Source organism: Salmo salar, chromosome ssa12, assembly GCF_905237065.1.
Source record: "Salmo salar chromosome ssa12, Ssal_v3.1, whole genome shotgun sequence".
Classification (NCBI taxonomy): Eukaryota; Metazoa; Chordata; class Actinopteri; order Salmoniformes; family Salmonidae; genus Salmo; species Salmo salar.
Window position 1 is genome coordinate 9924825 of NC_059453.1, and position 72089 is coordinate 9996913.

The 72089-nt window shown below is 44.7% G+C and overlaps 2 protein-coding genes across 2 annotated transcripts; both read right to left on the reverse strand.

The window, feature by feature from the left end:
* Positions 1–17409: 17409 nt before the first annotated feature.
* Positions 17410–25851, reverse strand: LOC106593693 (zinc finger protein 883). The gene is made up of 4 exons (XM_045690657.1): positions 25612–25851; positions 25238–25269; positions 21489–22333; positions 17410–20352 (listed from the first exon to the last, which is right to left on the reverse strand). The coding sequence occupies exons 3-4, from the start codon at positions 21978–21980 to the stop codon at positions 19249–19251; spliced, it is 1596 nt and encodes a 531-aa protein (XP_045546613.1). The 5' UTR covers positions 21981–22333; positions 25238–25269; positions 25612–25851; the 3' UTR covers positions 17410–19248.
* A 501-nt stretch (positions 25852–26352) lies between these two features.
* LOC106593629 (gastrula zinc finger protein XlCGF26.1) lies at positions 26353–32338 on the reverse strand. The gene is made up of 3 exons (XM_014184995.2): positions 32224–32338; positions 30959–31693; positions 26353–30559 (listed from the first exon to the last, which is right to left on the reverse strand). Exons 2-3 carry the CDS (start codon positions 31460–31462, stop codon positions 29297–29299), a joined length of 1767 nt encoding a protein of 588 aa, XP_014040470.1. The 5' UTR covers positions 31463–31693; positions 32224–32338; the 3' UTR covers positions 26353–29296.
* Between the last annotated feature and the right edge of the window lie 39751 nt (positions 32339–72089).

The following is a 72089-nucleotide window of genomic DNA, read 5'->3' on the forward strand; positions in this document are numbered from 1 at the left end:
CCCATTGTATCAGTCTCTCTCCTACTGACCACACTGTATCAGTCTCTCTCATTCTCTCTCCGACTGACCACACTGTATCAGTGTCTCTCCTACTGACCACACTGTATCAGTGTCTCTCCTACTGACCCCACTGTATCAGTCTCTCTCCTACTGACCACACTGTATCAGTCTCTCTCCTACTGACAACACTGTATCAGTCTCTCTCCTACTGACCCCACTGTATGAGTCTCTCTCCTACTGACCACACTGTATCAGTCTCTCTCCTACTGACCCCACTGTATCAGTCTCTCTCCTACTGACCCCACTGTATCAGTCTCTCTCCTACTGACCCCACTGTATCAGTCTCTCTCCTTCTCTCTCCTACTGACCACACTGTATCAGTCTCTCTCCTACTGACCACACTGTATCAGTGTCTCTCCTACTGACCACACTGTATCAGTCTCTCTCCTACTGACCACACTGTATCAGTGTCTCTCCTACTGACCACACTGTATCAGTGTCTCTCCTACTGACCACACTGTATCAGTCTCTCTCCTACTGACCCCACTGTATCAGTCTCTCGCCTTCCCTCTCCTACTGACCACACAGTATCAGCCGCTCTCCTACTGACAACACTGTATCAGTCTCTCTCCTTCTCTCTCCTACTGACCACACTGTATCAGTCTCTCTCCTACTGACCCCACTGTATCAGTCTCTCTCCGACTGACCCCATTGTATCAGTCTCTCTCCTACTGACCACACTGTATCAGTCTCTCTCATTCTCTCTCCGACTGACCACACTGTATCAGTGTCTCTCCTACTGACCACACTGTATCAGTGTCTCTCCTACTGACCCCACTGTATCAGTCTCTCTCCTACTGACCACACTGTATCAGTCTCTCTCCTACTGACCACACTGTATCAGTCTCTCTCCTACTGACCCCACTGTATCAGTCTCTCTCCTACTGACCCCACTGTATCAGTCTCTCTCCTACTGACCACACTGTATCAGTCTCTCTCCTACTGACCCCACTGTATCAGTCTCTCTCCTTCTCTCTCCTACTGACCACACTGTATCAGTCTCTCTCCTACTGACCACACTGTATCAGTGTCTCTCCTACTGACCACACTGTATCAGTCTCTCTCCTACTGACCACACTGTATCAGTGTCTCTCCTACTGACCACACTGTATCAGTGTCTCTCCTACTGACCACACTGTATCAGTCTCTCTCCTACTGACCCCACTGTATCAGTCTCTCTCCTTCTCTCTCCTACTGACCACACTGTATCAGTCTCTCTCCTACTGACCACACTGTATCAGTCTCTCTCCTACTGACCACACTCTATCAGTGTCTCTCCTACTGACCACACTGTATCAGTCTCTCTTCTACTGACCACACTGTATCAGTGTCTCTCCTACTGACCACACTGTATCAGTGTCTCTCCTACTGACCACACTGTATCAGTGTCTCTCCTACTGACCACACTGTATCAGTCTCTCTCCTACTGACCACACTGTATCAGTGTCTCTCCTACTGACCACACTGTATCAGTCTCTCTCCTACTGACCCCACTGTATCAGTCTCTCTCCTACTGACCACACTGTATCAGTGTCTCTCCTACTGACCCCACTGTATCAGTCTCTCTCCTACTGACCACACTGTATCAGTCTCTCTCCTACTGACCACACTGTATCAGTCTCTCTCCTACTGACCACACTGTATCAGTCTCTCTCCTACTGACCCCACTGTATCAGTCTCTCGCCTTCTCTCTCCTACTGACCACACAGTATCAGCCTCTCTCCTACTGACCACACTGTATCAGTCTCTCTCCTTCTTTCTCCTACTGACCCCACTGTATCAGTCTCTCTCCTACTGACCCCACTGTATCAGTCTCTCTCCGACTGACCCCATTGTATCAGTCTCTCTCCTACTGACCACACTGTATAAGTCTCTCTCATTCTCTCTCCGACTGACCACACTGTATCAGTGTCTCTCCTACTGACCACACTGTATCAGTGTCTCTCCTACTGACCCCACTGTATCAGTCTCTCTCCTACTGACCACACTGTATCAGTCTCTCTCCTACTGACCACACTGTATCAGTCTCTCTCCTACTGACCCCACTGTATCAGTCTCTCTCCTACTGACCACACTGTATCAGTCTCTCTCCTACTGACCCCACTGTATCAGTCTCTCTCCTACTGACCACACTGTATCAGTCTCTCTCCTACTGACCCCACTGTATCAGTCTCTCTCCTTCTCTCTCCTACTGACCACACTGTATCAGTCTCTCTCCTACTGACCACACTGTATCAGTGTCTCTCCTACTGACCACACTGTATCAGTCTCTCTCCTACTGACCACACTGTATCAGTGTCTCTCCTACTGACCACACTGTATCAGTGTCTCTCCTACTGACCACACTGTATCAGTCTCTCTCCTACTGACCCCACTGTATCAGTCTCTCTCCTACTGACCACACTGTATCAGTCTCTCTCCTACTGACCACACTGTATCAGTCTCTCTCCTACTGACCACACTGTATCAGTCTCTCTCCTACTGACCACACTGTATCAGTGTCTCTCCTACTGACCACACTGTATCAGTCTCTCTCCTACTGACCACACTGTATCAGTGTCTCTCCTACTGACCACACTGTATCAGTGTCTCTCCTACTGACCACACTGTATCAGTGTCTCTCCTACTGACCACACTGTATCAGTCTCTCTCCTACTGACCACACTGTATCAGTGTCTCTCCTACTGACCACACTGTATCAGTCTCTCTCCTACTGACCCCACTGTATCAGTCTCTCTCCTACTGACCACACTGTATCAGTGTCTCTCCTACTGACCCCACTGTATCAGTCTCTCTCCTACTGACCACACTGTATCAGTCTCTCTCCTACTGACCACACTGTATCAGTCTCTCTCCTACTGACCCCACTGTATCAGTCTCTCTCCTTCTCTCTCCTACTGACCACACTGTATCAGTCTCTCTCCTACTGACCCCACTGTATCAGTCTCTCTCCTACTGACCACACTGTATCAGTCTCTCTCCTACTGACCACACTGTATCAGTCTCTCTCCTTCTCTCTCCTACTGACCACACTGTATCAGTCTCTCTCCTACTGATCACACTGTATCAGTCTCTCTCCTTCCCTCTCCTACTGAACACTCTATCAGTCTCTCTCCTACTGACCACACAGTATCAGTCTCTCTCCTACTGACCCCACTGTATCAGTCTCTCGCCTTCCCTCTCCTACTGACCACACAGTATCAGCCTCTCTCCTACTGACCACACTGTATCAGTCTCTCTCCTTCTCTCTCCTACTGACCACACTGTATCAGTCTCTCTCCTACTGACCACACTGTATCAGTCTCTCTCCTACTGACCCCATTGTATCAGTCTCTCTCCTTCCCTCTCCTACTGACCACACTGTATCAGTCTCTCTCCTACTGACCACACAGTATCAGTCTCTCTCCTACTGACCACACTGTATCAGTCTCTCTCCTACTGACCACACAGTATCAGTCTCTCTCCTACTGACCACACAGTATAAGCCTCTCTCCTACTAACCACACTGTATCAGTCTCTCTCCTACTGACCCCACTGTATCAGTGTCTCTCCTACTGACCACACTGTATCAGTGTCTCTCCTACTGACCACACTGTATCAGTCTCTCTCCTTCTCTCTCCTACTGACCACACTGTATCAATCTCTCTCCTACTGACCACACTGTATCAGTCTCTCTTCTACTGACCACACTGTATCAGTCTCTCTCCTACTGACCCCACTGTATCAGTCTCTCTCCTTCTGACCACACTGTATCAGTGTCTCTCCTACTGACCACACTGTATCAGTCTCTCTCCTACTGACCCCACTGTATCAGTCTCTCTCCTACTGACCACACTGTATCAGTCTCTCTCCTACTGACCACACTGTATCAGTCTCTCTCCTACTGACCACACTGTATCAGTCTCTCTCCTACTGACCACACTGTATCAGTGTCTCTCCTACTGACCACACTGTATCAGTCTCTCTCCTACTGACCACACTGTATCAGTGTCTCTCCTACTGACCACACTGTATCAGTGTCTCTCCTACTGACCACACTGTATCAGTGTCTCTCCTACTGACCACACTGTATCAGTCTCTCTCCTACTGACCACACTGTATCAGTGTCTCTCCTACTGACCACACTGTATCAGTCTCTCTCCTACTGACCCCACTGTATCAGTCTCTCTCCTACTGACCACACTGTATCAGTGTCTCTCCTACTGACCCCACTGTATCAGTCTCTCTCCTACTGACCACACTGTATCAGTCTCTCTCCTACTGACCACACTGTATCAGTCTCTCTCCTACTGACCCCACTGTATCAGTCTCTCTCCTTCTCTCTCCTACTGACCACACTGTATCAGTCTCTCTCCTACTGACCCCACTGTATCAGTCTCTCTCCTACTGACCACACTGTATCAGTCTCTCTCCTACTGACCACACTGTATCAGTCTCTCTCCTTCTCTCTCCTACTGACCACACTGTATCAGTCTCTCTCCTACTGACCACACTGTATCAGTCTCTCTCCTTCCCTCTCCTACTGAACACTCTATCAGTCTCTCTCCTACTGACCACACAGTATCAGTCTCTCTCCTACTGACCCCACTGTATCAGTCTCTCGCCTTCCCTCTCCTACTGACCACACAGTATCAGCCTCTCTCCTACTGACCACACTGTATCAGTCTCTCTCCTTCTCTCTCCTACTGACCACACTGTATCAGTCTCTCTCCTACTGACCACACTGTATCAGTCTCTCTCCTACTGATCACACTGTATCAGTCTCTCTCCTTCCCTCTCCTACTGACCACACTGTATCAGTCTCTCTCCTACTGACCACACTGTATCAGTCTCTCTCCTTCTCTCTCCTACTGACCACACTGTATCAGTCTCTCTCCTACTGACCACACAGTATAAGCCTCTCTCCTACTAACCACACTGTATCAGTCTCTCTCCTACTGACCCCACTGTATCAGTGTCTCTCCTACTGACCACACTGTATCAGTGTCTCTCCTACTGACCACACTGTATCAGTCTCTCTCCTTCTCTCTCCTACTGACCACACTGTATCAATCTCTCTCCTACTGACCACACTGTATCAGTCTCTCTTCTACTGACCACACTGTATCAGTCTCTCTCCTACTGACCCCACTGTATCAGTCTCTCTCCTTCTGACCACACTGTATCAGTCTCTCTCCTACTGACCACACTGTATCAGTCTCTCTCCTACTGACCACACTGTATCAGTCTCTCTCCTACTGACCCCACTGTATCAGTCTCTCTCCGACTGACCCCATTGTATCAGTCTCTCTCCTACTGACCACACTGTATCAGTCTCTCTCATTCTCTCTCCGACTGACCCCATTGTATCAGTCTCTCTCCTACTGACCACACTGTATCAGTCTCTCTCCTACTGACCCCATTGTATCAGTCTCTCTCCTACTGACCACACTGTATCAGTGTCTCTCCTACTGACCACACTGTATCAGTGTCTCTCCTACTGACCCCACTGTATCAGTCTCTCTCCTACTGACCACACTGTATCAGTCTCTCTCCTACTGACCCCACTGTATCAGTCTCTCTCCTACTGACCCCACTGTATCAGTCTCTCTCCTACTGACCACACTGTATCAGTCTCTCTCCTACTGACCCCACTGTATCAGTCTCTCTCCTACTGACCACACTGTATCAGTCTCTCTCCTACTGACCCCACTGTATCAGTCTCTCTCCTTCTCTCTCCTACTGACCACACTGTATCAGTCTCTCTCCTACTGACCACACTGTATCAGTGTCTCTCCTACTGACCACACTGTATCAGTGTCTCTCCTACTGACCACACTGTATCAGTCTCTCTCCTACTGACCCCACTGTATCAGTCTCTCTCCTTCTCTCTCCTACTGACCACACTGTATCAGTCTCTCTCCTACTGACCACACTGTATCAGTGTCTCTCCTACTGACCACACTGTATCAGTCTCTCTCCTACTGACCACACTGTATCAGTGTCTCTCCTACTGACCACACTGTATCAGTGTCTCTCCTACTGACCACACTGTATCAGTCTCTCTCCTACTGACCCCACTGTATCAGTCTCTCTCCTTCTCTCTCCTACTGACCACACTGTATCAGTCTCTCTCCTACTGACCACACTGTATCAGTCTCTCTCCTACTGACCACACTGTATCAGTCTCTCTCCTACTGACCACACTGTATCAGTGTCTCTCCTACTGACCACACTGTATCAGTGTCTCTCCTACTGACCACACTGTATCAGTGTCTCTCCTACTGACCACACTGTATCAGTGTCTCTCCTACTGACCACACTGTATCAGTCTCTCTCCTACTGACCACACTGTATCAGTGTCTCTCCTACTGACCACACTGTATCAGTCTCTCTCCTACTGACCCCACTGTATCAGTCTCTCTCCTACTGACCACACTGTATCAGTGTCTCTCCTACTGACCCCACTGTATCAGTCTCTCTCCTACTGACCACACTGTATCAGTCTCTCTCCTACTGACCACACTGTATCAGTCTCTCTCCTACTGACCCCACTGTATCAGTCTCTCGCCTTCCCTCTCCTACTGACCACACAGTATCAGCCTCTCTCCTACTGACCACACTGTATCAGTCTCTCTCCTTCTTTCTCCTACTGACCCCACTGTATCAGTCTCTCTCCTACTGACCCCACTGTATCAGTCTCTCTCCGACTGACCCCATTGTATCAGTCTCTCTCCTACTGACCACACTGTATAAGTCTCTCTCATTCTCTCTCCGACTGACCACACTGTATCAGTGTCTCTCCTACTGACCACACTGTATCAGTGTCTCTCCTACTGACCCCACTGTATCAGTCTCTCTCCTACTGACCACACTGTATCAGTCTCTCTCCTACTGACCACACTGTATCAGTCTCTCTCCTACTGACCCCACTGTATCAGTCTCTCTCCTACTGACCACACTGTATCAGTCTCTCTCCTACTGACCCCACTGTATCAGTCTCTCTCCTACTGACCACACTGTATCAGTCTCTCTCCTACTGACCCCACTGTATCAGTCTCTCTCCTTCTCTCTCCTACTGACCACACTGTATCAGTCTCTCTCCTACTGACCACACTGTATCAGTGTCTCTCCTACTGACCACACTGTATCAGTCTCTCTCCTACTGACCACACTGTATCAGTGTCTCTCCTACTGACCACACTGTATCAGTGTCTCTCCTACTGACCACACTGTATCAGTCTCTCTCCTACTGACCACACTGTATCAGTCTCTCTCCTACTGACCACACTGTATCAGTGTCTCTCCTACTGACCACACTGTATCAGTCTCTCTCCTACTGACCACACTGTATCAGTGTCTCTCCTACTGACCACACTGTATCAGTGTCTCTCCTACTGACCACACTGTATCAGTGTCTCTCCTACTGACCACACTGTATCAGTCTCTCTCCTACTGACCACACTGTATCAGTCTCTCTCCTACTGACCCCACTGTATCAGTCTCTCTCCGACTGACCCCATTGTATCAGTCTCTCTCCTACTGACCACACTGTATCAGTCTCTCTCATTCTCTCTCCGACTGACCCCATTGTATCAGTCTCTCTCCTACTGACCACACTGTATCAGTCTCTCTCCTACTGACCCCATTGTATCAGTCTCTCTCCTACTGACCACACTGTATCAGTGTCTCTCCTACTGACCACACTGTATCAGTGTCTCTCCTACTGACCCCACTGTATCAGTCTCTCTCCTACTGACCACACTGTATCAGTCTCTCTCCTACTGACCCCACTGTATCAGTCTCTCTCCTACTGACCCCACTGTATCAGTCTCTCTCCTACTGACCACACTGTATCAGTCTCTCTCCTACTGACCCCACTGTATCAGTCTCTCTCCTACTGACCACACTGTATCAGTCTCTCTCCTACTGACCCCACTGTATCAGTCTCTCTCCTTCTCTCTCCTACTGACCACACTGTATCAGTCTCTCTCCTACTGACCACACTGTATCAGTGTCTCTCCTACTGACCACACTGTATCAGTGTCTCTCCTACTGACCACACTGTATCAGTCTCTCTCCTACTGACCCCACTGTATCAGTCTCTCTCCTTCTCTCTCCTACTGACCACACTGTATCAGTCTCTCTCCTACTGACCACACTGTATCAGTGTCTCTCCTACTGACCACACTGTATCAGTCTCTCTCCTACTGACCACACTGTATCAGTGTCTCTCCTACTGACCACACTGTATCAGTGTCTCTCCTACTGACCACACTGTATCAGTCTCTCTCCTACTGACCCCACTGTATCAGTCTCTCTCCTTCTCTCTCCTACTGACCACACTGTATCAGTCTCTCTCCCACTGACCACACTGTATCAGTCTCTCTCCTACTGACCACACTGTATCAGTCTCTCTCCTACTGACCACACTGTATCAGTGTCTCTCCTACTGACCACACTGTATCAGTGTCTCTCCTACTGACCACACTGTATCAGTGTCTCTCCTACTGACCACACTGTATCAGTCTCTCTCCTACTGACCACACTGTATCAGTCTCTCTCCTACTGACCACACTGTATCAGTGTCTCTCCTACTGACCACACTGTATCAGTCTCTCTCCTACTGACCCCACTGTATCAGTCTCTCTCCTACTGACCACACTGTATCAGTGTCTCTCCTACTGACCCCACTGTATCAGTCTCTCTCCTACTGACCACACTGTATCAGTCTCTCTCCTACTGACCACACTGTATCAGTCTCTCTCCTACTGACCCCACTGTATCAGTCTCTCGCCTTCCCTCTCCTACTGACCACACAGTATCAGCCTCTCTCCTACTGACCACACTGTATCAGTCTCTCTCCTTCTTTCTCCTACTGACCCCACTGTATCAGTCTCTCTCCTACTGACCCCACTGTATCAGTCTCTCTCCGACTGACCCCATTGTATCAGTCTCTCTCCTACTGACCCCACTGTATCAGTCTCTCTCCTACTGACCACACTGTATCAGTCTCTCTCCTACTGACCCCACTGTATCAGTCTCTCTCCTTCTCTCTCCTACTGACCACACTGTATCAGTCTCTCTCCTACTGACCACACTGTATCAGTGTCTCTCCTACTGACCACACTGTATCAGTCTCTCTCCTACTGACCACACTGTATTAGTGTCTCTCCTACTGACCACACTGTATCAGTGTCTCTCCTACTGACCACACTGTATCAGTCTCTCTCCTACTGACCCCACTGTATCAGTCTCTCTCCTACTGACCACACTGTATCAGTCTCTCTCCTACTGACCACACTGTATCAGTCTCTCTCCTACTGACCACACTGTATCAGTCTCTCTCCTACTGACCACACTGTATCAGTGTCTCTCCTACTGACCACACTGTATCAGTCTCTCTCCTACTGACCACACTGTATCAGTGTCTCTCCTACTGACCACACTGTATCAGTGTCTCTCCTACTGACCACACTGTATCAGTCTCTCTCCTACTGACCACACTGTATCAGTCTCTCTCCTACTGACCACACTGTATCAGTCTCTCTCCTACTGACCCCACTGTATCAGTCTCTCTCCTACTGACCACACTGTATCAGTGTCTCTCCTACTGACCCCACTGTATCAGTCTCTCTCCTACTGACCACACTGTATCAGTCTCTCTCCTACTGACCACACTGTATCAGTCTCTCTCCTACTGACCCCACTGTATCAGTCTCTCTCCTTCTCTCTCCTACTGACCACACTGTATCAGTCTCTCTCCTACTGACCCCACTGTATCAGTCTCTCTCCTACTGACCACACTGTATCAGTCTCTCTCCTACTGACCACACTGTATCAGTCTCTCTCCTTCTCTCTCCTACTGACCACACTGTATCAGTCTCTCTCCTACTGACCACACTGTATCAGTCTCTCTCCTTCCCTCTCCTACTGAACACTCTATCAGTCTCTCTCCTACTGACCACACTGTATCAGTCTCTCTCCTACTGACCCCACTGTATCAGTCTCTCGCCTTCCCTCTCCTACTGACCACACAGTATCAGCCTCTCTCCTACTGACCACACTGTATCAGTCTCTCTCCTTCTCTCTCCTACTGACCACACTGTATCAGTCTCTCTCCTACTGACCACACTGTATCAGTCTCTCTCCTACTGATCACACTGTATCAGTCTCTCTCCTTCCCTCTCCTACTGACCACACAGTATCAGTCTCTCTCCTACTGACCACACAGTATCAGTCTCTCTCCTACTGACCACACTGTATCAGTCTCTCTCCTACTGACCACACAGTATCAGTCTCTCTCCTACTGACCACACAGTATAAGCCTCTCTCCTACTAACCACACTGTATCAGTCTCTCTCCTACTGACCCCACTGTATCAGTGTCTCTCCTACTGACCACACTGTATCAGTGTCTCTCCTACTGACCACACTGTATCAGTCTCTCTCCTTCTCTCTCCTACTGACCACACTGTATCAATCTCTCTCCTACTGACCACACTGTATCAGTCTCTCTTCTACTGACCACACTGTATCAGTCTCTCTCCTACTGACCCCACTGTATCAGTCTCTCTCCTACTGACCACACTGTATCAGTCTCTCTCCTACTGACCACACTGTATCAGTCTCTCTCCTACTGACCCCACTGTATCAGTCTCTCTCCGACTGACCCCATTGTATCAGTCTCTCTCCTACTGACCACACTGTATCAGTCTCTCTCATTCTCTCTCCGACTGACCCCATTGTATCAGTCTCTCTCCTACTGACCACACTGTATCAGTCTCTCTCCTACTGACCCCATTGTATCAGTCTCTCTCCTACTGACCACACTGTATCAGTGTCTCTCCTACTGACCACACTGTGTCAGTGTCTCTCCTACTGACCCCACTGTATCAGTCTCTCTCCTACTGACCACACTGTATCAGTCTCTCTCCTACTGACCCCACTGTATCAGTCTCTCTCCTACTGACCCCACTGTATCAGTCTCTCTCCTACTGACCACACTGTATCAGTCTCTCTCCTACTGACCCCACTGTATCAGTCTCTCTCCTACTGACCACACTGTATCAGTCTCTCTCCTACTGACCCCACTGTATCAGTCTCTCTCCTTCTCTCTCCTACTGACCACACTGTATCAGTCTCTCTCCTACTGACCACACTGTATCAGTGTCTCTCCTACTGACCACACTGTATCAGTCTCTCTCCTACTGACCCCACTGTATCAGTCTCTCTCCTTCTCTCTCCTACTGACCACACTGTATCAGTCTCTCTCCTACTGACCACACTGTATCAGTGTCTCTCCTACTGACCACACTGTATCAGTCTCTCTCCTACTGACCACACTGTATCAGTGTCTCTCCTACTGACCACACTGTATCAGTGTCTCTCCTACTGACCACACTGTATCAGTCTCTCTCCTACTGACCCCACTGTAATAGTCTCTCTCCTTCTCTCTCCTACTGACCACAATGTATCAGTCTCTCTCCTACTGACCACACTGTATCAGTCTCTCTCCTACTGACCACACTGTATCAGTGTCTCTCCTACTGACCACACTGTATCAGTGTCTCTCCTACTGACCACACTGTATCAGTCTCTCTCCTACTGACCACACTGTATCAGTGTCTCTCCTACTGACCACACTGTATCAGTCTCTCTCCTACTGACCCCACTGTATCAGTCTCTCTCCTACTGACCACACTGTATCAGTGTCTCTCCTACTGACCCCACTGTATCAGTCTCTCTCCTACTGACCACACTGTATCAGTCTCTCTCCTACTGACCACACTGTATCAGTCTCTCTCCTACTGACCCCACTGTATCAGTCTCTCTCCTTCTCTCTCCTACTGACCATACTGTATCAGTCTCTCTCCTACTGACCACACTGTATCAGTCTCTCTCCTACTGACCCCACTGTATCAGTCTCTCTCCTTCTCTCTCCTACTGACCACACTGTATCAGTCTCTCTCCTACTGACCACACTGTATCAGTCTCTCTCCTACTGACCCCACTGTATCAGTCTCTCGCCTTCCCTCTCCTACTGACCACACAGTATCAGCCTCTCTCCTACTGACCACACTGTATCAGTCTCTCTCCTTCTTTCTCCTACTGACCCCACTGTATCAGTCTCTCTCCTACTGACCCCACTGTATCAGTCTCTCTCCGACTGACCCCATTGTATCAGTCTCTCTCCTACTGACCACACTGTATAAGTCTCTCTCATTCTCTCTCCGACTGACCACACTGTATCAGTGTCTCTCCTACTGACCACACTGTATCAGTGTCTCTCCTACTGACCCCACTGTATCAGTCTCTCTCCTACTGACCACACTGTATCAGTCTCTCTCCTACTGACCACACTGTATCAGTCTCTCTCCTACTGACCCCACTGTATCAGTCTCTCTCCTACTGACCACACTGTATCAGTCTCTCTCCTACTGACCCCACTGTATCAGTCTCTCTCCTACTGACCACACTGTATCAGTCTCTCTCCTACTGACCCCACTGTATCAGTCTCTCTCCTTCTCTCTCCTACTGACCACACTGTATCAGTCTCTCTCCTACTGACCACACTGTATCAGTGTCTCTCCTACTGACCACACTGTATCAGTCTCTCTCCTACTGACCACACTGTATCAGTGTCTCTCCTACTGACCACACTGTATCAGTGTCTCTCCTACTGACCACACTGTATCAGTCTCTCTCCTACTGACCCCACTGTATCAGTCTCTCTCCTACTGACCACACTGTATCAGTCTCTCTCCTACTGACCACACTGTATCAGTCTCTCTCCTACTGACCACACTGTATCAGTCTCTCTCCCTACTGACCACACTGTATCAGTGTCTCTCCTACTGACCACACTGTATCAGTCTCTCTCCTACTGACCACACTGTATCAGTGTCTCTCCTACTGACCACACTGTATCAGTGTCTCTCCTACTGACCACACTGTATCAGTGTCTCTCCTACTGACCACACTGTATCAGTCTCTCTCCTACTGACCACACTGTATCAGTGTCTCTCCTACTGACCACACTGTATCAGTCTCTCTCCTACTGACCCCACTGTATCAGTCTCTCTCCTACTGACCACACTGTATCAGTGTCTCTCCTACTGACCCCACTGTATCAGTCTCTCTCCTACTGACCACACTGTATCAGTCTCTCTCCTACTGACCACACTGTATCAGTCTCTCTCCTACTGACCCCACTGTATCAGTCTCTCTCCTTCTCTCTCCTACTGACCACACTGTATCAGTCTCTCTCCTACTGACCCCACTGTATCAGTCTCTCTCCTACTGACCACACTGTATCAGTCTCTCTCCTACTGACCACACTGTATCAGTCTCTCTCCTTCTCTCTCCTACTGACCACACTGTATCAGTCTCTCTCCTACTGATCACACTGTATCAGTCTCTCTCCTTCCCTCTCCTACTGAACACTCTATCAGTCTCTCTCCTACTGACCACACAGTATCAGTCTCTCTCCTACTGACCCCACTGTATCAGTCTCTCGCCTTCCCTCTCCTACTGACCACACAGTATCAGCCTCTCTCCTACTGACCACACTGTATCAGTCTCTCTCCTTCTCTCTCCTACTGACCACACTGTATCAGTCTCTCTCCTACTGACCACACTGTATCAGTCTCTCTCCTACTGATCACACTGTATCAGTCTCTCTCCTTCCCTCTCCTACTGACCACACTGTATCAGTCTCTCTCCTACTGACCACACAGTATCAGTCTCTCTCCTACTGACCACACTGTATCAGTCTCTCTCCTACTGACCACACAGTATCAGTCTCTCTCCTACTGACCACACAGTATAAGCCTCTCTCCTACTAACCACACTGTATCAGTCTCTCTCCTACTGACCCCACTGTATCAGTGTCTCTCCTACTGACCACACTGTATCAGTGTCTCTCCTACTGACCACACTGTATCAGTCTCTCTCCTTCTCTCTCCTACTGACCACACTGTATCAATCTCTCTCCTACTGACCACACTGTATCAGTCTCTCTTCTACTGACCACACTGTATCAGTCTCTCTCCTACTGACCCCACTGTATCAGTCTCTCTCCTTCTGACCACACTGTATCAGTCTCTCTCCTACTGACCACACTGTATCAGTCTCTCTCCTACTGACCACACTGTATCAGTCTCTCTCCTACTGACCCCACTGTATCAGTCTCTCTCCGACTGACCCCATTGTATCAGTCTCTCTCCTACTGACCACACTGTATCAGTCTCTCTCATTCTCTCTCCGACTGACCCCATTGTATCAGTCTCTCTCCTACTGACCACACTGTATCAGTCTCTCTCCTACTGACCCCATTGTATCAGTCTCTCTCCTACTGACCACACTGTATCAGTGTCTCTCCTACTGACCACACTGTGTCAGTGTCTCTCCTACTGACCCCACTGTATCAGTCTCTCTCCTACTGACCACACTGTATCAGTCTCTCTCCTACTGACCCCACTGTATCAGTCTCTCTCCTACTGACCCCACTGTATCAGTCTCTCTCCTACTGACCACACTGTATCAGTCTCTCTCCTACTGACCCCACTGTATCAGTCTCTCTCCTACTGACCACACTGTATCAGTCTCTCTCCTACTGACCCCACTGTATCAGTCTCTCTCCTTCTCTCTCCTACTGACCACACTGTATCAGTCTCTCTCCTACTGACCACACTGTATCAGTGTCTCTCCTACTGACCACACTGTATCAGTGTCTCTCCTACTGACCACACTGTATCAGTCTCTCTCCTACTGACCCCACTGTATCAGTCTCTCTCCTTCTCTCTCCTACTGACCACACTGTATCAGTCTCTCTCCTACTGACCACACTGTATCAGTGTCTCTCCTACTGACCACACTGTATCAGTCTCTCTCCTACTGACCACACTGTATCAGTGTCTCTCCTACTGACCACACTGTATCAGTGTCTCTCCTACTGACCACACTGTATCAGTCTCTCTCCTACTGACCCCACTGTAATAGTCTCTCTCCTTCTCTCTCCTACTGACCACAATGTATCAGTCTCTCTCCTACTGACCACACTGTATCAGTCTCTCTCCTACTGACCACACTGTATCAGTGTCTCTCCTACTGACCACACTGTATCAGTGTCTCTCCTACTGACCACACTGTATCAGTCTCTCTCCTACTGACCACACTGTATCAGTGTCTCTCCTACTGACCACACTGTATCAGTCTCTCTCCTACTGACCCCACTGTATCAGTCTCTCTCCTACTGACCACACTGTATCAGTGTCTCTCCTACTGACCCCACTGTATCAGTCTCTCTCCTACTGACCACACTGTATCAGTCTCTCTCCTACTCCACTGTATCAGTCTCTCCCTACTGACCACACTGTATCAGTCTCTCTCCTACTGACCCCACTGTATCAGTCTCTCTCCTTCTCTCTCCTACTGACCACACTGTATCAGTCTCTCTCCTACTGACCACACTGTATCAGTCTCTCTCCTACTGACCCTACTGTATCAGTCTCTCTCCTACTGACCACACTGTATCAGTCTCTCTCCTACTGACCCCACTGTATCAGTCTCTCTCCTTCTCTCTCCTACTGACCACACTGTATCAGTCTCTCTCCTACTGACCACACTGTATCAGTCTCTCTCCTACTGACCACACTGTATCAGTCTCTCTCCTACTGACCACACTGTATCAGTCTCTCTCCTACTGACCACACTGTATCAGTGTCTCTCCTACTGACCCCACTGTATCAGTCTCTCTCCTACTGACCACACTGTATCAGTCTCTCTCCTACTGACCACACTGTATCAGTCTCTCTCCTACTGACCCCACTGTATCAGTCTCTCTCCTTCTCTCTCCTACTGACCATACTGTATCAGTCTCTCTCCTACTGACCACACTGTATCAGTCTCTCTCCTACTGACCCCACTGTATCAGTCTCTCTCCTTCTCTCTCCTACTGACCACACTGTATCAGTCTCTCTCCTACTGACCACACTGTATCAGTCTCTCTCCTACTGACCCCACTGTATCAGTCTCTCTCCTACTGACCACACTGTATCAGTCTCTCTCCTACTGACCCCACTGTATCAGTCTCTCTCCTTCTCTCTCCTACTGACCATACTGTATCAGTCTCTCTCCTACTGACCACACTGTATCAGTCTCTCTCCTACTGACCCCACTGTATCAGTCTCTCTCCTTCTCTCTCCTACTGACCACACTGTATCAGTCTCTCTCCTACTGACCACACTGTATCAGTCTCTCTCCTACTGACCCCACTGTATCAGTCTCTCTCCTACTGACCCCACTGTATCAGTCTCTCTCCTTCTCTCTCCTACTGACCACACTGTATCAGTCTCTCTCCTACTGACCACACTGTATCAGTCTCTCTCCTACTGACCACACTGTATCAGTCTCTCTCCTTCTCTCTCCTACTGACCACACTGTATCAGTCTCTCTCCTACTGACCACACTGTATCAGTGTCTCTCCTACTGACCACACTGTATCAGTGTCTCTCCTACTGACCACACTGTATCAGTCTCTCTCCTACTGACCACACTGTATCAGTGTCTCTCCTACTGACCACACTGTATCAGTCTCTCTCCTACTGACCCCACTGTATCAGTCTCTCTCCTACTGACCACACTGTATCAGTGTCTCTCCTACTGACCCCACTGTATCAGTCTCTCTCCTACTGACCACACTGTATCAGTCTCTCTCCTACTGACCACACTGTATCAGTCTCTCTCCTACTGACCCCACTGTATCAGTCTCTCTCCTACTGACCACACTGTATCAGTCTCTCTCCTACTGACCCCACTGTATCAGTCTCTCTCCTACTGACCACACTGTATCAGTCTCTCTCCTACTGACCCCACTGTATCATTCTCTCTCCTTCTCTCTCCTACTGACCACACTGTATCAGTCTCTCTCCTACTGACCACACTGTATCAGTCTCTCTCCTACTGACCACACTGTATCAATCTCTCTCCTTCTCTCTCCTACTGACCACACTGTATCAGTCTCTCTCCTACTGATCACACTGTATCAGTCTCTCTCCTACTGACCCCACTGTATCAGTCTCTCTCCATCTGACCACACTGCATCAGTCTCTCTCCTACTGACCCCACTGTATCAGTGTCTCTCCTACTGACCCCACTGTATCAGTCTCTCTCCTACTGACCCCACTGTATCAGTCTCTCTCCTACTGACCACACTGTATCAGTCTCTCTCCTACTGACCACACTGTATCAGTCTCTCTCCTACTGACCACACTGTATCAGTCTCTCTCCTACTGACCACACTGTATCAGTCTCTCTCCTACTGACCACACTGTATCAGTCTCTCTCCTACTGACCACACTGTATCAGTCTCTCTCCTACTGACCACACTGTATCTGCACATGCTCCACTGTCTCTGTTTCCTGGCAGTAATCACATCTTCCTGTTGGATGCTTTCCTATCACATGTAAAGAGGTAAGAGAGAGATGAGAAAACTAATGAAGATGTCCTAATAGAGGACATGGATACACTTTATCGCTGAATAAAAGGTAACATTACTCAGTAGGATGATTGTTGAGTTAATACACGTACACATGAATGAAATGACCTGTTTTACCCACGTTGGGTAATAGCCCATGTCATGATGATACCGCTCAGAAAGGAGTGTTCAGTTTGCTGGTGATTTCACTAGTTTGTTTAGAATGTTTATGTTTATGATTGAGCAATTTGCCAAAACCAGCAGATGAATGCAATAGTATTATTGAAATATCAATATATAAATCCATGTTTCTATCTACTTGAAACCACTTTAGCTTCCAGAGGATTAATTTATACAGCTAAACATACAAAAATAAACATCACATTCAAGACCAGAAAATGTTCTGAGCTCAAATTCATGGCTGTATCCAAACCAGACTCACAATTGGGGCCAAGTGGAGAAAAAAAATCATTATTTTAAAAAGCACATGTTTATTTTAAAACGTTCTCAAACCTTCAGATCAAAATGAAACAATAGGGGGCGCTGTCTCTCCGGTGTGCTTCTGGTTTTTCACAAGAGCTCTTTTCTCCGAGAAACATTTTCTTCAGTCAGGACATTGGTAGGGCTTTGCTCGAGGGCTCTGGTCTTGACTCAATCTCTATGAAAAAGCAGTGTCTTGCTGTGTGCTCCTGTCCCGTGTGTGTCGCGTTGGTGTTTCTTAATGGCTTTCTTTTCAGTGAAACCCTTCCCACAGTCGGGGCACTGGTACGGTTTCTCTCCGGTGTGGGTTAGTATGTGCGTTTTCAGCGTGTTCGACTGAGAGAAACTCTTGTCACAGTAAGTGCAGTGGTGCGGTTTCTGACCTGAGTGTATTAGCCGGTGCCGTATTAAACAGGCAACTTGAGAGAACTTCATGTCGCAGACAGAGCATTGGAATGGTTTCTCTCCTGTGTGCACCGTCTGGTGACGCCTCATGTTAGTCTTATCAGCGAAGCACCTGCCACACTGGGAGCATTGGTAAGGTTTCTCTCATGTGTGCTTTCTCTCGTGGATTACCAATCTATGCTTTGAATTGAATTCCTGGCCGCAAGTAAGGCAGAGGTACGAATTGTTCTCTCTTACTTGCTCATTTGTTTTCTGATGCTTGCTTCTCTGATGAATCGACAAGGCATGAAGCACCCTGAAACTCTTCCCGCAATCGGAGCAAAGGTGCTGTTTCTCCTCGTGGGTCACCACATGTTTCTTCAGCGCTCCAGACTCCACAAAGCCTTTCCCACAGACAGAACAGACGTGCGGCTTTGCTACTTGCTCTCTGTGCTGCGTTTTCTGATGTCTTCTCAAGGCGGAGTGGAAGCCGAAGCTCTTGCCGCAGTTGGCGCAGAGGTGAGGTTTCTCTCCAGTGTGGCTCCGCAGGTGAGTCTCTAACCCTGCCTTAGAAGCCAGCCTCTTCCCACAGTGAGGGCATGGCTCAGAGACCTGTGTCTTTCCTACCTTTTCTCCTTTATGTCTTCTAACATGTGTTCTAAGGTTCGAAGAGTCGTTAAATCGCTTCCCACAGAGAGGACACACAAAGGGTTTCTCACCGGAGTGCATACAAAGATGCCTTTGATAACTATTTGAATGAGAGAAGCGCTTGTGGCATTGGGAGCAGCAGAAAGGTTTTTCACCAGTATGCGTCCTCTGGTGGCTTGACAGCCTTTCCTTTGTTGGGAAATGGCGCTTACATTCAGGTCATTGGAATTGGTTTCCATCTAGACGATGTGATTTGGAATGATTTGTTAAGCTAAGGAAGGACGTGAACGTTTTTCCACAATTGGAGCAGAGGTGAGGTTTCTCTCCTGAATGGATAGATTGGTGTTTTTTTAAGTATCCAGAATCTCTGAAGCCTTTCCCACAGACAGTGCGAAGCCCCACGTGTGCTCTGTCTCCTGCGTGGAGTACCTGATGTCTTTTCAGAGACGAACGAAAACAGAAACTCTTCCCACAGTCGGAGCAGAGGTGGGGTTTCTCTCCAGTGTGGGTTCTTTGATGGGACCTCAAGGCTCCTGGTTGATTAAAGACTTTCCCACAGACTGAACATTCGTGCCGTTTCACTCCTCCGTGCTCTGAATGACTAAGTTTCTGATGTTTGGTCAAGGAGGGACTGAAAGCAAAGCTCTTCCCGCAGTCGGGGCAGACATGAGGTTTCTCTCCAGTGTGGGTCTTCAGGTGAATCTTTAGTCTTGTTTTGGTTGACAACTTCTTACCACAGTAAGCACATGGATGAAGGACTTGTTTCTTCACGGCCCCATCATGTTCTGAGGAACCAACATTGTTTTCGGCGGGTTCCTCTTCAAAATGTTCTCCTGAGTGAGTTCTAAAGATGTGTTTCTTTAAGTTTCCTGGATCATTGAAACTCTTCCCACAACGAGGGCAAATGTACGGTTTCTCTCCAGTGTGAGTTAGCAGATGTCTCTTAAGACTGGAATGTGTACTGAATGTCTTTCCGCATTCAGAGCATGTGGTTTCAGAAACATGACATTTCTCTCCAGTATGAGTTAGCAGATGCCTGGTAAGGCTGGAAAATGTACTGAATAATTCACCACATTCAGCGCATATATTTTTCTGTTTCTCTCCAGTGTGAGTTAGCAGATGTCGCTCCAGAATGTCTTTTGTGGCAAGACTCTTCCTGCCTTGAGCATAGGAGTGGGTTTTCTTGCGGGTTTTCTGCCCTGGTGGTTTCCTGCAGTCCATCAGCTGCACAGACACCATCTTCAGACCCCAAATTAAGGCGCTACCGGGAGAGACACGACACAGGGTCTTTGGGAGAGTGGAGGGGGGCGGGAGAGACGTGTCCTGTAAATCACAAAAATATAGACAGAATTAATCAGGGTGGGAAATGCTCTTCTACCTGTCAATTAATTTTGAAGTCTTTAAATTCCCCTCATCCACGATTACGTAACCTCCTTCTCAAAAAGGAGCAAGGTCAAGAGAAGGAACCTCAGATATTCTCCTCCAATGTCTTTTATAGAAGGAAGTTTAGGAATCAATGAAGGACTGTTGAGAAACACTTCGACTGGGACAATAAATACTCCCTTTCCGACTGGGACAATAAATACTCCCTTTCCTACTGGGACAATAAATACTCCCTTTCCGACTGGGACAATAAATACTCCCTTTCCGACTGGGACAATAAATACTCCCTTTCCGACTGGGACAATAAATACTCCCTTTCCGACTGGGACAATAAATACTCCCTTTCCAACTGGGACAATAAATACTCCCTTTCCGACTGGGACAATAAATACTCCCTTTGCGACTGGGACAATAAATAATTAACACTCCCTTTCCGACTGGGACAATAAATAAATTAACACTCCCTTTCCGACTGGGACAATAAATAATTAACACTCCCTTTCTGACTGGGACAATAAATAAATTAACACTCCCTTTCCGACTGGGACAATAAATAATTAACACTCCCTTTCTGACTGGGACAATAAATAAATTAACACTCCCTTTCCGACTGGGACAATAAATAAATTAACACTCCCTTTCCGACTGGGACAAAAAAATAAACACTCCCTTTCCGGCTGGGAAAATAAATACTCCCTTTCCAACTGGGAAAATAAACACTCCCTTTCCGACTGGGAAAATAAACACTCCCTTTCCGACTGGGACAATAAATAAATTAACACTCCCTTTCCGACTGGGACAATAAATAAATTAACACTCCCTTTCCGACTGGGACAAAAAAAATAAACACTCCCTTTCCGACTGGGACAAAAAAAATAAACACTCCCTTTCCGGCTGGGAAAATAAATACTCCCTTTCCAACTGGGAAAATAAACACTCCCTTTCCAACTGGGAAAATAAACACTCCCTTTCCAACTGGGAAAATAAATACTCCCTTTCCAACTGGGAAAATAAACACTCCCTTTCCAACTGGGAAAATAAACACTCCCTTTCCAACTGGGAAAATAAATACTCACGCCTCTCACTCTTTGCTCTAGTGTGTGCCTTTCTGGAGATAACTCCGCCTCCAGTCTGTTGCTAGGTAACCAATCTGTGTCCTCCATGTCGCAGTCTGCAGCGTCTTTGGATTGTCTGGGACTCATGGACTCCGCCTCCAACCCGTTGCTAGGTAACCCAGCCCTTCCCTCTCCGCTCCACTCTTCATCACAGTCTACAGCATCCTCAGCCTGGAGGGGACTCGACGGTGCACCACTAGCATCCTCCTGTATCCTTCTGATGTCCTCTTTCAGTTGGACTAACCAAGTTATTCCCTGCTCCTCTGATTTCATTGAATCAGTATTGTCCCACATTTCCTCCATGATTTTACGCCGCAACGACCGGTGATCCATTGCTTTAACTTCAGATCCATCATGTCCATGATGTTCACAAAGGGAGCGTAAATTGTCCTCAGTCAAATTCCATAAACGCTTTTCAATTTCATCCATCAACACTCCCTCCTCTCGATTCATTTTGTCCCAGCAGAGTTTGAATGTTTCTTGGTAAAAGTAGCAATAACAACTGGTTATTGAATGGAGCTGCAACAAGTGTGAGGTGTCTCTCTCCTGTGTCAAATCAAATGTTGTTTTTCACATGCGCCAAATACAACATGTGTAAACCTTACAGTGAAATGCTTACTTACAAGCCCTTAACCAACAATGCAGTTCAAAGAAAAATACGTGTTAAGAAACAAATTGAGAACTCATATCTGGAGTTGTCATAACACCAGATCTTCTTCCTGTCACCAGAGCAGTGGAATCTCCTTGTGAGGTCACCTGTGGAATCTCTTTGTGAGGTCACCTGTGGAATCTCCTTGTGAGGTCACCTGTGGACGTAGGAGAACATGGTGTGAGAAAAAAACCCAGTTTTTACCATCTAATCTAGATGTGTAGCGGCATTCTATTTTTGCAGAGTCTGTCAAATCAAATCAAACCATTTTCTACATTAGATTGTCAACCTTACATTTTTTACTTAAAGCACCGATCAGCAGTTAAAACAATAACAAAGCGTCATCCCTGACCCTGTTTTGATAAAAAGCGGAGGGATGGGGCAGGAGAAATCTAACCACTCTCAAATTCATTGACTGACCATCCATGAAATCTAAATTACAGTTTTAACTATATTTTGAGACTATATAGTGTTAGTTTGTAAACAAAATAAATGTAAACAATCACTTGACCTCAACCCAATGGAGATGATTTGGGATGAGTTGGACCGCAGAGTGAAGGAAAAGCATCCAACAAGTGCTCAGCATATGTGGGAACTTCTAAGACTGTTGGAAAAGCATTCCTCATGAAGCTGGTTGAGAGAATGTTAAGTGGCTACTTTGAAGAATCTCAAATATAAAATATTTTGATTTGTTTAACACTTTTTTTGTTTCCTACATGATACCATATGTGTTATTTCCTAGTTTTGATGTCTTCACTATTATTCTACAATGTAGTAAATAGTCAAAATAAAGGAAAACCCTGGAATGAGTAGGTGTTTCCAAACTCTTGACTGGTACTGTATGTCGTGAATCGCCCATCAGTTTAAAGGAAAGTAGTGGGCATGTCAAAAGGGGTGGGTGTGCCGAAAGGAAAGTAGTGGGCGTGTCGAAAGGGGTGGGTGTGTCGAAAGGAAAGTAGTGGGCGTGTCAAAAGGGGTGGGTGTGTCGAAAGGAAAGTAGTGGGTGTGTCAAAAGGAAAGTAGTGGGTGTGTCAAAAGGAAAGTAGTGGGTGTGTCGAAGGGGGTGGGTGTGTCAAAAGCACTCTGCTATAAGTTGTGTTTTTCCCCCTTCCATTTCTTAAAACGCAACAACCGTACATTGAGCTACCATACCGCGAGAGTTTGGACTTCTGTTCTGAAGCCAGAGGATGAGTCAGACGTATTTCACTGTTAGTTTTACACAAATAATTATACATTTTCAGTCAGAAAACAAATGATTGTTTATTTTTGATTCAAATGATCTATGATGGGTGTACTGTTGCTTCAAGAGTTGTATGTGTGTGCTTACTGTGACTGGCTACTAGGTAGCTACTTCCCAGGCCGGTGCTGGACAGTAGTGCTTGTCAAGCGGTAGCGAAGGGCACTGTGTCCCGGTGTTGCCGTTCATTCCCTCCCCATTGAGTAGCAGACTGCATGTAGGCTATGTATCAAGGTGGCATCTAGTTGGTTATCAGTATTAGTTATTTCTTGTGTAGGCTGCTATTCTACTTGAGATAAAATCTTGTGAGAGAAAAACATGGCCACTTTAGCTGCCGCCAGCGCCACGACTGTGATACCCAGTAGGAAGCACTTCAAGTCAGCAGGCAGGCCGATACAACACTGGTCGCCGGCTTATCGATTCGCTGTGCAACCCAATCAGCCACACAAAACGTACTTGAATGGCAACAAATCTGCCCAATTAGCTGACTCGCTTTTTATATACACACTCCTTCCGACACACCCACTCTCCTATACTCCGGTCGCCATATTGGGCTGCAGCGACCCATACTTGTTTTTATTTGGAAGGATCCAACAGCTACTACAAGCTAACCTGCAGCGAGGAGCGCCGAGTTCGGGCCTCGTCAAGAGGATGAAAAGGATAATTCTGGCCCAGTGAGAGTGAGATTTGTGGAGAGAATGGATCCTTGCATTTTTGGCAGATCCATATGTGCTGTCAGGTTGGGTGGAGAAGAGGTTGGGGACTGTTGAGGTGGTGAGAGTAACGCGGAGTGGATTAGTGATGATTTACTATGTTTCTTCAGTCCAGGGGGAGCGTGCGCTACGGATCACGCGATTAGGGACAATACATGTGACTTACTTTGCTCTATGGAGCAGGGCATCTTTGAAAGGAGTGATACATGGGGTGGCATTAAGTGTTGAGGAGGATCAGTTGAAATTGAAGTTCCCCAGTGTCTGTAACGCCCGCCGTTTGATACGACGCAGACCTGGTGGAGAGCGTGGGGAAACAGAGAAGACATACTCTGTCCTGCTGAGTTTCGATGTGAAATCTTTGCCCGACATGGTCAAGTTAGAAAGTCTAAGTTATTCTGCTTTTGTTCTGAAAATACTATGGTGTTTTAGGTGTGTAGGAGGGAGTGTGTAGGAGGGAGATTCCTAGATGTGAGAAGTGTGTAGGAGAGCATGAGACGAAGGAATGTTTAGTATCGTTGGAGAAAGTTGTGTGTGTGTGTGTGTTAGTTGTGGGGGTGCCCATGGGGTTGGAGATCGGAGGTGTAAGGTGAGAGAAAGACAGGTTGAGGTTGCCAGGTTTAGAGTAGTACAGAAGGTGTTGTATGCTGAGGCAGTGAACAGAGTGGTAGAGGAAGATGGTTACAGGCTGAGGGATCCTGAGAGGATTCCTGTGAGTAGGTAGAGACCAAGGCAGAGTGAAGGAAATAATGTGATTCAGTAAGGTGGGCTTTTTAGCATTCATAGACATGGTTGTCAATTGTACTGCAGAAATGGATCAGAAGTCACAGAAAATAGAGGTTGTGGTGGCAGTTGCTGAGAAGTACTTGGGATTGCGAGGATTTACTGCAAAACAGTTGCAGAGGGGTGTTGAGAGGTAGCGTTTTGTCCTCTCAGACCGTTGGTCTGGAGTAGAATAGAAGAGGGTTAAATAGTGGAATGGGGTGGTGTTTTTTTATAGAGGGCTAATAGTTGGCAGGGCAATTTTCCTTTTCCCCAAGTTTGTATTACCATACCAATTAAATGTACGTTGGCCGAATGGCCTCACCAGTACAGTAGGTGACGCTGTACGCACCTAAAAGTTGGACGCGATCCGCCAACCAAATCCTAAAGAAGAAGAAGAAGAAGCAGCTAACGTTAGCTAACGTGGCTAATACAGACAGAAAATACAACAGTAACTCGTTGATGATTTCATATAGCTACAATCGATATGCCTGTATCTACGAGTCAGAAAACAATCATTTTATTCGAATATCGACTCAGTTTGACTACAGCTTAAACATTGTTTACAGGAGCAATTAGCTAGCTAGCTACCAAGCTAAAAACAACAACTAGTCTGAAGAGCAGCTAGCCAGCTAAATTAGCGGTTATGTAAACCTAACTACTTGCTAATTACATATTTTGGACGACCCCTCCTGGCCGTTAGTAGATACCTAATGATTTACTCACCGGTTCGATTGAAACATAATCCTTTGGAAGTATTCAGTCGTCTTCTAGCTACCTGTTCACGTTCGAGATGAGAACAAAACAAAGGGGCTTGGCTAGTAGAAACGACATGTGAGCAGAAGGCCGAGGGTTAGAGAGTCGAGAATAGTAATACAACTATGCTCATTGAGGACATAGATACACTATATTGCATCATAGCTAAATTAGAAGAACAGTTACTCAGTACACGTACGAATGAGTACATGTATTCCCCGCCTCTGTAATTTCAGTTTATTTTTCTAGTTTATGTTTAAGATTGAGCAATTACATGGGGTGGTGAAAGAAATTTAAATTTATAGCATTAGTGTATTCACTAGGATTTGTCCAACGAAACTAGTTTTCATTGCATAATTGCAAAACTGTTTGCTATTCTGCAACTAATGAACAATACCATTTTCTATTTACGCTCTAGTTTCTGCGGGACTAGGTCAGCGTTTCCCAAACTCTGTCCACGGGACCCCAAAGGGTGCACGTTTTGTTTTTTGCCCTAACACTACACAGCTGATTCAAATGGTCAAATCTTGATGATTAGTTGATTATTTGAATCTGCTGTGGGGGGGGGGCAGGCAACCCTTGGGGTCCAGAGGACAGAGATTGGTTGGGAAACCCTGGATTAAGAAAGATCGATACAAGACCGAAAAATTTGCTCTACTTCATGCATCCAAACCAGTCTCACCACTGGGGCCAAGCAGGAACAAACCATACTTATTATTTGAAAAACACGTGTTTAATTTTTTAAACATAAAAAAAAACATATCAACATGAAACTTTAGATGAACAACTGTGTGAGACATGTCAACATCTGTAACTTCCCCCTCCAATCAACAGATAGAACGGAGAATCACCTTTATTCGCCAAACACATTTGCATGTACAGAAATTTGACTCGGTGATATGGTGCTGACACAATAAACAGAATATAGGCTACAGACAGACAATAAACAGAATATACGGACAAGTTATACACGCAGCATTTACACAATTCACATACACTATGAACAGTAAGCTAAAAACTACAGAATACACTATGAACAGAGTAAGATAAAAACTAGACTACACTATGAACAGTGTAAGCTAAAAACTACAGACTACACTATAATCTACATGATGAATTGTGCATGTATTGATGTAGAACTAAAAGATGACTCCTGGGAGTCCAGGGGAGAGGGGGATACCTAGTCAGTTGTACAACTGAATACCTTCAACTGAAATGCATTTAACCCAACCCCTCTGAATCAGAGAGGTGCAGGGAGGCTGCCTTAAATCCACGTCTTCGGCGCTCGGGGAACATAACGTGGGTCTGTTAAAATATCATTCATTAGTTATTAAACAATGACACATTACAAGAAGTGGATAGAGATAGTCATTCAGAAGAATTGGAGCCTAGACCTTTAAATAAATATATAAACACATATGTAGCTAGTTGCTTCTCCAGACTTCTTCTAAACTGCCATTTAATTCATGGATATTATTATTATTAATACAAACTCATTTATTGTGATAACATAATGTTGCCAGTAGCTAGCTAGCTTATGGAGGAAGCATTTAGTGTTCAGTAACTCTGGCTACATGGCAGTATAACTATAAAGATGACATCATCACACAAAACGCTGATCGTTTTTGCTCCAATGCAGTGTGAAGACGGCGCCTTATTCAAGGCAATATCTGTCACAACAGACAGTTATATTTTGGGAATATTCTTTCAAAATTGCCACAGAGTTTATAGACAGAGGCTACAGAGGCTACAGCACCATGTCGATCACATTGGTCGAGGGTTCAGAAGAGGGGGAGTAAAGCATAGATTAAAGAGAAAAACTTGAATGTGTGTGTAAAATAAACACATACGCAAAACATGATTTGTATCCTTAGTTTTGAGAAAGATGTTTCTAAAGGGGAGGGACGGAGGCGGGAGTGAAAACTTTATATTTGTAGCCTCGGCCTATAAATTAACTGGAGACAGCATCCAAAATGGAAGACTGTTGTTTTCAACTTAACCTACTCACGTTCGCAAAACGCTGACTTGTGGACAGTCTATATAAAACAGGAGCAATTAGGGTTAAATGCCTTGCTCAAGGGCAGATTTTTCACCAAGTCGTCTCAGGGATTCGAACCAGCGACCTTTCGGTTACTGGCCCAATACTCTTAACCGCTAGGTTACCTGTCGCACTGTATATCTCCGGGTTGCATCCTTTTCACTGGGGCCAACTCACATGCACACTAGCACTCAATGTGCACAGCGAGCACCGCGCGCAGTGATGACATCATCACGTCATCCAAAAATATATTTGTTTATTTAACTAGGCAAGTCAGTTAAGAACAAATTCTTATTTACAATGACGGCCTATCCTAGACCAAACCCTCCCCTAACCTGGACGAAGCTGGGCCAATTGTGCGCCGCCCTATGGGACTCCCGATCACGGCCGGTTGTGACACAGCCTGGGAACGAACCAGGGTCTGTAGTGACGCTTCTAGCACTGCAGAGTCTTAGACCGCTGCGCCACTCGGGAGGCCTTTCGGGAGGCCTAAACATGGCAGACATTGGTTGAATGTAAAATGTTAATGTCTTCGGCTGTGAGTGATGGAGAAAAATATGGTCTCAACTGGTATTTTGTGCACAAAGGTGACGGGTAAAGTATCTTATTAGGAATTTTAAATCTGACTTCTCTATGGGACCATCAATGGGAATGGTCTTTGTGGGCCAGATGTCAGGCACACTGCAGTACAAAAACTGCCCTCTGGGTACAGTGGAAAGCGTGCTTCCAGACCTGAACCCTGGCCCCTTCGTTTGTCTGTGTTGGACAAATTTAAGTTAGAAATACTGCTTGTACAAACACAAAAACACCGTAGCTAGATGTAAAAGTAAACGACTAAGATATCCTCAGCAAAAAAAAATCTAAATTATTGATTTCGCTTAAATTCAGCCTGTTTTTTCAAAGGAATTTACTTCACTTCAGTATTATTTTTTGAACGTTATAACAGCCGGAGTCCTTTTGATCAATCCCATGACTCTTTGCAAAAGATACGAGACAGATCAGTGCAGGCGTGTTTGTTACCTCGGGAATAAGATGCCATAATGTATTTATCTTGTTGCTTCGTTCAGATTTGTACAGTTGTCTTGGCAGACTTCTTCTAAAACTGCCATAGCGCGAGCCCACCATAGTAGAAGACAAGTGAAACAACCTCACAACATTAAAAAACAGGCAAGTGGTGTCCTTTTAGTGGCCACATTGGTACTGCACCATACACTGCTAAATACATGCCAAAATGGGAGTCATATATATATATATATATATACACACACACACACACACACACACACACACACACACACACACATATATACTAGCACAAAACAGGTTCTGGAGTCAGGCTAGATAGAACAGTTCAAAGCAAGCAGACAATTCATAAACAGAACACCCAGACACAAAATAACTAGTTATGGTAGTTTCTTAGTAAGCCTTTTCAGAGAAAATAAGACAGAAATGAACTATCACGTGGGAGTCGGGAAGACAGCGGTGTACAATATCTATGTTTTATTTTCAAATGTTTTAGTAATTTAGCAGACGCTCTTATCCAGAGCGACTCAGTCTAATGGCAGTTATTTATGCTCTTCAACCCCAGTGTGTATCTCCTGGTGCTGAGTTACATTCTCACAGACATTGGAACGTTGGAGCGGTTTCTCTCCCGTGTGTGAGCATGTGATTCTTTAGAGCTCTCTTCTCTGAGAAACCTTTCCCACATTCAGGGCAGTGGCAGGGTTTCACTCCAGTGTGTGTTTGCAGGTGTGATTTCAGACCAGATGAAGAAATGAAACTCTTTACACAATAGGTACATCTGTAACGCCTCTCACCCGAATGCACCCTGAGATGCTTTTTAAGATTTTGTGAAAGAGCGAAACTTTTCCCACACTGGGAGCAAAGGTAGGGCTTCTCTCCAGTGTGTACACGCTGATGACTTTTCAATTTCTGCTCATTAACAAAGCGCCGGTCACACTGAGAGCAGTGGTAAGGCTTCTCTCCAGTGTGCATTCTCTGGTGAAATATCAGGTTGCGCTTTGTTGAGAGACACTGATTGCAAACAGGGCAAGGGAAAGATGGCTTTGCTTCTACATGCTGTTTCTGGTGTGTTGTGAAGTGTCCTAATGTTCTGAAACTCTTCCCGCATTCAGAGCAGAGGTAAGGTTTCTCTCCAGTGTGAATACTCTGATGCGACTTCAAGGATGAAGCTGCTGTAAAGCCCCTCCCACAGACAGGACACACATGCGGCCTTTCCCTGTGTTCAGCATGGACCCTCTGGTGAGATATCAAGTGTGCCTGAGTATAGAAGGTCTTCCCACAGTCAGGGCAGAGGTGGAGCTGTTCCCCAGTGTGTAGTCTCTGGTGTTTCCTCAGGGCGTAGGTGCTAGAGAATCTCTTGCCACATTCAGAGCAGAGCTGAGTTTTTTCAGTGTGGCGGATTCGCAGATGATCCTTTAATTCTTTCTTGGAAGCTAGCATCGTCCCGCAGTGAGGACACGGATGCGGAACTTTGACTTTCTTCGTCCCTCTAACCTCACCCGTGTGAAGTTTCTGATGTTTTTTTAGGCTTCTTAACAGGCGGAACGTCTCCCCACACTCGGAGCACTCATGAGGTTTGTCTTCGGTATGAACGCGCATGTGGCTTTTCAGGCTTTTTTGACTTCCTAAATTCTTCCCACAGTGATCACAGATATGGGAGCTAGGCCTGTCTCCTGGGAGAGTTTTCTTGCATCGTTTAGCACTAGACGGGCTGTGAGATTTCTCTCCTGTGCGAGTTGTTTTGCTGTCGTCTAGCTGCACAGACACCCTCTTCTTCAGACAGCGCAGTAGGGCGCTACCGCGGGACGCACGACCCGGAGACTTCGAGAGGGAGGAGGCGGGCCGGGGAGGCTTGTCCTGGAAATGGTAAAAATAGTGACCGAATGAAACAGGGTGGGAAACACTCTCCTACCCGTCAAGTCTTTCCTCAATTCCTCTCATCCTCAATTATTCAAACTACTTCTCAAAATCCATTGAAGGAGAAAGGCCAAGAGGAGGAACACCAGAGGTGTATTCACTAGAACACAAACAGAAGTCAACGGAATGAAAACGGGGAGGGATCTACCCGACTTTGTCTAATATAAAACACTTTTTTCCCAGTTGAAAAACGTTTTGCAACTGTTTGGAATAATGATTACACCCCAGATGTGGAGAAAGACCAAGAGGAGGAACATCAGATCCTTTTATAAAGGAAAGTCGAGGAATCAAGGAAAGACTTGCGAAACAAAATGTAAGACTGGGAAATCAAATACTCACCCCTCTCACCCTCTGCTCTGGTGTGTGCCTCTCTGGAGATAACTCCACCTCCAGCCCATCGCTAGCCATCCAATCCCTGACCTCCTCGTCCCTTTCTTCATCACAGTCTACAGCGCCATCATCATCAGATTGGCTGGAACTCATGGGCTCCACCTCCAACCCATTGCTAGGTAACTGAACCCCGCCCTCTCCGTTCCATTCTTCGTCACAGTCTACAGCATCATCATCATCAGCACTGCTACCCTCCTCCTGTATCCTCCTGATGTCGTCTTTCAGTTGGACTAACCAAGACATTCCCTGCTCCTCTGATATCATTGAATCCGTATTGTCCCACATTTCCTCCAGGATTTTACGCCGCAACGACCGGTGATCCATTGCTTTAACTTTGAAGCCATCTTTGCCACCATGTCCATGACGTTCACAAAGGTAACGTAAATTGTCCTCGGTTAAATTCCATAAACCCTTTTCGATTTCATCCATCAACATTCCCTTCTCTCGGTCCATTTTGTCCCAGCAGATTCTTAATGATCCTATTCTGATGAGTTACTATGTGTCTTGGTCAAAAATAGGGTCAGGTGTCTTTCCTTTCATATGGATTCAAAGGTCTCCTAGATCTCTCCTCCCACTGGGAGTTTTAGAAAGTGCTGCTTTGTGAGTCTCCGACCAAGACAAGTTATTCCAGGTTCTGAGTTCTTCCTCCCACCTGAGCAGGAGGGGAATTCCTTGTGAGGTCACCTGTGTAGATAGGAGAATGTGGTGTAATACAAAAACTCTGTACCATCCGAGATCCACATGTATAGTCAGATTCCATTGCTGTCAAGTGTGTCAAATCGTTACATTTATCATTCATTGTAAATATGTTTTTACTAAATAGAACAATATCAGTGACCATGAATTCATTTCAATATTCCTATGAGGGCTTTTATTTTGAAGGATCCAACCTGGAAGCATAATTCCGCTAGCTAACAGGCTAACCAACATAGCTAACACGAACATCAAGTACAACAGTAACTCGTTGATTCTATACAGCTAAAATCGATCTGCATGTAGTTACCAGTCAGAAAACAATAATTGTATTTGTGTATCGACTGAGTTTGAGCACAGCTTCAAATGGGTTAGAATGAGCTATTAGCTAGCTAGCTACCAAGCTAAACAGCAGCTGGTCTGAAGAGCAGATAGCTAGCTAGTGGTTGTGTACACCTAACGACTAATAACGTTTGGGCGACCCGTTATGACCATTGGTAGATATCTAATGCTTTACTCACCAGCTCAAGTTTTATGTTTCCCTTTCGAAGTATTCAATAGTCTTCTAGTTAGCTATCTAGCTAGCTTTTCAAAGAGCGGCCTGTACGCTTTCGAGAAGAAGCAACAAAGGGGCGGGGCCAGCAGAAAGTACGGAGGCTGGGAAAGGACAAGAGAGTGCAGTCGCGAAAGGGTGAGAGGTTCGAGGGAAAGGGTTTGAACTAGCTTACACATTTGCGCAAACCACAACCACAGACAAAATCTGAAAATATATTTGCAACAAAATGTTAAGGTGTGTATTAATTGAACCTTTTGTAAAATATTTATAAAAACTGCAGATATGAAAGATAAGGTCCTTCTGTTTCCAAAACCTAAACGCAAGCGGTGCTTGTTAATGTTCAGACCGAGCATTGTGGCGCTTAATTAACAAAACTTCCCCATACAGAAGACGCCTTCGTCCAATGACTCTTCGGTGTAATGTAATGGAACTGCAAATCATGATCAAGGGCAATACAAGAGTCTAACGAGGCAATTGAGGTAAGCTTACTAGCTTAATTTAATCATTGGTTGAATCAACGTTGTTTCCATGTCATTTCAATGAAATTACATTGAACCAACGTGGAATAGACTTTGAATTGATGTCTGGGCTCAGGGGGACTGGATTCTATTATTAGCCAAGACAAACTCATTTTCATAATTTCACTAATATATCATATCAATCATTCACAGCAAATTTGTGGGCTCATTCAGCAGTGTTTCCCGATTCAGTAGAATCTTTTTGAATTATTTATTTTCAATCGTTTTGGCTCAATTCTCAAATGAGTAATTTTCTTCAAAACAATAAGTTAAAAATATCTGAACAATTAGGTTCTTGTTCACACCAGATTTGAATTTCTTATTCATTTAAGCAAATTACATGCGTTTTGGCACATGTGTGCAAAAGAGTAAATACAATTGTCTACAATAACTACGTGCATGTGGCTGATCAAAACTGCTGAGTTGATTCTCAGTGAAACTGTGATACTCTTCACAACTCTAAACATTCTGTCATCGCATGCAAAATGATCCATTCAATTATCAAAATCAGTCAGATATAAAGTGGGGAGAACAAGTATTTGATAAGTAGGAAACACTGCCGATTTTGCAGGTTTTCCTACTTACAAAGCATGTAGAGGTCTAATTTGTGTCATAGGTACACTTCAACTGTGAGAGTCGGAATCTAAAACAAATCCAGAAAAATCACATGATTTTTAAGTAATTAATTTGCATTTTATTGCATGACATAAGTATTTGATACATCAGAAAAGCAGAACTTAATATTTGGTACAGAAACCTTTGTTTGCAATTACAGAGATCATACGTTTCCTGTTGTTCTTGACCAGGTTTGCACACACAGCAGCGATTTTGGCCCACTCCTCCATACAGACCTTCCCCAGATCCTTCAGGTTTCGGGGCTGTCGCTGGGCAATACGGACTTTCAGCTCCCTCCAAAGATTTTCTATTGGGTTCAGGTCTGGAGACTGGCTAGGCCACTCCAGGACCTTGAGATGCTTCTTACGGAGCCACTCCTTAGTTGCCCTGGCTGTGTGTTTTGGGTCGTTGTCATGCTGGAAGACCCAGCCACGACCCATCTTCAATGCTCTTACTGAGAGGAGGTTGTTGGCCAAGATCTCGCGATACATGGCCCCATCCATCCTCCCCTCAATACGGTGCAGTCGTCCTGTCCCCTTTGCAGAAAAGCATCCCCAAAGAATGATGTTTCCACCTCCATGCTTCACGGTCGGCATGGTGTTCTTGGGGTTGTACTCATCCTTCCTCCAAACACTGCGAGTGGAGTTTAGATCAAAAAGCTCTATTTTTGTCTCATCAGACCACATGACCTTCTCCCATTCCTTCTCTGGATCATCCAGATGGTCATTGGCAAACTTCAGACGGGCCTGGACATGCGCTGGCTTGAGCAGGGGGACCTTACGTGCGCTGCAGGATTTTAATCCATGACGGCGTAGTGTGTTACTAATGGTTTTCTTTGAGACTGTGGTCCCAGCTCTCTTCAGGTCATTGACCAGGTCCTGCCGTGTAGTTCTGGGCTGATCCCTCACCTTCCTCATGATCATTGATGCCCCACGAGGTGAGATCTTGCATGGAGGCCCAGACCGAGGGTGATTGACCGTCATCTTGACCTTCTTCCATTTTCTAATAATTGTGCCAACAGTTGTTGCCTTCTCACCAAGCTGCTTACCTATTGTCCTGTAGTCCATCCCAGCCTTGTGCAGGTCTACAATTTTATCCCTGATGTCCTTACACAGCTCTCTGGTCTTGGCCATTGTGGAGAGATTGGAGTCTGTTTGAGTGTGTGGACAGGTGTCTTTTATACAGGTAACGAGTTCAAACAGGTGCAGTTAATACAGGTAATGAGTGGAGAACAGGAGGGCTTCTTAAAGAAAAACTAACAGGTCTGTGAGAGCCTGGTTGGTAGGTGATCAAATAATTATGTCATGCAATAAAATGCAAATGAATTACTTAAAAATCATACAATGTGATTTTCTGGATTTTTGTTTTAGATTCCGTCTCTCACAGTTGAAGTGTACCTATGATAAAAATTACAGACCTCTACATGCTTTGTAAGTAGGAAACACTGCCGATTTTGCAGGTTATCAAATACTTGTTCTCTCCACTGTACATCTATATTCCATAAATATCTATGACATGGAATGTTGGTGATGTCTGCCAAATTGTCAAATTACCTGCCAGGTGACATAGTAATGAATCACAATCTTACCAATCAACCAATCAAGTTTGGAAGCATATATATGGAGCTTGCCCACAGCACAATCACTACCATTTCTTAACATGGAGGAACATCACTATCCCTGAACAGCAGCTACATGCTGGTGGAAGAGCAATAAGAAGGTGTGTAAGAATGCGTGGTGGTGTTAGGGGAAGACATAATAGAAGAAGAGGTAGAAGGCAAAGAATAAGAGTCCCTGATGAAATCAGAGCCACAATTGTGGACCATGTCATAAACCATGGTCATACAATGGAAGAGGCTGGTAGGAGAGTACAGCCGAATGTAAACAGGTCCACAGTGTCATAAACCATGGTCTTACAATGGAAGAGGCTGGTAGGAGAGTACAGCCTAATGTAAACAGGTCCACAGTGTCATAAACCATGGTCTTACAATGGAAGAGGCTGGTCGGAGAGTACAGCCTAATGTAAACAGGTCCACAGTGTCATTGTGTAAACATTACGTAGGGAAAACAGGTGAATATGTACTCCTTCTTTACTTTTGTTACAGCATTTCATTCACAACAATACAGCAACTATTGTAAATGCAAGTCTGAAAATCACAATGTACCATAAGATATGTATGTGGAATATACAGAAACATTTGAATAGAATATACTATCTGTAACATGATCTCTTTGTGAATTCTACATGTCATATATAAGACTGCACAACAACCTCATGCTGGTGGCAGAGCAGCAGTATTCAGCCATCAGCAAGAACAAGAAATTTGGAAAATGGTCACAGCCAACAATACCATCAGGCTAAGAGCGATCCAAAGTGCAATCATAAATGACAACAATATCTTCACAAATATCAATTCTGTCAGCATTTCCACTATAGACAGAGTTTAGAAAAAATAATCAAATGACTATGAAACAACTGTACAAGGTGCCATTTGAGAGGAATAGTGACAGAGTGGAGGAGCTGTGGTACCAGTATGTCCAGGTAGGAGCTGTGGTACCTGTATGTCCAGGTAGGAGTGATCGTGGTACCAGGATGTCCAGGTAGGAGCTGAGGTACCAGTGTGTCCAGGTAGGAGCTGCGGTACCAGTATGTCCAGGTAGGAGCTGAGGTACCAGTATGTCCAGGTAGGAGCTGTGGTACCAGTATGTCCAGGTAGGAGCTGTGGTACCGGTATGTCCAGGTAGGAGCTGTGGTACCGGTATGTCCGGGTAGGAGCTGCGGTACCGATATGTCCGGGTAGGAGAGCGGTACCGGTATGTCCAGGTAGGAGCTGCGGTACCGGTATGTCCAGGTAGGAGCTGCGGTACCGGTATGTCCAGGTAGGAGCTGCGGTACCGGTATGTCCAGGTAGGAGCTGCGGTACCGGTATGTCCAGGTAGGAGCTGCGGTACCGGTATGTCCAGGTAGGAGCTGCGCTACCGGTATGTCCAGGTAGGAGCTGCGCTACCGGTATGTCCAGGTAGGAGCTGCGCTACCGGTATGTCCAGGTAGGAGCTGCGGTAGTGGTATGTCCAGGTAGGAGCTGCGGTACCGGTATGTCCAGGTAGGAGCTGCGCACGGTGTCCAGGTAGGAGCTGCGCTACCGGTATGTCCAGGTAGGAGCTGCCCCTGTCCAGGTAGGAGCTGCGGTCCAGGTAGGAATGCGGTACCGGTATGTCCAGGTAGGAGCTGCGGTACCGGTATTTCCAGGTGGGAGCTGTGGTACCAGTACGTCCAGGTAGGAGCTGTGGTACCAGTACGTCCAGGTAGGAGCTGTGGTACCAGTTCGTCCAGGTAGGAGCTGCGGTACCAGTTCGTCCAGGTAGGAGCTGCGGTACCGGTATGTCCAGGTAGGAGCTGCGGTACCGGTATGTCCAGGTAGGAGCTGCGGTACCGGTATGTCCAGGTAGGAGCTGCGGTACCGGTATGTCCAGGTAGGAGCTGCGGTCCAGGTAGGAGCTGCGGTACCGGTATGTCCAGGTAGGAGCTGCTGTCCAGGTAGGAGCTGCGGTCCAGGTAGGAGCTGCGGTACCGGTATGTCCAGGTAGGAGCTGCGGTACCAGTATGTCCAGGTAGGAGCTGCGGTACCAGTATGTCCAGGTAGGAGCTGTGGTACCAGTATGTCCAGGTAGGAGCTGCGGTACCGGTATGTCCAGGTAGGAGCTGCGGTACCGGTATGTCCAGGTAGGAGCTGCGGTACCGGTATGTCCAGGTAGGAGCTGCGGTACCGGTATGTCCAGGTAGGAGCTGCGGTACCGGTATGTCCAGGTAGGAGCTGCGGTACCGGTATGTCCAGGGAGGAGCTGCGGTACCGGTCTGTCCAGGGAGGAGCTGCGGTACCGGTGTTCCCAGGGAGGAGCTGCGGTACCGGTGTGCCCAGGTAGGAGCTGCGGTACCGGTGTGCCCAGGTAGGAGCTGCGGTACCGGTGTGCCCAGGTAGGAGCTGCGGTACCGGTGTGCCCAGGTAGGAGCTGCGGTACCGGTGTGCCCAGGTAGGAGCTGCGGTACCAGGATGTCCAGGTAGGAGCTGCGGTACCGGTGTCCCAGGTAAACCACTGGTGTACACATGGCATATTGTACAGGGAGTTCTACTGTACTTCAATGATGCCTGTATATACTTCAAGTTGTAGATACCCATAAGAACAGAAAACATTTCTACTTTACTAAACTGTCTGATTCTAGAATAGGCTATGTAAAACTAACTTTATATTCTGTTTCTGTGTTACTATGTAGAGAATAATGGAGCTGGAAGGACATGAAATGACCCACATTCTTGTTTTTGTGAACGAGTCGGGGTTCAATCTGGCCAAAGGCAGGACACGTGGCCGCAATCTTATTGGACACCGAGCCACAATTGGCACACCAGGCCAAAGTGGGGGCAATTTTACAATGCGTGCTGCCATTTCTGAGAATGGCGTGAGCACACACATATTCCACACATTGGGCCCTATAACATCCAACTTCTCCTGTCCTTCCTAAATACACTTTACAGAGACCTAACACCAGAACACGAAAGAGGTTTAGTTAGACCAGATTTGCCAAATGATGTAATTGTGTGGGATAATGTCAGCTTCCACCGAACCAACATTGTTAGGGAATGGTTTGCTGCGCATGAAAGGATAACAATGGAGTTCTTCCACCATCCTCCCCATTCCTGAATCCAATAGAAGAGGTTTATTTCAGCACGGAGGTGGAAAGTATATGACTATCGGGCACAAGATCAGATGTCTCTGTTAGATGCCGTGAATGATGCATGTGAGGACATCACATGTGATCAATGCAGGGGATGGTTGCGCCACGCAAGGAGATCTTTTTTATTTCATTTTGGTGGCATTGGGCCAATTTACAAAAAATAACTCGATTTTGAAGCATGAATTAAATGTTTTGGGGTGAGTTACTACATTTTGCAGACATGCAATAGAATTGTGATGTTCCATAAAACAGTTGTGACAATTGCACTTAGAGTTCACAAAATGTTAAGACTGTTTAAAAAAATGAGCCAAAGCGATCGAGAAACTGTAAAAAGTACCATTTATATTCATTAAACATAACTTAAATTATACTGTTGCTGCTTCCTGTTGTCATATTTTTTTAGATTTACAACCCAGTGTCAAAACACCAGTTTTCAATGTCCAAATTCATAATCAATATGCAGAAATAGGTTGTGATACTTTGAAGACCAAAACATAAAAATTACCCTCTACACAAATCCATCGGATGTAGTGATCAAAATACAGTAGCCATATCTAGGAAAACCAAAGTTTCAAAGGCTGGGCCTAATATAGTGTATAAGAGGTCATACAAAAACTTGTGGAGTGATTCCAATGTTGTTGTAAGGAATATTTGTTGGTCCGGGGTGTGTAATGAGAAGCAACCAGACGCTGCACTTGACACGTTTATTCAATTGCTTATCCCAGTTACTAATAAGCACCCATTTAAGGAAATGACTGTAATAACTTAAATCCCCATGGATGGATGAGGAATTGAAAAATGATGGTTGAGAGGGATGAGGCAAAATAAATGGCAAATACGTCTGGCTGCACAACCGACTGGCAAACGTACTGCAAATTGAGAAATCATGTGACTAAACTGAGTAAAAAGAAGAAACTACACTATGAAACAAAGATAAATGACAAAGAATGATAGTAAAACGTTTTGGAGCACCTTAAATGAAATTTTGGGCAAAAATGGGAAACCGAATGAGATGGCTCATTCATCACAAAACCCACTGATATTGCCAACAACTTCATGATTTTTTTATTGACAAGATTACCAAAATTAGGCATGACATGCCAGCAACAAACGCTGACACTACACTACACATCCAAGTATATCTGACCAAATTATGAAAGACGAGCATTGTCATTTTGAATTCCGTAAAGTGAGTGTGGAAGAGGTGAAAAAATGGTCTATCAACAATGACAAGCCACCAGGATCTGACAACTTGGATGGAAAATGACAGGATAATAGCGGATGATATTGCCACTCCTCTTTACCATATCTTCAATTTAAGCCTACTAGAAAGTGTATGCCCTCAGGCCTGGAGGGAAGCAAAACTCATTCCCCTACCTAAGAAAAGTAAAGACCTTTTTACTGGCTCAAATAGCCGACCAATCAGCCTGTCACCAACCATTAGTAAACTTTCGGATTTTTTTTGGGGGGACCAGATTCAATGCTATTTCACAGTGAACAAATTGACAACAGACTTTCAGCACGCTTATAGGGAAGGACATCAAGCACAGAACAAACACAAATGACTGATGCTGAGTGAAATTGATGCTAAAAAGATTGTGGGGGATGTTTTGTTATAATTCAGTGCGGCTTTTGACATTATCGGTCATAGTCTGCTGCTGGAAAAATGTATGTGTTATGCCATAATGTGAATAAATATGTATTTATTTATTTAACCTTTACTTAACTAGGCAAGTCACTTAAGAACAAATTCTTATTTACAATGATGGCCTACCCCGGCCAAACCTGGATGACCCTGGGCCAATTGTGCGCCGCCTTATGGGACTCCCAATCATGGCCGGATGTGATACAGCCTGGATTCGAACCAGGGACTGTAGTGAGACCTCTTGCACTGAGATGCATTGCCTTAGACTGGTGCGATAATTTGATTCCTGTCTAATGGAAGCCTATCCAACATAATCCAGGTAGAATCAGGAATTCCCCAGGGCAGCTGTCTAGGCCACTTACTTTTTTTCAATCTTTACCAACGACATGCCACTGGCTTTGAGTAAAGCCAGTGTGTCTATGTATGAGGATGACTCAACACTATACATGTCAGCTACTACAGCGACTGAAATGACAGCAACACTTAACAAAGAGCTGCAGTTCATTTCAGAGTGGATGGCAATGAGAAACAAGTTAGTCCTAAATATTTCAAAAACGAAAATCATTTTATTTGGGACAAATCATTCACTAAATCCTAAACCTCAACTAAATCTTGTAATAAATAATGTGTAAATTGGTCAAGTTGAGGTGACTAAACTGCTTGGAGTAACCCTGGATTGTAAACTGTCATGGTCAAAACATATTGATACAACAGTAGCTAAAATGGGGAGAAGCCTGTCCATAATAAAGCGTTGCTCTGCCTTCTTAACAGGTGCCACATATAAGGCTGGCCCTTGGATGTACACAGAGAGCTAACATTAATAATATGCATGTCAATAATATGCATGTCAATCTCTCCTGGCTCAAAGTGGAGGAGAGATTGACTCCATCACTACTTGTAAACTCAGGGAAAAAAAGAAACGTCCCTTTTTCAGGACCCTGTCTTTCAAAGATAATTAGTAAAAATACAAATAACCTCACAGATCTTCATTGTAAAGGGCTTAAACACTGTTTCCCATGCTTTTTCAATGAACTATAAACAATTAATGAACATGCACCTGTGGAACGGTCGTTAAGACACGAACAGCTTACAGACGGTAGGCAATTAAGGTCACAGTTATGAAAACTTAGGACACTAAAGAGGCCTTTCTACTGACTGAAAAACATCAAAAGAAAGATGCCCAGGGTCCCTGCTCATCTGTGTGAATGTGCCTTAGGCATGCTGCAAGGAGGCATGAGGACTGCAGATGTGGCAAGGGCAATAAATTGCAATGTACACACTGAGACACCTAAGACAGCGCTACGGGGAGACAGGGCGGACAGCTGATCGTCCTCGCAGTGGCAGACTACGTGTAACAACACCTGCACAGGATCGGTACATCTGAACATCACACCTGCGGGACAGGTACAGGATGGCAACAACAACTGCCCGAGTTACACCAGGAATGCACAATCCCCCCATCAGTGCTCAGACTGACAACAATAGGCTGCGAAAGGCTGGACTGAGGGCTTGTAGGCCTGTTGTAAGGCAGGTCCTCACCAGACATCACCGGCAACAACGTTGCCTATGGGCACAAACCCACCGTCGCTGGACCAGACAGGAAAAAGTCGCGGTTTTGTCTCACCAGGGGTGACGGTCGGATTCGCATTTATCGTCAAAGGAATGAGCGTTACACCGAGGCCTGTACTCTGGAGCGGGATCGATTTGGAGGTGGAGGGTCCTTCATGGTCTGGGGCAGTGTGTCACAGCATCATCGGACGGAGCTTGTTGTCATTGCAGGCAATCTCAACGCTGTGCGTTACAGGGAAGACATCCTCCTTCCTCATGTGATACCTTTCCTGCAGGCTCATCCTGACATGACCCTCCAGCATTAAAATGCCACCAGCCATACTGCTCGTTCTGTGCGTGATTTCCTGCAAGACAGGAATGTCAGTGTTCTGCCATGGCCAGCGAAGAGCCCGGATCTCAATCCCATTGAGCAGGTCTGGGACCTGTTGGATCGGAGGGTGAGGGCTAGGGCCATTCCCCCCCAGAAATGTCCGGGAACTTGCAGGTGTCTTGGTGGAAGAGTGGGGTAACATCTCACAGCAAGAACTGGCAAATCTGCAGCTGGTGGCCACACCAGATACTGACTGTTACTATTGATTTTGACCCCCCCCTTTGTTCAGGGACACATTATTCCAGTTCTGTTAGTCACATGTCTGTGAAACTTGTTCAGATTATGTCTCAGTTGTTTAATTTTATGTTCATACAAATATTTACATGTTCAATTTGCTGAAAATTAACACTGTTGACAGTGAGAGAATGTTTCTTTTTTTGCTGAGTTTATTTGTGACAGGTATTGACATGTTCAATGGACCGAGCTGTCTGTTTGAACTACTGGCACACAGGTCAGACACCCATGCATACCCCACAAGACATGCCACCAGAGGTCTCTTCACAGTCCCCAAGTCCAGAACAGACTATGGGAGGTACACAGTACTACACACTGCCATGACTACATGGGACTCTATTCCAAGTAAGTCATGCAAGCAGTAAAATTAGATTTAAAAAACAGATAAATATACACCTTATGGAACAGCGGGGACTGTGAAGCAACACAAACATAGGCACAGACGCATGCATACACACACACGATAACATACGCACTATACACTCATACACATGGATTTTGTGTTGTGTATATATATATTGGTAGTAGAGTAGGGGCCTGAGGGAGCACACTTAATATGTCGTGAAATCTGTAATGTTTTTAAAATTGTATAACTGACTTATTTTTGCTGGACCCCAGGAAGAGTGGGAGCAGCTAATGGGGATCCATAATAAATACAAATACAAACATTTGCCAAGCGTCCTCGAATTGATTAGCTTGTTCTACTATAATCAATAGCTTGCACAAATTAATCACTCACGTTGATATTGAAATCAGTGAAAAATGGGACAATAACAGCATCTACATGTGCCGTTTGCGCTCTTCTCAAAGACAAACAAAAACGAATTTGGGTAAACGACATACCTGTCGATAGATGAGAACCTGTAGTAACCACAGATCCGGAGTGCGCTGTAGCCAGGATTAATGCCACAAAAGTGGCACATCTGACGAATGTCAGAGCCGGTGTAGTAGGATTCATTCTCAATCCTGTATTGACGCTTTGCTTGTTTGATGGTTCGTCTGAGGGCATAGCAGGATTTCTTATAAGCGTCCGGATTACTGTCCCGCTCCTTGAAAGCGGCAGCTCTAGCCTTTAGCTCGAAGCCATACACGTGGTCTACGGTTGTGAGGCTGGTTGGAAGTACTGCCAAATTCTCTAAAATGACTTTGGAGGCGGCTTATGGTAGATAAATTAACATTACATTCTCTGGCAACAGCTCTGGTGGACATTCCTGCAGTCAGCATGCCAATTGCAAGCTCCCTCAACATTTGAGACATCTGTGGCATTGTGTTGTGTGATAAATTGCACATTTTAGAGTGGCCTTTTACTGCCCCCAGCACAAGGTGCACATGTGTAATAATAATGCCGTTTAATCAGCTTCTTGATATGGATGGATTATCTTGGCAAAGGAGAAATGATCACTAACAGGGATGTGTGTATGGAACATTTCTGGGATGTTTTATTTCAGCTCAACACCTTACATGTTACGTTTATATATTTTTTGTTCAGTGTAATTCAACATGTCAATTTAAGATGATAGTATATTTTGCCCACTCACAAACTATTGCAACAATGACATCTATGTCACACTCTTTTAACCATTTAGAGAGTAAAAAAATGCTCTTAAAACACAATGTAACCGGGCGCTCTAGACTAGAATCTCCATAGTGTCTGTACAGCAGCCTGAACGTTCCAGTCCCTACTAATAGGCTGTCCCATAACTCTTTGCAAAAATGGGACCAGTGTTGCTAGTTAACAGCGGCACTAGTAGTTAGCAACGGCGCTAGTAGTTAGCAACGGCGCTAGTAGTTAGCAACGGTGCAGGTCCCATGAACTTGTTAATTTTTTAATGCTTCCGCATGGAATTATTACATTGGTTAATAGAACTAGTTTCAAAGGTTAAAACATAGGTTCATTCAGTTCGCTTGAACGTTTTCTACATTGCAGAACGGATTGTACTAAACCACACATTTCCCGAAAATGTTCTTGTACATTCTTGAACAGACTTTGAGGTACATTTGCTCCATTCGGTGGATGTGCCGGGGTGTGGCTTGAAGCAATGAGTGATGTATTTAAAGGGCAGCCTAGGGCTGCAACGGGCTGCGCCCCCCTTTCCGCAGTTATGGTTTACGGAAGTCACACCACTCATTTTTAGCATACACATTTTCAACAACATGCTGGTTATCGTGGTTCCAAACATGGAATAGGTACAAAAATCTAAGGTGTGAACCATTAATTCAAAAGATTAGAAATCGCTTTAAGAAACAAAACTGTGATATATGGAAAAAAGTAAAGGGTACAAGACTGGGTTTTATGGCGGACTAGCCTACATCCCAAAACGGTGTATTGCCATCAACTGGATGGGGTTGAACAATTTCCCAAAAGAAAAACGCTTTTAAATTCCATTGCGGAGAAGGGAAAATGAACGTTAACAAACTACAAAAAAGAATGAACAGAAAATAAATAATATACACCCAGTAGACAGTTTTATTAGGTACACACGCCTAGTTGCCTCCAGAACAGCCTGAATTCTTCAGGGCATGGAAACGTTGCTCAATTGGTAATGAGGGACCTAACATGTGCCAGGAAAACATTCCCCACACAGGCAGCCAGTGCAGAGACCTTAAACCCGTGTAAAGTGTGCTCTCTTCAGTACCCATGCTGCAGCATTCTGTATGTTTTGCAGTTGACCAATGGCTTTCTTGGGTAGACCAGACAGGAGAGCATTACAGTAGTCAAGCCTGTACCATTGACAGCAGGCAGGATGGGGCCATGGACTCATGCTGCTTACCCCAAATCCTGACTCTGCCATCAGCATGACGCAACAGGAACCGGGCGTTGTGGTGGTGGAGATGATGGGGCCTTATGGAAGAGGGGAAGAAATGTGCCATATATAGTCAGGAAGGTACAGGAAGCAATTGATGAGGTAGAGCGGTGGGCATTAATGTGGGGATTCAGGTTCTCTGTAGAGAAGTTAGACATTGTTCTTTACCAGGAGGAAGGTGGGAGATGAGGTATGCTTGAGGTTATATGGGAGAAACTTGGAGAGGCTGGGGGCTTCAGGTTCCTTGGGGTATACTTTGACACTAGACTGACCTGGGCAGAACACACTGAGAGAGTGGTGGGAAAGTTTAAGGAGGTGCTAAATGTGATTGGCTGTCTGACAGGGAAGGAGTGGGGGGCTGGGCATGCCTCATTGAGGACCATATATGTTGCATTGATCCAATCTGTAATAGACTATGGCAGTATAGCGTATGGTTCAGCAGCCCGGACATCATCTGTAATAGACTATGGCAGTATAGCGTATGGTTCAGCAGCCCGGACATCATCTGTAATAGACTATGGCAGTATAGCGTATGGTTCAGCAGCCCGGACATCATCTGTAATAGACTATGGCAGTATAGCGTATGGTTCAGCAGCCCCGACCTCATCTGTAATAGACTATGGCAGTATAGCGTATGGTTCGGCAGCCGCATTGACGGCAGTTGCCCGGACTTGGATTCTTCGCTCCTCATAAAGGGGGAGCCATTGCAGATTAGGAGACAGCAGCTGGCAATGAACTATTGGGTCAGCCTACAGGGACATGGGGTGTCTCATCCTGCGAAAGGGCCATGCTTGGAACATGAGCGAAGACAGAACACGAGCTTTGGGCGGGTGGGTAACACCCAGGCGAAGGAGATGGGACTGTATGGAAGGGAGTTTAGTCCAACGGTAGCTATCCCGGTGAATCCACCGTGGCTCCTCCCACCTCCAGTAGTAGCTCTAGAAGTATTGGAGAGACTAGGGAAAGATGGGGAGGGTGTTGATCCATCTGATTGGAGAGACTAGGGAAAGATAGGGAGGGTGTTGATCCATCTGATTGGTTTAAGAGATGTCTGGATACTGTGTATCAGAATTCTATGGCCATTTACACAGATGGTTCAAAAGATCCAAGGACACGATGTACTGGGTCAGCATTTGTAGAGCAGGAATTTGGGGTGAGAGTAAGGAAACGTATTACAGTTCATCTGGCTGTATATACAGTGGAGATGATGGCCATACTGTTGGCCTTGCAGTGGGTGGAGGAAGTTAAGCCAGAAAGAGTAGTTATTTGCTCTGATTCATGTGCAGTATTGATGAGTCTTCAGTCCTTTATATCACGTAGCAGACAAGACCTGCTTAATGACGTGCTACAAACCCATGGCAGGATTAGACAAATATATACACAGATAATATTTACATGGGTCCCAGCTCATGTGGGAGTGGAACGAGGTAGTTGATATACTGGCTAAACAAGCACTTAGTAGTGGGGATGTTGATGCACTGGCTAAACAAGCACTTAGTAGTGGGGATTTTGATGTACTGGCTAAACAAGCACTTAGTAGTGGGGATTTTGATGTACTGGCTAAACAAGCACTTAGTAGTGGGGATGTTGATGTACTGGCTAAACAAGCACTTAGTAGTGGGGATTTTGATGTACTGGCTAAACAAGCACTTAGTAGTGGGGATGTTGATATACTGGCTAAACAAGCACTTAGTAGTGGGGATGTTGATATACTGGCTAAACAAGCACTTAGTAGTGGGGATTTTGATATACTGGCTAAACAAGCACTTAGTAGTGGGGATTTTGATGTACTGGCTAAACAAGCACTTAGTAGTGGGGATGTTGATATACTGGCTAAACAAGCACTTAGTAGTGGGGATGTTGATATACTGGCTAAACAAGCACTTAGTAGTGGGGATGTTGATGTACTGGCTAAACAAGCACTTAGTAGTGGGGATTTTGATGTACTGGCTAAACAAGCACTTAGTAGTGGGGATGTTGATGTACTGGCTAAACAAGCACTTAGTAGTGGGGATGTTGATATACTGGCTAAACAAGCACTTAGTAGTGGGGATGTTGATGTACTGGCTAAACAAGCACTTAGTAGTGGGGATGTTGATGTACTGGCTAAACAAGCACTTAGTAGTGGGGATGTTGATGTACTGGCTAAACAAGCACTTAGTAGTGGGGATGTTGATGTACTGGCTAAACAAGCACTTAGTAGTGGGGATTTTGATGTACTGGCTAAACAAGCACTTAGCAGTGGGGATGTTGATATACTGGCTAAACAAGCACTTAGCAGTGGGGATGTTGATATACTGGCTAAACAAGCACTTAGTAGTGGGGATGTTGATATACTGGCTAAACAAGCACTTAGTAGTGGGGATGTTGATATACTGGCTAAACAAGCACTTAGTAGTGGGGATGTTGATATACTGGCTAAACAAGCACTTAGTAGTGGGGATGTTGATATACTGGCTAAACAAGCACTTAGTAGTGGGGATGTTGATGTACTGGCTAAACAAGCACTTAGTAGTGGGGATGTTGATGTACTGGCTAAACAAGCACTTAGTAGTGGGGATGTTGATATACTGGCTAAACAAGCACTTAGTAGTGGGGATGTTGATGTACTGGCTAAACAAGCACTTAGTAGTGGGGATTTTGATGTACTGGCTAAACAAGCACTTAGTAGTGGGGATTTTGATGTACTGGCTAAACAAGCACTTAGTAGTGGGGATGTTGATATACTGGCTAAACAAGCACTTAGTAGTGGGGATGTTGATGTACTGGCTAAACAAGCACTTAGTAGTGGGGATTTTGATGTACTGGCTAAACAAGCACTTAGTAGTGGGGATGTTGATATACTGGCTAAACAAGCACTTAGTAGTGGGGATGTTGATATACTGGCTAAACAAGCACTTAGTAGTGGGGATGTTGATATACTGGCTAAACAAGCACTTAGTAGTGGGGATGTTGATATACTGGCTAAACAAGCACTTAGTACTGGGGATGTTGATGTACTGGCTAAACAAGCACTTAGTAGTGGGGATTTTGATGTACTGGCTAAACAAGCACTTAGTAGTGGGGATTTTGATGTACTGGCTAAACAAGCACTTAGTAGTGGGGATGTTTATGTACTGGCTAAACAAGCACTTAGTAGTGGGGATGTTGATATACTGGCTAAACAAGCACTTAGTAGTGGGGATGTTGATATACTGGCTAAACAAGCACTTAGTAGTGGGGATGTTGATATACTGGCTAAACAAGCACTTAGTAGTGGGGATTTTGATGTACTGGCTAAACAAGCACTTAGTAGTGGGGATGTTGATGTACTGGCTAAACAAGCACTTAGTAGTGGGGATGTTGATGTACTGGCTAAACAAGCACTTAGTAGTGGGGATGTTGATATACTGGCTAAACAAGCACTTAGTAGTGGGGATTTTGATGTACTGGCTAAACAAGCACTTAGTAGTGGGGATTTTGATGTACTGGCTAAACAAGCACTTAGTAGTGGGGATTTTGATGTACTGGCTAAACAAGCACTTAGTAGTGGGGATGTTGATGTACTGGCTAAACAAGCACTTAGTAGTGGGGATGTTGATGTACTGGCTAAACAAGCACTTAGTAGTGGGGATGTTGATATACTGGCTAAACAAGCACTTAGTAGTGGGGATGTTCATGTACTGGCTAAACAAGCACTTTAGTAGTGGGGATGTTGATATACTGGCTAAACAAGCACTTAGTAGTGGGGATGTTGATGTACTGGCTAAACAAGCACTTAGTAGTGGGGATTTTGATGTACTGGCTAAACAAGCACTTAGTAGTGGGGATGTTCATGTACTGGCTAAACAAGCACTTAGTAGTGGGGATGTTGATATACTGGCTAAACAAGCACTTAGTAGTGGGGATGTTTATATACTGGCTAAACAAGCACTTAGTAGTGGGGATGTTGATGTACTGGCTAAACAAGCACTTAGTAGTGGGGATGTTGATGTACTGGCTAAACAAGCACTTAGTAGTGGGGATGTTGATTTACTGGCTAAACAAGCACTTAGTAGTGGGGATGTTGTAGTTTCAATGAGCAAGGCAGAGGCAAAACGTAGAACGTCATTAGATACAGTCTCAAATATTTTGTTATCCTTTTTAAGAGCAACGGGCTGGCAGGTAGGATTTAGTTTCTCCCTGACTCTGGCCCACACTCCAATACAGTAGGTGGCGATAATGCACCATAACGTTGGATGCCAACTGCTGATGAACCCCACCGAAGAAGTCTCATCTGTGATATTTTTTTCCTACAGTCAAATGACCAAATCGCCCTCTAGTGGCCTCATAGGTGGAATGTTATTAATATTTTTCACTATTTCATTATTTAACATATAGTTTCTATGTCAAAAGGTTTTGTAATATTTCAGTCTTCCGTGATGTATATTAAGTGTAATATTGTGATGCAAACTCAAAATTGAATACATTTCAACTCAATATATCTATATAAGCCCATAACCGTGTGTGTGAGGTGGAGACTTAGATTTGTTTAAGACTAACAGAGACACTCTCTGCGACCCTGATTCAGCCCACTGCAGTAAATTAAGACTCAACACAACAAATGAAATGAAACAATATACCACATTAATTCTTACTAGTAATACATTTATTACATACATTATTTTTGTGTGTGTTTTGTTGGTGTAATTTTAGCAACAACAAAAAATATTTGGTCTGGTCAAAAATCTGAGTGGCTGATAGATTTGTGTGTATACCTGCCACAGTGGCTGATAGATTTGTGTGTATACCTGCCACAGTGGCTGGTGGACCAACACGTTGGTGATCGCGTGCCCACTGGAGCCGCTTCTTCTTGTTGTTTTTAGCTGATAGGAGTGGAATCCTGTGTTGTTGCCTGTGCAATAGCCTATCCGTGACAAGGACGAGTTGGGCGTTCCGAAATGCCGTTCTCCACACCACTGTTGTACCGTTTATTTGCCTGTTTGTGGCCCACCTGTTAGCTTGCACGATTCTTGCCATTCTCCTTCGACCTCTCGTCAACGAGCTGTTTTCGCCCACAGGTCTGCCGCTGACTGGATGTTTTTTTTGTTTGTCGCACCATTCTCGGTAAACCATAGACGCTGTCGTGCATGAAAAGCCCAGGAGGCCGTCAGTTTCTGCGCCTGGCACTGCTTGTTTTGCCAATTCTAGCGTTTTACCTTGTCCCGAACATAAAGTACAACAGTGCATTCATTAAAGCATCTCATTGATTGAACAGTCGATCTGCTTGTAGCTACCCGACAAAAATAAATTGTATTCTAATATTGATGCTGAGCTTAAAATGTCTAGTTAGCACCGTCTAACGTTAGTTAGCTACTAAGCAAAAGCAGTTAGCTAGTCTCTGAGAGCAGGGATAACGTTAATCTTAGCTAACGGTTATGTAAACCTAGCCTCTAATTAAAACGTTTGAACGACCCTTTATGACCGTTGGTAGATTGGTACATTCAGGTGAGAAGTCTTATGAATGTTCTCACTGTGAAAGGAGTTTCGCTAATACACCTATCCTGAAAAGACACATACGAACCCACACTGGAGAGAAACCGTACCACTGCTCTGAATGTGGGAGGAGTTCCGCTGATGGGGATACACTCACAAAACATCAGCGAACCCACACTGGAGCGAATCCGTACCTTTGCTCTCTGTGCGGGAAACGTTTCTCTGTTAAACAACGTCTTAAAGAACATCTAAGGGTACATTCAGGTGAGAAGCCTCATACCTGTTCTCACTGTGCGAGGAGTTTCACTAGTACATCTAATCTGATAAGACACTTGCGAACCCACACTGGAGAGAAACCGTTCAAATGCCTTGACTGTGGGAAGGGGTTTGCTCGCTCGGCAACCCTCAAAAATCACCAGCGTATCCACGGTAGGGTCACCAAGGACTAAGCTCCCAAGTACCAATAGCTGCACAGAGAACTCTACACAGTAACTAGTACCATGTGTCTGTACAAGAAGTCAGAATACCAGAAAGTATTCTCTGTAGGCTCAATTTCTCTTATATTATTTTAAGGGGTTTTAAGTAGGGATGCGCGATATATCGGTGAACATATCGGAATCATCTGATATTAGCTAAAAATGCCAACATTGGTATCGGCCGATGTCTAGTTTAACACCTATGTTAAAAACCGATGTCAAAGCTACCGTATATACCTATATAACGTAGGTACATGACGTAATGACGCCACATAAAATTATGTGCTACACCTACAACACAGAATTCTTAACCTAGCCCACAATGTCTGCCGTGTGGATTTTGCAGTCATTTGAAAGAGTAAGAAAATTTCAGCGAGACAACTCAAAGGCGAAATCCATTAAAGCCAAGATAATAGAATTAATTCCCCTTGACAATCATCTCTGTCGTGGGTGATGTTGGCTTTTGCCGACTCGTCGAGCACCGGTACACACTACCAAGTGCTCTATTTTTCAGATGTTGCCCTACCAGAGTTACACAGTAATTGCGTCACTGCTATTAGCTTTACCACATACATACTATGGAACGCTTGGGTCTTTGCATGTCAAAAAAGATACAGTAGCACTGTCAAAGCTGTACTAAAAAGTCTGCAAACACCGGCCACGAACGATGTGTTTACAATACAGCGTTGGTAATAAAACAATTTGTTCCACCGCAACTTCTGGGGTAGCTAGCTTTAGCTTGGTACCTAGCTGGCACCAATACAACCAGCCTGAAAACAATTACCAGTATAAGCTGCAGTCATTTTCATTATTCTTAGCAATGATTTAGGAATCCTTGTAAGTATTAGCTCGGTTGCCACTTGTTGTTCGCCTATTGAAATAGAAATTCAGTTCATGAAAATAAATAGCTAGCCAGCTACTTAACCCTGTTACCCAAAGCTAATGTTGTAAGCAGCTAGCTAGCTTCATCTGGCTAGTGAGGCTCGACCGGACCGGGTTATGTGTTGTGAAGCTAGCCACAATAAGGATTAGGCACAATCGTGGAATTTGCAGTTTGCCTTCAAAATAAAAGTATGTAATTGACAGTGATGCAAATTAATACATATAGTATAATTATGCCATACTTTTATTTTGAACGCTAACCGCAAAATCCACTATTGTGGTTAATCCTTATTGTGGACACGCAAAGACCGAAACGCCGTTCCATAGCATGAGAAATCCTGGTTGAGAATGAAACGACTGAACAAATGAACAACGAAACAGCACAGCAAGTAAGTTTAAGAAATATGTTTTGATTATGTTTGATTGGTAATGGGCACATACATAAATGCCAACAAAATAACTTTTTGATCAGTATGTGTGTGTAACCTTTATTTAACTAGGCAAGTCAGTTAAGAACAAATTCTTATTTACATTGACGGCCCGGACGACGCCAATTGTGCTCCGCCCTATGGGACTCCCAATCACGACCAGATGTGATACAGCCTTGATTTGAACTAGGGACTGTAGTGACGCCTCTTGCACTGAGATGCAGTGCCTTAGACCGCTGCGTCCGTGTTAACTATTTAACTGTACTAGACAGGGGCGGAAATCCCGGGGGGGACGGGGGGGACACGACCCCCCCATCCTGGGAAAAATATGATTTGTCCCCCCCAATATATCACTGAAACATAACTATGTAATTTAAATAATATTAATAATATGCAATGAAAGCAATTGTGCTGATTATAGACACTTAATAGCGCGTTTTTAAGTTTCAAAAGATTGCGAGTTGGGGACAGATATGCAGGGACAGACTGGCAGAGACAGGGAGTCTCAGGTAAGTTTGTTGAGTCTTTGTTTGGTAACATTATGAAAGGTTCTATTTTTTTTAAACTTGTAAAATAGGGACATAATTGGAAAATGCCATAGATACCCCCACTCTCAACTTAAACTGGTGACTGAACTAAGATTTGCTTAAGGCAATGCTATTGCTGTTGTGATTAGTTGTGTAGTTTTGGGTACCGGTAGTTAGGAGTACAGAATGAAATTCTGAACATCATGGCCAATACAGTCATTCAAGGCATTGCAGCTGAGATTAGGTCTCTTCCGATTGTACAATTTTCAGTAATTGTTGATGGTACTCAAGATGTCTCTGGTGCTGAACAGGAGAGTGTCTGCCTGCGTTATGTTGACCATGACCTTGTCCCTCACAAGGAGTTTATTGGGCTATACAGGGTGTCGGAGACAACAGGCGAGGGCATTGCGAAAGTGACAACTGATGTGTTGTTGAGGCTCAATTTGCCCATGTCTGGCTTACGTGGGCAGATCTACGATGGTGACTCTAAACATGGCAGGAAAATACACAGGTGCACAGGCAATTGTGAGGATGCAGCAGCCATTAGCCCTCTATGTGCATTGTGGAGCACACTGTGTAATCTGATTACACAGGCTGGCTGCACAGCCTCCCCACTGATCCGGGATTCCCTTTCTTGGGTCCATCAGTTAGGTGTCCTCTATGGCCAGTCAGGAAAGTTTAAGAGCATGTTTGAATCAATTGCCACGTCCAAAGATACAAATCTGACCACCCTGAAACCCCTATGTCCAACGAGGTGGACTGTGCAAAATACTGCTATTAGAGCTGTGCTAGGGCAGTATGAGCGGGTACTAAGCAGCCTAGAGGAGATGGCAAAAACTCCATCCAAGACAGCTTCAACTGCCAGTGGCTTATTCGAGCACTTCAGCAAAGGCAAAACTGTGTTGGGCCTCACACTTGCCTCTGCTGTTCTTGGAGAGCTTGAATGTCTAAACATTTCACTGCAGAAGAAAACTCAGACTGTCTCTGGTATGCAGGCTGCAGTCGAGTGTGTGCGGTCATCTCTTAGGGGCAAGAGAAATGACGAAAGCTACCTTGCACTGTATGAGAAAGCAACAACATTGATTGACTCTATTGAATCCATTGAGACACACTCAAGACGATTTGCTGGCAAAGCAGTGGATCACTATAGGGCAGAATTTTTTAAAGTGTTGGATGTTGTGGAGGTTCAGTTTGGCGACCGTTTTGACCAGGACACTCTAAACGTCCTGCAAAAGTTGGAAAGAGCGCTTCTCACGGGGGAGTTGGATGAGTCTCTAGATCAGTACCCAGAGCTGAACATAGATTCTCTTTCAGTGCAGATCCCTCTCTTTCACAACAAATACCCCTGTAGCAGCAGTGGAGAGGCAGCAGAGGTCCTCAGGAGGCTTCCAGTGGAGGTGCGGGGGTTGTTTGACCAAGTTGAGGTGCTGATCAGAATTTTGTTTGTGGTGCCAGTGTCTTCATGTGAGGCTGAGAGGAGTTTCAGTGCACTCCGCAGGTTAAAGACTTGGCTACGGGCCAGCATGGACCAAGAGAAACTGAACGGCGTAGTTGTCTGTAATGTACATAGATTCTCTTTCAGGGCAGATCCCTCTCTTTCACAACAAATACCCCTGTAGCAGCAGTGGAGAGGCAGCAGAGGTCCTCAGGAGGCTTTAGTACATGACAGTACACTTACTAATTATTTATTTCATGTTATTTTATTTAAAATTGCATACTTTGTGTGACATACTTGTCCATAGCTGCTGTTTGAAGAGCTGAGACACAGACTGAAGGATATTTTGGTTGATTTATTTGGGTTATTCATTGAAGTAGTTATTTTGCTTTTAGAACTGTACTTATTTTTAGCTTTTTGTTCTTGTAAAGCTATTGTAGTAGACTCAGGCCAGTGGCACATATTTAATGACGTTATAAATGTATCAGAAAAAGTAAAATTAAAAGGTCAATTCAATACGGAGAACAACTTTGTGATGTTACTCAATGGAGATTATTTTAGACGAGATCACACCATGTTCATTGTATTTACGAAAACTGCACCCATACAGTGTACAGTACCATTGCCACCTACTGGCCTTTCTTGGTATTGCTGGTTGTAAATACAAATACCTGCAGACATACTGGACTGATAAGGAACACTGCTATAACTATTATTAGTAGTAGTATTATGATGATTTAAACATTTGAACAAGTTGGGACAACCCTTCTGTTAACTACTGTACCTATCAATTATCCAGTAGTAGTAATTATGGTTCCTCAATATACATTTAACATATTACAACGTAGGCTATGTGTTACAGCACTACTTTTGGTGTCCCCCTCAGGAATTGCTCTTGAGAAAATGTAATGTAATTGTCCCCTCCAAAGTTGATGTCAGATTTTCGCCCCTGGTACTAGAATGCTTAAAAGGCTTGTTCATATTGGTTATCGGTATCTGTTTTTTTAGCAAGGAAAATATCGTATATCGGTATCGGCCAAAAATGTCATCGGTGCATCACTAGTTTTAAGCTGTTGGTCCTGATACCAGATACTACTAGTACTGTGAAACTTAGTCAATGTAATGCTATATCACAACATACTTCTTCTTGCTGATTTAGTGTCCTTCTCCCAGGACTAAACACATGTCCATGTTAGTCACAACTACAGATCATTAGAAGTGTCCCAGAGAAGAAGTTGACACAGTTGTCTGTCTGTCTGTCTGTCTGTCCAAACAGGGACAATAAAGATGTTTGTGAAATTATAATTGTTTAGCCTCAGTTTTTTATGGGTCTCATCTCAACGCTGTATTGGAATAATATCTCTGTCATGTAGCTGCATGTATTAAGGTTTATTTGTATATATTTAGCCATGATGCAATGTCAAGTGTATCCATGTCTTCTAGGAGGATAGCTGCTGGTGTATTAGTATTTTCCCTCACTTCTCTCAAAGGCCCAGTCCTAAATCAACCCCTACTCACTTGTGGAGATCTGAGAGGATTTGACAGGTGTAAGCAATCTGGTAATAGCTCCACTTTGCCCTCTGATAGGCTAGGTGGAAGTTTCATGTTGCTTACACCAAGCATATACTCTCAGATCTCCACAAGTACATAGGACAGGGTTTCCCAAAGTCGGTGCACATTTTGGTTTTTGCTGTAGCAGTACACAGCTGATTTCAAATAATCAACTAATCATCAAGCTGTCCCTGTTAGTCACAACTACAGTTAGAGCGTTAGATGTGCCCTAGGAAAGAAGTTGACACAGTTTTCATGTTCTGTCTCTCTGTGTGCGTGTGAGAGAGATTGAACAGGGCCAATAAGTGATGTGTGTAACTGCTTGGCCTCAGTCATTTCTGTCTCTGCTCCATATTGGTCATGCAGTTCTAACTGATAAAACTGTATGTACTGAGTGGTGAAGTCATCTCGCGGGACACACACAGTACGCAAACCTACCAGTGTCTGACCCAAGACCTGTGACACAATGATGTTTCCACCAGGGTTGGGGACAATTAGTCAATTCAGAAAGTAAACCCAATTCCAAATTTCCCCCATTTGAAAAGCATTGAAGATAATTGGAATTTCAGTGTACTTTACTGAATTAAAATGGAATTGACCCCAACCCTGGTTACCACTAAGCCAGAGATTTAAAGCTTAGCATCGTGGCTCTGACTCTATATTGTGACTTAGTGGGTAGTTTAGCATGGTGGTTCTGACTCTATATTGTGACTTAGTGGGTAGTTTAGCATGGTGGTTCTGACTCTATACTGTGACTTAGTGGGTGGTTTATCATGGTGGTTCTGACTCTATACTGTGACTTAGTGGGTAGTTTAGCATGGTGGTTCTGACTCTATATTGTGACTTAGTGGGTAGTTTAGCATGGTGGTTCTGACTCTATACTGTGACTTACTGGGTAGTTTAGCATGGTGGTTCTGACTCTATACTGTGACTTAGTGGGTAGTTTAGCATGGTGGTTCTGACTCTATACTGTGACTTAGTGGGTAGTTTAGCATGGTGGTTCTGACTCTATACTGTGACTTAGTGGGTAGTTTAGCATCGTGGTTCTGACTCTATACTGTGACTTAGTGGGTAGTTTAGCATGGTGGTTCTGACTCTATACTGTGACTTAGTGGGTAGTTTAGCATGGTGGTTCTGACTCTATACTGTGGTTCTGACTCTATACTGTGACTTAGTGGGTAGTTTAGCATGGTGGTTCTGACTCTATACTGTGACTTAGTGGGTAGTTTATCATGGTGGTTCTGACTATACTCTGACTTAGTGGGTAGTTTAGCATCGTGGTTCTGACTCTATACTGTGGTTCTGACTCTATACTGTGACTTAGTGGGGGGTTTAGCATGGTGGTTCTGACTCTATACTGTGACTTGGGTAGTTTAGCATGGTGGTTCTGACTCTATACTGTGACTTAGTGGGTAGTTTAGCATGGTGGTTCTGACTCTATACTGTGACTTAGTGGGTAGTTTAGCATGGTGGTTCTGACTCTATACTGTGACTTAGTGGGTAGTTTAGCATGGTGGTTCTGACTCTATACTGTGGTTCTGACTCTATACTGTGACTTAGTGGGTGGTTTAGCATGGTGGTTCTGACTCTATACTGTGACTTAGTGGGTAGTTTAGCATGGTGGTTCTGACTCTATACTGTGACTTAGTGGGTAGTTTAGCATGGTGGTTCTGACTCTATACTGTGACTTAGTGGGTAGTTTAGCATGGTGGTTCTGACTCTATACTGTGACTTAGTGGGTAGTTTAGCATCGTGGTTCTGACTCTATACTGTGACTTAGTGGGTAGTTTAGCATGGTGGTTCTGACTCTATACTGTGACTTAGTGGGTAGTTTAGCATGGTGGTTCTGACTCTATACTGTGGTTCTGACTCTATACTGTGACTTAGTGGGTAGTTTAGCATCGTGGTTCTGACTCTATACTGTGACTTAGTGGGTAGTTTAGCATGGTGGTTCTGACTCTATACTGTGACTTAGTGGGTAGTTTAGCATGGTGGTTCTGACTCTATACTGTGACTTAGTGGGTAGTTTAGCATCGTGGTTCTGACTCTATACTGTGACTTAGTGGGTGGTTTAGCATGGTGGTTCTGACTCTATACTGTGACTTAGTGGGTAGTTTAGCATGGTGGTTCTGACTCTATACTGTGACTTAGTGGGTAGTTTAGCATGGTGGTTCTGACTCTATACTGTGACTTAGTGGGTGGTTTAGCATGGTGGTTCTGACTCTATACTGTGACTTAGTGGGTAGTTTAGCATGGTGGTTCTGACTCTATACTGTGACTTAGTGGGTAGTTTAGCATGGTGGTTCTGACTCTATACTGTGACTTAGTGGGTAGTTTAGCATGGTGGTTCTGACTCTATACTGTGACTTAGTGGGTGGTTTAGCATGGTGGTTCTGACTCTATACTGTGACTTAGTGGGTAGTTTAGCATGGTGGTTCTGACTCTATACTGTGACTTAGTGGGTGGTTTAGCATGGTGGTTCTGACTCTATACTGTGACTTAGTGGGGGGTTTAGCATGGTGGTTCTGACTCTATACTGTGACTGCAGTGATGGATGACTACATGATCAGCCTCTGCTCTCTCAGCAGTGTTCCTCACCAACAGTCCTCTGATAGTGTGAAATCAACTGGGCTGGCCACTGAGCCAGGATGTGTATAGGTTAATTGTGGATAGGTTAATTCACTACATTCGCGGACACTGCATTCACAGTAAACACTGTATATGTCGGCTCAATGGGAAATTAGCTTTGAATTTCAATTAATTGCACAATAATACGGATCTTCAGTGGTACGGCTTGAAAGTGCAGACTGTGAAAAATCATTGTGCACTGTCATCCAACACCAGTCTAAGCTCATGTTTTCCAGTCCGAGCTAGTTTTTCTCAAGTTCCCAGTGGTCTTTTTTTATTTTATTTCACCTTTATTTAACCAGGTTGGCAAGTTGAGAACAAGTTCTCATTTACAGCTGCATTTACAACTGCTACCTGGCCAACTGCGACCTGGCCAGTGGTCTTGAATGCACCATATAATTTACAGATTTTATACAGCAGCTGTACCAATCAGCAGGAACACTGATTGATTAGTAGATGAAGTCTCACGTCTTCAGTTTCTTTCCCCTTAAATTTTGTAAAAAATGTAACCTTATTTAACTAGGCCAGTCAGTTAAGAACAAATTCTTATTTACAATGACGGCCTACCAGGGAACAGTGGGTTAACTGCCTTGTTCAGGGACAGAACAACATTTTTAGCTTGTCAGCTCAGGGATTGGATCAACACTAACCACTAGGCTACCTGCCGCTCCTCTTCACCATCTGAAACACTGACAGAAGTGTGTGATATTTTTCTTTTGAGTTATAGTGTAAACATGGTGTTTTTCCTTGAACTGGCCGTTTCAGTGTAACATTTTCTAGTGTTGGTTCATGAGTTAAATTAACTAATTGGTGTTAAAGAACCCCAGTGTTGGTGTTAATAACCAGTTTTAAACCAAAACCACGGCAATCATTATATTTCCCAGCATGCTCTATTGCAGTTAGATATTTAAACACACAATTCTAAAAATCTTTTTTTTTTTGCATGTACATTGATTTGATTAATTAATCTTATGCTTAAATAAATAACATACATTTTTCTAAGCTAATCCAGTCTGTTATTTGGATTTATTGCACCCGTTACTGAAATGGTTGTTCAAGTTTCGATGCTTAAGGTAGTCTCATACCTTAGTCTTCCCAACCTGGTAGTCATTCTGAATGCAGGCTGCGGGTGAATAAAATTCCAAATGTTGGTTATCCCCACTCACTTTGCAAGCCAGCATAATGGGACTTGCAGGCCTGATTTTGCCTGTAAACCATGAGTTTCAGGCCAATGTATTAGGGTAAAACTAGGCCCTCAATAAGGGCTTATGAATTATGTTGTATTACATTTTATTGTTAATATTCACTTAGGATCTCACTTGAAGGCCACAGGACTGAAAATGAACAAATGCAACCACCACGTCTTTGTCACTAACCAATAGTCACGTGTGGTAACTCTACAATTCACATCAAAAGGCAAAAATAAGAAGTATATGTTAAATACAAGGTATTAGGGAACACCATAACAGTGTACCTTTAACAGTGTTACAATGTTAATGCCACTGGTGTTGGAAAGTATCTGTGTTAAAAGAGAGTATCTGTGTTAAAAGAGCAACACTTTGAAAAGTGTAAATTCAACACTTTCTGGTGGTTCTCATAAACACTTCAAAAGTGTTAAATTGTACACCCAGTGTTCAATTTACCAATCAAATGTTGCTGTGTAGCATTGCACTTCTGTTGTCATCTGATGAAAATGAATCTATTTTCTTCCAAATGTGATGCACTAATGTATTTTCTGTATAGGAAAACTATAGTTGCTCTCTCTGATCACTTTATTGAAGCAAAAAAACACTTGACTTTCAGCATAAAACCCAGGTGAAATGGTTTAAAACTTTTTTTGATGGTCTGCGTTTTGAAAATTGAGCTTTCGGAAAGCTAATGCGACTCCTGCACATTATGGAGGTCCATTATATTTTGCCCAAATAGATGTCAATTCTTTTTAAATAAATAAAAAATGAACTAGGCAAGTCAGTTAAGAACAAATTCTTATTTTCAATGACGGCCTAGGAACAGTGGGTTAACTGCCTTGTTCAGGGGCAGAATGACAGATTTTTACCTTGTCAGCTCGGGGATTCGATCTTGCAACCTTTCGGTTACTGGCCCAACGCTATAACCACTAGGCTACCTGCCGCCCCATAATGTTTGGGCTCTTGGAGGGTTGGAGCCAGCTGGTTGGCTACGCATCTCAATACTCCTCACTTTTTCCTGAAATGTGCCCTTTGTCCACTAGCCACATGCTGGTCCTCTAACTCAGTTGGTAGAGCATGGCGCATGCTACTTTAAAATGGAGATAGCCTCAATGGCGCTGCCCATGCTGTCACAGACATATACAAAGATGAGACCTTTGTATTCTTTAAAAATACATCAAGATTTACCAACTTGCTCACTCATTTTCTCCACAATGTTTACAGACAGACTATCTCACCATGTGGCCATAGTGGAGAGGGGTCCAATCCCATCACCTGGGTGATATTTGTAGGGGTGTGGCTTAAGGCACATTCATTCTACAGTCATTTCATTTTCGGTAGTGACATCATAAAGTGGGGAAAGACGTTTCAAAATAAACAAAACTAATAATTGGATCTGTATCTTTGAATACAATAACAGATGTTCTATTCTATAGAAATAAGTGTATTCTAAAAATATAGAATTCAATGTTTTATTTTCAAACATTAAGTTTAGGAGTCAGGGTTTGGGACAGCCACCTCAATAGAAATAGGTGTATAAACAATGACTTTGTACTATATTAATATAAAACGGTCCCGCTTTATTTTAGGTGCATATTATGTAGACTTCATATAGGCTATATAAGCACTACATAAATGCTTCACAAATCATCTATAACTGTATATCATGCTCTATAAAGATTCATAATGTGGCATAACTGTCACAACCAATTTGTTCACATGTATTCATCTTTTATAGAGCATGAAAGCCTATATCCTTATGAAGCCCTATGAATGCTTTCTTAAGCCTTCATAAGAGGCACTTCAAATAAAGCAGGACCAGTTTAACAATATGTTTTATAATGACTTGGATTGAATTAGAACACATCACGATGTAAGACTTATTAGCCATAAGACTGCTAAATAGTTAGTCTGAGTAGCTATTTGGTTAACTACCTGCATTTTGTATTTATTATGGATCCCCATTCGTTCCTGCCAAGGCAGCAGCTACTCTTCCTGGGGTCTGAACACACTACAAGGCACTTACATCACACATACAACAGAAGTTAAAACAGTACATCATTATTACACCACTACATTGACACTATTTTGCACTAACTTTGACTCGTCACATACGCTGATGCTTCTGTTTATCATATGTTATTTTATTCCTAGTTACTTTATTCCTATGTACATATCTACCTCAATTACCTCGTACCCCTGCACATTGACTCAGTACTGGTCCCCCTGTGTATATAGCCAAGTTATTACCTCATACCCCTGCACATTGACTCAGTACTGGTCCCCCTGTGTATATAGCCAAGTTATTACCTCGTACCCCTGCACATTGACTCAGTACTGGTCCCCCTGTGTATATAGCCAAGTTATTACCTCGTACCCCTGCACATTGACTCAGTACTGGTCCCCCTGTGTATATAGCCAAGTTATTACCTCATACCCCTGCACATTGACTCAGTACTGGTCCCCCTGTGTATATAGCCAAGTTATTACCTCATACCCCTGCACATTGACTCAGTACTGGTCCCCCTGTGTATATAGCCAAGTTATTACCTCATACCCCTGCACATTGACTCAGTACTGGTCCCCCTGTGTATATAGCCAAGTTATTACCTCATACCCCTGCACATTGACTCAGTACTGGTCCCCCTGTGTATATAGCCAAGTTATTACCTCGTACCCCTGCACATTGACTCAGTACTGGTACCCTGTCTATATAGCCAAGTTATTACCTCGTACCCCTGCACATTGACTCAGTACTGGTCCCCCTGTGTATATAGCCAAGTTATTACCTCATACCCCTGCACATTGACTCAGTACTGGTCCCCCTGTGTATATAGCCAAGTTATTACCTCATACCCCTGCACATTGACTCAGTACTGGTCCCCCTGTGTATATAGCCAAGTTATTACCTCATACCCCTGCACATTGACTCAGTACTGGTACCCCGTGTATATAGCCAAGTTATTACCTCATACCCCTGCACATTGACTCAGTACTGGTCCCCCTGTCTATATAGCCAAGTTATTACCTCATACCCCTGCACATTGACTCAGTACTGGTCCCCCTGTGTATATAGCCAAGTTATTACCTCATACCCCTGCACATTGACTCAGTACTGGTCCCCCTGTGTATATAGCCAAGTTATTACCTCATACCCCTGCACATTGACTCAGTACTGGTCCCCCTGTGTATATAGCCAAGTTATTACCTCATACCCCTGCACATTGACTCAGTACTGGTACCCCGTGTATATAGCCAAGTTATTACCTCATACCCCTGCACATTGACTCAGTACTGGTCCCCCTGTGTATATAGCCAAGTTATTACCTCATACCCCTGCACATTGACTCAGTACTGGTCCCCCTGTGTATATAGCCAAGTTATTACCTCATACCCCTGCACATTGACTCAGTACTGGTCCCCCTGTGTATATAGCCAAGTTATTACCTTATACCCCTGCACATTGACTCAGTACTGGTCCCCCTGTGTATATAGCCAAGTTATTACCTCATACCCCTGCACATTGACTCAGTACTGGTCCCCCTGTGTATATAGCCAAGTTATTACCTCATACCCCTGCACATTGACTCAGTACTGGTCCCCCTGTGTATATAGCCAAGTTATTACCTCATACCCCTGCACATTGACTCAGTACTGGTACCCCGTGTATATAGCCAAGTTATTACCTCATACCCCTGCACATTGACTCAGTACTGGTCCCCCTGTCTATATAGCCAAGTTATTACCTCATACCCCTGCACATTGACTCAGTACTGGTCCCCCTGTGTATATAGCCAAGTTATCGTTACTCAGTGTGTGTGACGGAGAAGTCCGTCACTGGCTGCTGGCAGCGTTTGGTACACTGACACACACACTCATCGGCCCCTTCTCCGTTAGCAATGTGGGTCGACACTGGAGGTCGACCGATTAATCAGAATGGCCGATTAATTAGGGCCGATTTCAAGTTTCATAACAATCGGAAATCGGTATTTTTGGACACCGATTTGGCGTTTTTTTTTTTTTTTACACCTTTATTTAACCAGGCAAGTCAGTTAAGAACACATTCTTATTTTCAATGACGGCCTAGGAACGGTGGGTTAACTGCCTTGTTCAGGGGCAGAACAACAGATTTTTACCTTGTCAGCTCCGGGATTCGTTTTTGCAACCATCCGGTTACTAGTCCAACTCTCTAACCACCTGCCTTACTTTGCACTCCACGAGGAGCCTGCGTGGCAGGCTGACTACCTGTTACGCGAGGGCACCAAGAAGCCAAGGTAAGTTGCTAGCTAGCATTAAACTTATATAAAAAAAACAATCAGTCTTCACATAATCACTAGTTAACTACACATGGTTGATGATATTACTAGGTTAACTAGCTTGTCCTGTGTTGCATATAATCGATGCGGTGCCTGTTAATTTCTCATCAAATCACAGCCTACTTCGCCAAACGGGTGATGATTTAACACTGTCGTTGCACCAAACCTAACCATAAATATCAATGCCTTTCTTTAAAATCAATACACAAATACACAACATATATTTCTAAACCTGCATATTTAGTTAATATTGCCTGTGTAACAGTGTAGGTTCCGTCCCTCTCTTCGCCTCAACCCGGGCTCGAACCAGGGACCCTTGCACACATCAACAACTGACACCCCATGAAGCATCGTTACCCATCGCGCCACAAAAGCCGCGGCCCTTGCAACGCAAGGGGAAACCCTACTTCAAGTCTCAGAGCGAGTGACGTCACTGATTGAAACGCTATTAGCGCGCACCACCGCTAACTAACTAGCCATTTCACATCGGTTAAACTCACCCCCCTTTTGACCTCCTCCTTTTCCGCAGCAACCAATGATCCGGATCACGGCACCAATGTAACAGTGTAGGTTCCGTCCCTCTCTTTGCCTCAACCCGGGCTCGAACCAGGGACCCTTGCACACATCAACAACTGACACCCCACGAAGCATCGTTACCCAAAGAATAAACGTTTTGTTTTCGAAATGATAGTTTTCGGATTCGACCATATTAATGACCAAAGGCTCGTATTTCTGTGTGCTATTATGTTATAATTAAGTCTATGATTTGGTAGAGCAGTCTGACTGAGTGGTGGTAGGCAGCAGCAGGCTCGTAAGCATTCATTCAAACAGCACTTTTGTGCGTTTGCCAGCAGCTCTTTGCAATGCTTCAAGCATTGAGCTGTTTATGACTTCAAGCCTATCAACTCCCGAGATTAGGCTGGTGTAACCGATGTGAAATGGCTAACTAGTTAGCGGGGTGCGCGCTAATAGCGTTTCAATCAGTGACGTCACTCGCTCTGAGACTTGGTGTAGTTGTTCCCCTTGCTCTGCATGGGCCGGGGCTTTTGTGGAGCGATGGGTAACGATGCTTCGAGGGTGGCTGTTGTCAATGTGTTCCTGGTTCGAGCCCAGGTAGGGGCGAGGAGAGGGACGGAAGCTATACTGTTACACTGGCAATACTAAAGTGCCTATAAGAACATCCAATAGTCAAGGTATATGAAATCCAAATGGTATAGAGAGAAATAGTCCTATAATAACTACAACCTAAAACTTCTTACCTGGGCATATTGAAGACTCATGTTAAAAGGTACCACCAGCTTTCATATGTTCTCATGTTCTGAGCAAGGAACTTAAACGTTAGCTTTTTTTACATAGCACATATTGCACTTTTACTTTCTTCTCCAACACTTTGTTTTTGCATTATTTAAACCAAATTGAACATGTTTCATTATTTATTTGAGGCTAAATTGATTATATTGATGTATTACATTAAGTTAAAATAAGTGTTCATTCAGTATTGTTGTAATTGTCATTATTACAAAATATAAAAAGTATACAATTTATGTTGCTACAGATTGCATATACAATTGAAGTGGGAAGTTTACATACACCTTAGCCAAATACATTTAAACTCAGTTTTTCACAATCCCTGACATTTAATCCTAGTAAAAATTGCCTGTTTTAGGTCAGTTAGGATCACCACTTCATTTTAAGAATGTGAAATGTCAGAATAATAGTAGCGAGAGGGATTTATTTCAGCTTTCATTTCTTTCATCACATTCTCAGTGGGTCAGAAGTTTGCATACACTCAATTAGTATTTGGTAGCATTGCCTTTAAATTGTTTAACTTGGGTCAAATGTTTTGGGTAGCTTTCCACAAGCTTCCCACAATAAGTTGGGTGGCCCATTCCTCCTGACAGAGCTGGTGTAACTGAGTCAGGTTTGTAGGCCTCCTTGCTCGCACACGCTTTTTCAGTTCTGCCCACAAAATGTCTATAGGATTGAGGTCAGGCTTTATGATGACCACTCCAATACCCTGACTTTGTTGTCCTTAAGCCATTTTGCCACAACTTTGGAAGTATGCTTGGGGTCATTGTCCATTTGGAAGACCCATTTGCGACCAAGCTTCAACTTCCTGACTGATGTCTTGAGATGTTGCCACACAATTTTCATTCCTCATAATGCCATCTATTTTGTGAAGTGCACCAGTCCCTCCTGCAGCAAAGCTCCCCCACAACATGATGCTGCCACCCCCCGTGCTTCAGGGTTGGGATGGTGTTCTTCGGCTTGCAAGCCTCCCCCTTTTTCCTCCAAACATAATGATGGTCATTATGGCCAAACAGTTCTATTTTTGTTTCATCAGACCAGAGGACATTTCTCCAAAAAGTACGATCTTTGTCCCCATGTGCAGTTGCAAACCGTAGTCTGGCTTTTTTATGGCGGTTTTGGAGCAGTGGCTTCTTCCTTGCTGAGCGGCCTTTCAGGTTGTGTTGATATAGGATTCGTTTTACTGTGGATATAGATACTTTTGTACCTGTTTCCTCCAGCATCTTCACAAGGTCCTTTGCTGTTGTTCTGGGATTGATTTGCACTTTTTGCACCAAAGTGCGTTCATCTCTAGGATACAGAACGCGTCTTCTTCCTGAGGGGTGTCTTTGGCTATGCCGGATTAAGTGATATGACATGCTATTCTATAAAATCCTTTCTCTGTAATTAATATTACCTGATTGAGCTAGTCATGTAAATGTAATTAACTAGAAAGTCAGGGCACCACGAAAGAGTGTTTATAGAGATGTTATCTTCTGAATAAACTCTGAAAGACCTAGTCATATTTTATATCAATAGCAGTCAATATTAATCGTCACCTTATTTCAGTCTCATCTGAAAGTTGTAAATTCTTGGTTATCTTCACGAACCCTGGCTAACAAGTTGAATCAGCAATACAAAATTGGGTTTAATTATTTATTTCCTAAATACCTAACTAATCACACAGAATTACATATACACAGAATGCAAGTTATGTCATACAGAAAACGTCCCTGGTGGACGGAACCTGTATGATGGCTTGTTACACAAAGAGAGGGGGTTGGGCTTGAATGAAAGAGCGGGAAGACTGAGGAACAAAGGGAGAAGCTGTGCTATCGTAAATACAGTATCTTATGCATTTTAAATTACCGCCCATTTGGAAAAGGAAAATGCAATAAATATTTACTCTGAGCTGCGCTTCCGTAGGTTGGTCGTAGATGCTGGCCGTGTTGGCCAACAGAGATCTTCCTGTCCTCGGACGAATGTCTCTGGTGGTAAATTGGATACCTTGTAGTATCTTCGTTGTGTGATAGACTGGATACGTCGTCCATCCTTTCCTAGACCACGTTTGCAGCTGCTGTTGTTAACTCAATGGCTAGGAAGTATCACTTCTTTAGTGAATAAGAGTTCAAAGTTCATACCATTCACAACCAAAGCTCACACTGAGGTTGGCTTAGTTCTGTAGTTGACATGTTAGTCCTTTTTAACGTATGGACCGTCGTCCTTTCATCCTCGGAACAGGAGGTACAATTTTTGTCAAGGGCTTAAATTACATTTAATCTTATCACAAATAGTTTAATATTCAAACATTTAATTTGCACAACAATTCCATGTGAATCTGATAACTAGAATGTGTAGACTTTCCCAGATACAGTTTATGTCGTCCTGTCATCAGTCATAATGTCTCAGATGACCACCGAACAGACATCATATACATTTAAGTACAACGCATATTTTCAACTGGTTCTATTACCGAAATATGGTTCCTTTCCCCCCACTTGTTTGATGTTCCTAGACTCTCTATGTTTAACAAAGGCTATTCAAGAGTCCTTCAGTAGAGTCAGAGAGAGAGAGGGAAGGGAGAAAGGTATTTATGGGGGGGTCATAAACCTTACCCACAGGCCAACGTCATGACAGGGGTATGACGGCTGCGTGGTCCCATGGTGTTAATACTTGCGTACTATTGTTTGTACAGATGAGCATGGTACCTTCAGGCATTTGGAAATTACTCCCAAGGATAAACCAGACTTGTGGAGGTCTACAATTTCTTTTCTGAGGTCTTGGCTGATTTTTTTTTTTGATTTTCACATGCTGTCAAGCAGAGGCATTGAGTTTGAAGGTAGGCCTTGAAATACATCCACAGGTACACCTCCAATTGACTCAAATGATGTCAATTAGCCTATCAGAAGCTTCTAAAGCCAAGACATCATTTTCTGGAATTTTCCAAGCTGTTTAAAGGCACAGTCAACTTAGTGTATGTAAACTTCTGACCCACTGGAATTGTGATACAGTAAATTGTAAGTGAAATAATCTGTCTGTAAACAATTGTTGGAATAATTCCTTGTGTCATGCACAAAGTAGATGTCCTAACCGACTTGCCAAAACTATAGTTTGTTAACAAGAAATTTGTGGAGTGGTTGAAAAATAAGTTTTAATGACTCCAACCTAAGTGTATGTAAACTTCCGACTTCAACTGTATATAGTATCAGTATAATCTGCTATAGGGAGGCAGGTGGCTAGCAGTTAAAAGCATTGGGCCAGTAACTGGAAGGTTGCTGTTTTGAATCCCAGAGCCGACTAGGTGGAAAACCTGTCTGTGCCCGTGAGCAAGACGTAAGAGACTCTGCTAAATGACTAACATGGTATAAAGACAAACAGGTTCAAACAATACATGATAAATAATACTTCTGAACTAGTTCTAGTACAGACAGTTGAAGCTACTATGTAGAGTTCTCTGTGCAGCTATTGGTCCTTGGGCGCTCTGGAATGGATCTCCTGATGTTCTCTCAGTGACGCTGCCCGGCCAAACCTTTTCTCACAGATAGCGCATTGAAACAGCTTCTATCCTGTGTGGATACGCCAGTGTTTTTTCAGTGTTTCCCCATCAGCAAAGCTCTTCCCACAGTCAGGGCATTTGTATGGCTTCTCTCCAGTGTGGGTTCGCAGGTGTCTTTTCAGGTTAGACGTAGTAGAGAAACTCATCTCACAGTGAGAACAGTTATGAGGCTTCTCACCAGAATGTACCTTTAGGTGTACTTTAAAATTAGTTTCTGAAGAGAAACATTTCCCACACTGAGAGCAAAGGTGTGGCTTCTCTCCAGTGTGTATCGTCTGATGGGCTGCTAAACTTGTCTTATCAGTGTCTCTCTTGTCACACAGGGAGCAGTGGTAAGGCCTTTTGTGCTTTCTCTGGTGAACTATCAGGCTATGCTGTGAAACAAAATGCTGCTTGCAAACAAAGCAAGGGAATGGGCTCTCTATGTGCTTTTTTCTGCTTCCAAGTTAATTGCTCAAGAAGCCGTAAACTCCTTCCACAATCAGAGCACTGGTAAGGTTTCTCTCCAGTGTGAATAGTGTTATGTTTCTTTTCAGTATTCATGTCATGCAAAGCCCTTCCCACACGTAGTGCAAGCATGAGGCTTCACCCTGTGTGCTGCATGAATCTCCTGGCGTTTTTTCATGGTTGAAATAACAGCAAACATTTTGCCACAAGGTTTCTCCCCAGCGTGGGTCCGCATGTGACTGTCTAAGTTGGACTTCTGTGCATAGGTCTTCCTGCAATATGAGCAGTTGTAAGGTTTCTCTGAAGCGAGAAGCCTCAAGTGTCTGCTTAACTTCCCAGAATTATCAAAGCCTTTCCCACAATGAGGACAAATTCTCGTCCTCGATTTATTTTCTTGTGTTTCTTTCCTGTGTACTTTCTGATGTGTCTTAAGATGACCAATATGACGGAATATCTTTCCACATTCAGAGCATACATGAGGTTTCTCTCCATTGCAAGTTAGCTCATGTTTTTCCAGACTTTACCATGATGCAAAACGCTTCCCACATTCATCACAAGAGAGACAGATATCACCTGAGTGGGTTCTCATGCAGTCTCAGATAATTCACACTACTAAATGTCTTGTCACACTGATCACAGGAGAAATAGCTAGGCCCATCTAGTAAGTGTTTTTTCTCATGCCATTTAGCATGAGACAAACTATTAAATGTCGTTCCACATTCAGAGCACGCATAAGGTTTCTCTCCAGTGTGAGTTAGCTGGTGTTTTTCCAGACCTTGCTGTGTTGTGAATGTCATCCCACTCTCAGCTCTCCCTCTTGTGATATCTCCAAAGTGAGTTCTCACATGCTGTTTCAGATTATACACATTTCTAAATGTCTTCTTACAAGTGGAGCACTTTCCGTCTTCAATTTTTTTTCTCCCCATTTAAAGAAACCACCAGCAAGTTTAGTCCCTTGTTATTGGTCCTTTTGTCTGAGTTGGAACGTTTCTTGATTGAAATAACAGCTACCTTGTGAGTCTTTGTAGTGTATTTTACACTTTGTGTTAGGATCAAGAATGGTTCTTGGTAAAAAAATTAAATGAAATTAAAAGTGTCTACAAATATATATTTCTCTTCAGATACTGTGAGAGGTCCATACCTGTGGTGTTGTATTGGCCCAGCGTGCCAACGGAACGGACATCCCATTGGTCCCAAATGGCAAAGCCTGCCCACCCACGATTGGCAGATTACCTTATTATCTGGAAAAGGACACTGACGATGGCTGCTGCTGTAGATACAATAACATTTCAAGACTACTTCAGAACATCACAACTCTTCAGTGGGTGTTTCTTTTCTCATTTGTATGCAATCTAGAATCATGACGCAACCCAAAGACTTGATTACAAACTACTGAGTGGAGCGTAACGTGGCTAGTTATGACTCTCCACCATTGGGCGGACTATTTATTTGTCATTGTTATGTTTGATTACAAAATCCCCAGTCTGAAATTGACATGCAAGCGACGAATCACGACTCAACAGACATCAACATACTGTTGTCCTGCACATCTAACAAGCTTCCTCGTGTCTCTAGTCAGAATAAACACCTCGTGTCTCTAGTCAGAATAAACACCTCGTGTCTCTAGTCAGAATAAACACCTCGTGTCTCTAGTCAGAATAAACACCTCGTGTCTCTAGTCAGATTAAACACCTCGTGTCTCTAGTCAGAATAAACACCTCGTGTCTCTAGTCAGAATAAACACCTCGTGTCTCTAGTCAGAATAAACACCTCGTGTCTCTAGTCAGAATAAACACCTCGTGTCTCTAGTCAGATTAAACACCTCGTGTCTCTAGTCAGAATAAACACCTCGTGTCTCTAGTCAGAATAAACACCTCGTGTCTCTAGTCAGAATAAACACCTCGTGTCTCTAGTCAGAATAAACACCTCGTGTCTCTAGTCAGAATAAACACCTCGTGTCTCTGGTCAGAATAAACACCAACTGGAACCACTGGCTGGACAGTCCTTTCTTTAAGAACAGAGAGTTACCAAGTACCATCACATCTGACAACATTATTCCTGTCATCCCTGGACATCTGTTACGCTGGCACCGAGACATCTGTTACGCTGGCGCCGAGACATCTGTTACGCTGGCACCGAGACATCCCTTACGCTGGCACCGAGTCATCTGTTACGCTGGCACCGAGACACCCCTTATGCTGGCACGAGACATCTGTTACTTTGGCACCGAGACATCTGTTACTCTGGCACCGAGACATCTGTTACTCTGGCACCGAGACATCTGTTACTCTGGCACCGAGACATCTGTTACGCTGGCACCGAGACATCTGTTACTCTGGCACCGAGACATCTGTTACTCTGGCACCGAGACATCTGTTACGCTGGCACCGAGTCATCTGTTACGCTGGCACCGAGACATCCCTTACGCTGGCACCGAGACACCCCTTACGCTGGCACCGAGACACCCCTTACGCTGGCACCGAGACACCCCTTACGCTGGCACCGAGACACCCCTTACGCTGGCACCGAGACACCCCTTACGCTGGCACCGAGACACCCCTTACGCTGGCACCGAGGCACCCCTTACGCTGGCACCGAGACACCCCTTACGCTGGCACCGAGACACCCCTTACGCTGGCACCGAGACACCCCTTACGCTGGCACCGAGACACCCCTTACGCTGGCACCGAGACACCCCTTACGCTGGCACCGAGGCATCCGTTACGCTGGCACCGAGACACCCCTTACGCTGGCACCGAGACACCCCTTACGCTGGCACCGAGACACCCCTTACGCTGGCACCGAGACACCCCTTACGCTGGCACCGAGGCATCTGTTAAGCTGGTACCTAGACATCTGTTACGCTGGCACCTAGACATCTGTTACGCTGGCACCGAGACATCTGTTACGCTGGCACCGAGACATCTGTTACGCTGGCACCGAGTCATCTGTTACGCTGGCACCGAGGCATCTGTTACGCTGGCACCGAGACATCTGTTACGCTGGCACCTAGACATCTGTTACGCTGGCACCGAGACATCTGTTACGCTGGCACCGAGACATCTGTTACGCTGGCACCTAGACATCTGTTACGCTGGCACCGAGGCATCTGTTACGCTGGCACCGAGGCATCTGTTACGCTGGCACCGAGACATCTGTTACGCTGGCACC

What these genes read in the sequence shown, in the direction of transcription:
- LOC106593693 (XM_045690657.1), bottom strand. Translation starts at nt 21,980, where the DNA reads ATGAATCGAGAGGAGGGAGTGTTGATGGATGAAATTGAAAAGCGTTTA. An exon ending in TAGAGCAAAGAGTGAGAGGC is followed by an intron (nt 20,353 to 21,488) that starts GTGAGTATTTAT and finishes TGTGATTTACAG; the next exon opens with GACACGTCTCTCCCGCCCCC.
- LOC106593629 (XM_014184995.2), bottom strand. Translation starts at nt 31,462, where the DNA reads ATGGACCGAGAGAAGGGAATGTTGATGGATGAAATCGAAAAGGGTTTA. An exon ending in CAGAGCAGAGGGTGAGAGGG is followed by an intron (nt 30,560 to 30,958) that starts GTGAGTATTTGA and finishes TACCATTTCCAG; the next exon opens with GACAAGCCTCCCCGGCCCGC.